Genomic DNA, 72,089 nt, shown 5'->3' on the forward strand with positions numbered 1-72,089 from the left:
TCTTCCATATTGGAATTCTGGTAGTATAATTCTCTCCAGATTGTCTTGGCAGCATAATATAACATTTCAAGAAAATCAAGATTCTTCCTCATTCAAACTCTGAGTTTTATTGATAGCCATAATTATTAAAAAGGAGGGTATTTAAGTGTGATCCTTAATCATGCCTACTTTTAAAAGAAGTTGTTTATTATATTTATTGTTGTTTTTCCCTAGTCTGATGTGATCCATGTACATCACTATGGCAATGCAGCTGTTCAGTTTTTTGTGTATGATATAATGAGCCTTCTAGAAACAATGTCAGAGGTCTCTATTATCACTATCTCCATGCAGACAATTGCAGATATATCAGAGCTTGCTTTCCCAGACTCACTTGGGAATCACTCAGCCACTTCAACACAGCATTCAACTCAGGCTCTATGTTGCCTTGGAAATCCCTTCAGATGAAAAGAAAGAAAGCAATTATTTGTGCTTGCTATTTACATCACTTCTGTGGATTTTCATCTCTAAAATAAGATAAACATTTTTAATTGTCTCTTTCAGGCTATGTGTTCAGTTTATTAAAACCTCCTGTGAAAGGAAGAAGTTCCAAACAATGTAGCAAAACAGACCATGCCTGACTTTGAGATTTAAGCTTGAAATCACTGTCAATAAAAGCTCAAGAACTTGATAACTTTGAGGTGTCCTATCTAAAAATTGAAACAATGAAGGGTGATGGTACCATTTCAGAAAGCTTTATTAAAATTTCCAATTATAACATTGCATGTACATTTTGCTATTTGTGATTCTTCTGTCTCACTGTAGGGCTAATTTGCTTCCAAATAAACAGTCATTTTAGCATTTCTGTCTGTCTGACTCTCATCTGATGACTGCCTATTTTTTTTTTTTCTCTCTTCAAACTTATGCACTTATACACTGGGATTTTTTAATTGTTTATGTTTTGTGGGATTTTTTAATGTATGCATGTGGTTTTTATTTATATTAAACTTTCTATTATTTGGGTGCATTTTCTGAAAAATAAAATTATTTAACCATCTCTTCTGGTCTAGGATTTTTTGAATGTCCAAGTGGAGACCAGTGACAAGTGGCATTGCTCAGCGTTTGGTACAGAGACCAGCAAATTGTAATATCTTTGTTGGTGACGTGAACAGTGGCAATGAGACACCCTCAGAAAATTTGGTGGCAACTCCAAACTGTGTGGTGGTGTCACACACCAGAGGGAAAGGGTGGATCCAGAGGGACCTGGAGACGTGGGTCTGTGTGCACCTCATGAGGTTCAACAATGCCAACTGCAAAGTGCATTGGGGCAAACCCAAGCACAAATGCAAGCTGGGTAGAGAACGGATTGAGGGCAGCTGTGGAGAAAAGGTCTTTGGGGTGTTTTTGAAGGAAAAGGTCAATACAAGTCAGCAGTGTGCTCTTGCAGCACAGAAGACCAACTGTTTCCTAGCTGCACCAAGATCAGCATGACCAGGAGGTCAAGGGAGGTCACCCTGCAGTTGTGACACCTTCCCTGAATTCATTCATCTGGCTCTCCCAGGACAAAAAAACAAGCTGCAATGTGTTCCTGTTGGAACGAGTCCAGAGGAAGGCTGCAAAGATGATCAGAGGGCAGGAGCACCTTTGCTATGAGGAAAGGTTGAGAGAGTTGGGGCTGTTCAGCCTTGAGAAGAGGAGACTCTGCAGAGACCTTACAGAAACCTGAAGAGGCTACAAGAACTGGAGAGCAACTTTTGACAGGGGCATGTAGTGACATTCCTGGACAAGTAGGAATAGCTTCAAACTAATAGACAGTAGGTTTAGATCAGATATTAGGAAGAAATTGTTCCCTGTGACGGTGGTGAGGCCCTGGCACAGGTTGCCCAGAGAACTTGTGGATACCCCATCCCTGGAAGTGTTCAAAGCCAGGTTGGATGGATCTCTGAGCAACCTGGTCTAGTGTAAGGTATCCCTGCCCATGGAAGGGGGTTGCAATGAGAGTATTTTCATGGACCCTTCCAACCTAAACTAGTCCATGATTCTCTGATATTAGGAATTAATGAACTTATTCAGTACTCTCTGGGTTCTGATAGGCAAGTTTAGAGATTGATGTTTAAAAGGTTCCTTACAAATTTATGCTGGGATTTCTTCATACTTCCTAAACTGGCCATTTAAGTCTAAGAGAGCAATCATTAAATACTTGCAAAATTTTTATATCCTCCAAAAGCAGCTCAAAGTCATTCAACAGTAGCAAGATACAGGTCACATTTCTTTCTTTAAGCATTTCTTTATGTTTCACAGACCTTTGCGAACTCACCATTAAACATATACTTTGAGACAGAAGTAATATTACTTATTTCCTGAGGTTTTTTGATTCTGAGCCTGATGCAAGAGTACTGGTGGCATTTATAAAGGAAATATGTTATTCAAGAAGATTTCAGAGAGAGTGGAATTAAAAATGAATTAACATAAGAGAAATACCTTGTAAAGCTAATAACTTGTAGGATTATGGAATGAGTCAGAATATAGCCTAGAAACATTATCTTAATTTTTTAGTTGTTTATAAAGTTCACTGATAGCTATACTGTTGATATGTTTAGATTATTTGACAGTAGTAGCCACCTTCGGGTTACTAAGAAAGTGTAAGTTTTTTTGATGTCACTAAAACTTTTCTGTTTTTATCTTTGGCTAATATGAAAGCAAATGTCTATCACCAGGACAATTACTGTTAATTTATTTTGACACAGACAGCTTTCATCATAATTTTAATAAATATCTTCATCCTGTCCTTGGCAGGAAAAAAAAAACAAGGTAAGAAAGAAAGTATTACTTTTAAAACCTCCAATGATTTCTAAAATTGCTGGTTGTGAAAAGAATGAATATGCAGATGTCTTTTAATTTTCCTATCATTTTCTGGTAATAAAATAATTTGAGTCCTTGTTGTATGAGGCATTTATCTTCTCATTTACTCCTGTCTTTAATGGCTGTTTCATTGAACATCCCTCCTACTTATTTAGGAAATGTACTTTTTCTCTGCAGTGTATGGACCAGTACTTTCATTTTCTTCCTCTCATATCCTGTAATACAAGCATATTTTATAATGGAGTCCATTTTCTTTATAAGCCAGCTCATTTTCTCTTATTTAACAGCTGTTATTTCTGACTTTCCAACCTATCTAACCCTTATGTAAATCAGTCCTACTGTCAAAAGTCTTTTTAATTAAGTTGTATTTCTATAGCTTAACTTGAGGGCAACAGGCAAATAGTATCATCCTTTCATTCATTAATTACTGAGGAAGAAAATAATGGAGATGAAAACTCCTCTGCATATTTATTAGATATCAACTTTTTTCAATAGCTGTATTTTGAGCCAACCATTGGGACTGCCACAGATCTTACAGTAATAGTTTTGGGTTTTTTTTTTTTTCCATTAAAAATCTCCTATCAGAGTAGGCTGTGCTTATCAATGATAATGAAACTTTCTTACCAGTAGTGAAACACTGAGACATCATTTTGTCTTCAGGTTATACAGACCATTTTTTCCTTAGTTAGTTCAAATTCAGGAAACAAACAAACCTTTAGGGATATGGTTTACTGGTGGACATGGCAGTGCTAGGTAAATATTTGGATTTGATGATCTTAAAGGGCTTTTCCAACCCAAATGATATCAGTATTCAAAATTAGCTTTTAATTTCATTGTATAATAACACCTCAGATGCTTATCTACTCAATTTACTATACCACTATTACTCATTTTACTGTAAAGTCCCTGGTTTTCAGTGACAAAAAATTGAATCCTTAAACCAAAATGAGGGAAGCAATTAAGAATTTGCTAAAGTAGAGTTGAACATTTTTTAATGAACGCTCAGCCAAAGCACCTAAATAAATATGTTCAGAGCAAAAAGAAATTTTAAAAAAGGCTATTTTTTCAACAGGAAGTATTCCTACAGAAGTCACCACTAAAGGACTTCTTTTGGCACAAAAATCTTATGTGCTTTCATGGGCCACTTTGATGAATTGTTGGCAGAGAGATTCAAAGAAACATACAAACATCAAGAGGACCAGAAAAGAGCTGAAAATAACTGGAGAATGCAAGAAAGTAAGAAGGAATATTATGCATGCTTTACATATTCTAATACAAGTATCTATCAATGTGTATCCATTTTCATGGGCGATGGGATAATAGAGTAAGTTTGGAATTTAAAATGGTTTAAAATATTTTGATTAAAGACATACAGACCTTTAATTGCAAATATCAAGCTTTCCCTCTTCTCTAGGTATGTCCATTAAATAATGATGCACATGTGAAATAACACTTTATATTCAGAATTTCATTCACAAAATTCAACACATGAACATGCTCTCCTGAAAGAATTTTGTTTTTTGCATGCATACAAGTAGGAATAAAAGATATGTGCTAAACTATTTACATGAAACCCTAGAAAATATATTTTTAAATATTTACATGTATGCACTGTATAAAATATTTCTGCAGAATTTAGAATCAGCTATAAATACATTTTCTTTGTATATAATTCAAAAATGTGTGGAGATATGATGGTTCCATCAAAGCTATTTTATGGATACTTTGCAAATACTTCTTACTGAGCTTGAATCCTGTACTTTTCTTGGGTTTGAAAAATGGATTCCTTCAATATTTTTTGGTGGACAAGATGTATCTCCAAGTCAAGTTCCTAGTGGAATTAAATTTGGATTTACATTAACATCAATCGAACTACTCACTAATTTCAACCTGTGTTTTCCCCAATGCCCAGCAGTACAGGGAATCTTTGGTTTGCCAGATTCTTATAAATTGGATACTACACTTCTCAACTTAAGTTGGAAAGTTGGTTTAATGCCAAGAGACATTGAACAGGGGAAAGTTTTTAGTCTCTACTAAAAACTATGGGTAGAACAATTGAATGCTCTATTAAGCTGTGGGAATTGAAGTGCAACCCAGGGATTGCTTCTTTGAAATCTTTAAAAGTAGAGGTAGGCATAGATATAGTGATCCTCATATTCCAAACAGACTAATAATCAGAGTTGCTGATTACAGACATTAATTGTGTCCACAGAAGGATGGATAGACCTTTCAAAGCAGATAGATATGCAAGGGTATTGAAAAAAAAAAAAAGTCTTTGAAGAACTACATTTACTATTAATTTATCTCGTTTGCCATGAAGATAAATGACAAAGAATGCCTGCATTTTAATGAGAGCCCAGGATGCCAGGTCTACCAGGCTGGGAATGGGCATGGCTGGTCCTGAGGCTGAACATGAGCATAAATAGAGCTGCCCAAGCACTGGCTGAAGGATGGGCACGCAGCAAACTCTTACAATTTAACTGTTTATACAAAAGTTTGATAGAGGGTTTTATGGCTGCACAGTGTCAGAGCTGGCCTTGAACACAAGAAGCCAAAACTGGGGTATGTTAACATTGCATCTTACTGCAAGTAAGTATATGGGTAAAAACAAATAATGTATCTTAATATTTAAAAAAACGTTATTTGAAAACAGTATCTCTTTAGCATTTGCCAATTCAAATGATGCAAGTTTCAAACTTAAAAGAAAAAGGACCTTGTGGATTCTTTAATAGGAAATTTTCCTGGTAATATACATCTGTAGAGATGAACTGGCCTGATTTATGTTAGTTCTGTGCGTGTAATTTTACATACAGTGGTTCACAGCTTTTATTTTTCCCTAATTCTTCATGGCGACATGGCTTATTTATAATTTTATCTTTATTTTGTGAATTTTTCCCATTTCTTCTCTTTCCTAATACAAGGTAACTTTCCACATTCTACTGGGAATGAAAATAACACTTTATGCTTTTGCAATGTTTTTCTGACTGTTACTTGTCTTGGGTAAAAATCACTTTGTTCTCTTGGGGGTTAATTATTTGTAAAAGACTGTAAATAGCAAGACAGGCATGTTCCAAATTGATCTAACTAAATGTACAAGGAATTTCCCAAGAGAGCAGATATTTGAGCTGTAGTGTTGGCTTGGGTTTGGGATCCTTCTGCCCACGGCAATTAGGCCGAGGGTTTGATTTCTCCCTCTAAACCACCACCACGAAGGTTAAATAAAAGCTGCGCTGTTTGCAGCCTCTGTCAGAAGTCGCCCTTGTCTTTGGAGAGCTCTGAGGTTGTTTTCAAACTGCACTGGCTGCAAACTGCTGCTAATGCTGACAAATAATCCCAGTGGCTCTTGGAAAAGTTTCGAGCCCTGTCGTTTGCTGTCCTTCTATACCTCTCCTTAGCTTGTTAGATAAATAAATACTTGAGAGTGTTGAACCCAGAAGATTTTGAGAAATTGGCACAGGTAGCTTTCTTTTCCCAAATCTGCACTCACTTATTTTTTTAAGCTTATTCACTAAGAAGAATTGGGGTAAGTGGTTACTTCTTGTTACAGCTGTGACTATTTAGAAAAGTGCTGGAAGGACTGAATAGCTTTGTCTAACTTAACATTGAATCTCATAATAGAATATTGTTGGCAAAACATCAAAATATTAGCTTGTTTCATTGTGAAAAAAACAAGTTTAAGGCCTTCTAATGTTTTCAATTTTTGTTATAAAGTAAAAATAATAAGTTTTCTAATTATATTATTTTAGTAAACATCCTTTTAAAAGGTAATCTGTTTTTTACCTCGGTCCCAAATTACATCTTTTCTTTATTGAAACATAAATAATGATTATAATTTTATTATAAATGTAATTTTTATCAAGGGAGATGTAAAGATATTTTCTAAGAATTGCATCAGCTTGAAGACAGAATGAAACACAATCAAAGCAAACAGCTTCACAGAATATTACAAACTAAACTAAGAACATAGTAAAAAATACTTTTTATAATTTCATACAATTTCTAAATTAATATAATTTCATCAGTTTTAGTACATTTACTGTTGGATCACTTGGTAATGGTATGTTATAGATTTTATTACCATAATATTATTGTTTATGTGCAACATCATCAACAAAAGTTATTAAAAATGAGAATTATTAGTAACTACACACTAATTGGAATACTAACATAGCAATGTAAATTAACATGTAGTAACTTTTAGAAAGGCATTACACCTCAAAAACCACTTTTTAAGACAAAGAAATTGAGAATTGTTAAAATATTTCAAATCCCATTGAGAATCAAATAATTTATTTATTTTCAATATTTGCAATATTTAAAGACTTTGCTTCTTCCAACTTTGTCTTCTCTATTGAATTAAATAATTTACAGAAAATTGGTGAGCACATAATTTTATATGAAATGTAAATTTTCAGATACCTCATTTAAATAATTCTGGGTTTAGACAGCATTCATTTCCCCCTTATTATGCAGAAAAAATATATTTGGACACTCTTACATGATTTATCAAAATTGAAATTCTGATAATTGGGTACAAATATCCCCAGAAAGAAAAACCATAAAAGCTCTAAAGAGAGTTAAAAGAACATGATACTCATGTAAACCATGGTAGGGAGGAATAAAATAGTAATATATATCATATTACTTGCTGATGTTTCAAAAAGTCTTTTAGCAAAATATTAATTAAATTTCCATAACTTCATTTCCAATATTCTACATTCTATGTAAACTAGAGTAGTCATCAGGATAATTCTATCAACAATTGTTCAAATAAATCCATATTCTTGGATAAAATATAAATCTTGGGGATCATTCATCTATGAAGTTACTAATAGTTTCCACAATTAGCTCCATCCAAATTCAATTACATTTTATTTCAGGGTTATAAAATTTCAGTAGTAGTGCACTAAATGAAAGTGAATCATCATATTTTGACTAACAATATAGTAATTGGCCTTCTGAAATGCTGATAGTGGGTGGTCAGGTCACATCCATATAAAATACTTCCAGAGAAATACCAGCTGTTGCAGTAAATTGCATGGTTATAAAAAAGTTGTAATTCTTTCTACTGGGCTGGAGCTCAGGAAAATCTACGTGACCTTAATGACATCATACTCCTGCAGATAAACTCTTTCAGATGACATCTAAAATATAAATCTCACTGCTTATGATAATTTAATTATTTTAAGTGATTAAAAACAATTCTTCTTTCAATTCAAATCATTCTGCTTTCATATTAATCATTATAAATCTCCAGATTATAAAAGAAGATACCCTTCCTGGCCAAAAGACCTTTATAGTGTACTGTGTGCTGTTAACACTGTTGTTCGTCATCTTAATGGTGCTGTGTTATCGTAGTAGAGAATTCTGAATTTTTGCTCACACATAATTCCTCTTACTCCTTTTATATTACCTTAAAAAAGTCTTGGGTATGTCAAAAACTTTGCCATAGCTGAAGAAGCTACAATCATTTCATAGTACAGTGGCACACAGAGCATTTTACAGTGATATAGTACAATCATTGCCCTACTCCTGTGCTCTGCATGGATAAATCCATCATTTCTACAGTCAGCCAACTTTGAGGTAGTTAGAAATAAAGCAACACCTCAGGTTCCTTCTTGACTTTTATTAACCCAGATAGATGAACAGATCATCTTTGATAACAAAAGTTTGGAACTCAGTTGTGGGATGTATAATTTGTTTTTAGTTGTCTTACCTGATTAGAAAAGCACACATGCAATCTGTTTGTGATCATGAATAAAAACTAATATGTTCTTACACATTGAAAATAGTTATTATTTTGTGCTAAACATTACAGGTATCCTCAAAGTAAATTCTCTTCAGATATTCTGATAAATTTTTTTGCTCAGAACTTACATTGTCAAAATTATAATTAAGGTATTACAATTATTCAGGCATAGATATGTGATTTATTATGACTTTGATTAGAAAGAGAGACTTCAGAGTCATATATAAACTTACATTTTGGTGTCCATAAAGTACCTGTGAATACAATCATGTCTCAAATTTAGAATGAAAGCCCTCAAAGCTGCTTATTTAAAATGTCAGGCTTACATCATTAACTAACCATACTAAAATACAAAAGAAAAGAGAAGCATGAACAATATTCTTTGCATCTACAACCTAAATAACATAAGCTTTAATAACCTAAAGGCAATAATAAGGTTTGTTTTGTCTGTCTAGCACCAAAACACCTCCCCCTCTCTGGCTTTGACCCAGGACATGTTTCAAACCAGGAACAGCAGTTTTCCTGGAGACTGCCTTGCTTTCTGGATGGAACCATGGTCCTTGTCTGGAGCAAGGCATTTCCCTCCATTTTCAGAGTAAATTTATAAAGAGTAATCATAAATTCTATAGAGTAATCATAAATACTATAGTATTGAAAAAAATATATATATACAATTTTAATGTTTTTTTTCCCCATTAACTTTGACAGATATTTGTGGATTGCATTAGAATTTCATTGATTCTTTCAAATGTGTGTGGGAAAATTTTCCCTGTAAGTCAAAGCAATGATCATAAAGTCATAAACAAAAAGAGATGCTGAAAGCTGTATGAGGACAAAACAAGCATTTGTTGGACCTGTTTTTGAGGTGTTGTTTATGGCGCACAAGTACCACTTTTTCCCTTTAAAATGCACATCATGTATGCAAATAAGAAAGTTCAAGATTTTAAATCATTATAGGATCTGGAATTAAAAAGATATTATTTATAACTTACAATTTAACACTGAAATAGTGCCAATATCATTTCACTTTTGCTTCTGCTCAGAGATGCATTAGTCTACATCTCACAAAAGCATTTTTATTGACCTACAACTATTTGACCAATATAGGTGCAAGGGTTGGAAAAAAGGACAAAGGAACAAAACTCTCTCTTTAGATTGCTGGAAAGGAAACTTTTCAGGATAAAGCTGTAGTTTAAGGCATTTGAGAGGATTTGTTTTTGTGCTACAATATTTTCTGAAATTAAGATGCAAGCAAATCAAAAGGCAAAATCCTGAGATAAAGGGCAGTGGAGAGATTTGAATACATGTTGTGATTCAGACACAATAAGAAAATGAAAATTCCTGAAATTTTCAGGAGTACAAATATTCCCTTGCCCTACATTTCAGGCAAGATCATAATTGCCAAGCTTAATTAATTTTTAATCTATCCTTTTTATGAATTAATATTTGGATATGTTACCAATTTGCAGTAACAAAAGGCACTTAACTTTTCCATAGATTTCCCTACACTTAAATTATTGGAGCATTTTCCTATAATATAGATGCCTGTCTTCTCTCTAGTGGGAATTCTAATGGCTGTATACAAAACACTGATGAAATAGCATTGGCATAAAAATCTAATGAGAAAACTGCTGCAAAATACTGTATTACATTGAAGCTGTCCACTCCACTGGGGCCACAACTTTCAGTTGTTCCACAGTGTTAAATGAAATCTAGCAGATGTTAAATGTTTCAAGCTCCAGAACAAAACAATCAACTAAACCTTAATTTTATGCTGTTTGTCTTATTTTGTCCCCAAAATTCACTGATTCTAGCAAGCAATGAACTAAATACATAAAATTATCTCAGGAAAAATTAAATTGCACTGAGGCATCTCCTATGCTTTGAACAAAGTTCATTGTATCTCTATTGACATCGGTTAGTGTTTAAAGATTTTTAGGAGGATGTAAAATAACCTCATAAAATCCCAGTCATTACAGTCTGGGGGGAAGTTGTGTGTTTTTCAAGCAGAGCACTAAGTTTCTACCTCTGAATGTTGAGCTTGGGGTTTTATTTCATACCATTTGTAGGAGGCCCATTACTTTACTGAGGAGATGGAAAATAGAGTGTACAGGCAAGGGACCCACAAGTGCCACTTTACTGGGCATACACCATTCAACCAGCAGCACTAAAGGGATTAAGAAGGCAGCTTTGTATTGTCTCAGAGGTACAGTAACATAAGCACCACACTGGATTGTATGACAGTTTCTATGGTAACCATTCCATCTTTTCCTACCACTAAACCACACATTTGCTGGCAGAGCAAGCCAAGTAATTCACAAGGATGTGAGACGAATGGAGTCCTTTCAGTCTGACATTATTTTCAATATTCTAAATCCAAAGATTGTCTATTTTGAATGCTTAAGCCTCTATGGTGTGTTATTTTTAAGCCCTTTTATGTAAAAGTATTGTATCAGATTCTTTGGGAGATCTTGTGCAAAAAAGAGTAGAGGCATTTTATAAGAAGATTGCCATGGACAAGTTTAAAAAAAGTATTAAGACAGTATGATATAAAGGAGTGGCAGACAAAGGTCCTGAAAGAATTATCCTTTTTTAATAAGGATATTCATTAATCCTTAAGTAAAACAGAAATATGCGAGCACTGTTAAGTGACAGACACAGAGATTAAGGGAATACTGGTTCAAAAAATTACTTGTAATTGATAAAGTACATGTATGTCTGAGGTGAAAATTAGGAATTTGACAAAAATTCAAGCCAAATGCAGCAATCATCTGATTGGCTTGAAGACATCAAACCACACAGGCATAATACCAGCAAGATCCAAGATAAATGAGCATATTGTTCTTTTAGTGTATGTACAATAATGCAGGGGGAAATGACTCCAAGAAGAGACAGACGGTTAGAAGCACATTTTTCAGTAATATTTTAACAGCTTTAAATTGTTAAGTATCCTGTTTGCATCCCTTGACAAACCACTTCCCTACCAAGCATTCAGTTTTATCACTGAAAATTGGCAGGTTCCTGACCTGTAAGTCTCTTGAGGGAAAACAAAGCATGAATTAGAATGTAAAAAAATACTTAAAAATTTATTAATTTTTCTGATGTTCTGTTTGCTTCTTTTCCTCAGAAAGAGCTTTTTCTAAAAGAAAAACTAGTTCCACCTTAACCAATTTATTTGGTTTTAATCACTTGATTCATGACAGATTTTATATGCCCTCATGGAGAAGCAAGTGTACTCTTTGTTCACATTATGGCAGCAAAGCTTCTTTATTCTGATTCTGCAAATTTCACATTCTTGCACTAGAACACTGCAGTAATGTAAGTTTGATGTATGCAGAACCCCTGTCTATGTGATTAAAACAGATTTAAGAAGAAGATAGAAGGATTAATCTTTTTAAAGGTTTCCATTTCATTTCAGGGGGAAGTTGGAGCAGGGGAGTGGAACCAGGTGATCTGTAGGGTGCCTCCCAACCCGGACCATTCTATGATTCTATGAAATCAAAAGCACTCAAGTTAACTCAGCACAAGTCACTTACCTCTTTTGAAATGCCTGTGTCTTTTTATGAAGAGAGAGCCTGAAAGCCACATGAGAATCAGTGCATCTTTCTGCTAACTCAGAGCTCTAAATGCAAAGCTGAGCTTGAAGAATGCCCTAAGAATAGATGGAAGTTAGTGACACATAAACTTCCTAAAATGAAGGAAGGGTAACACATAGTCATCAAAAGTAGCATTTCTATTTTATTTTGTCTTTTTAAGTATTGTGAAGACACACAGAGAGCATGGAGAAGGAAAAAGAAGAAAAAGTATAAACACCCACACACATCTATCAATGGTTTATTTTTACCCTATGGATTTTTTTCTTCTTAAAGAATATTGATGATCAATCCCATTCTGTTTTCAAAAGTGAGCCTATAACTTCAAATTAGTATATAATATCCAAACCTAATTTTTTTTTCCAGGAAAAATCTGAAGATTATCCAAGACACAGTAAAGCAAATGGTTATTCAAAGTTTTAATTGGAATGAGCCTTCACAAAAGGGTATTTGTTAACAGAAATTTAGAAATTTGAGTTTAATGATAGTTACTGGATGGAGAGACACGTGTTTCAATTAAACTTCTAATCAGGAAAATCATTGGAAAACACATTGCGACATTTGGTAAAAAAATAATTTTTTGATACAATCTGATGCCAAACCTGCCTAGTATAGAATATGAGAGTTTCTTTTCATCCAGAAAGGGGGATCTAACTAGGGGACACTCATAGTCATACATACAATTGCAAAAAGAGGAAAATAAGGCATTCAGTAGCAGAATTTAAACCCCTTTCTCAGCCCTAGTGCCTGCCTGCCTGGCTTCTCCAAGGAGGAATTGTCTTTTCTTCTGAGTCTTTCTCAATCTTCATTCAGACACAGTTTTTGGGGGGGAGAAATTTCATCATTTCACCCTGAAGAACAAGACAATTTGAGATCCTAAAAAATTCCAAGGGAATGCAAAATGATTTTCTGAGCCTCTTTTAGTTTTACCCTTCCCTAGAGATCTCTTTTCAACTGCAAAATTACTTGCCCAATGTAGGTCTAGTAACCTTAGAGATAACATCTAAATTACAAATGAGATCTTTATAACCTATTTACTGTGCAGAACACGTTTTTAACTCTTGGAAAATTGTGATTTCAATTACAACAAAACATACTTATACATGTGAGATAGCTGTTTAAAGAATACTTGGGATTCCAAAAGAGACCAATTAAAATTTTATTAGGAATGAGTAAACCAATCACTCTAAACAGAATCTCATCTTAAATATAGAGAATATCCATTGTTAGAACCAAACTGTTTTTTGGTAAATGGAAGCACTTAATTGAAAAAAAACCCAGCTACTGTTCCTACTTCAAACAAAGAGGAAATCCATCAGGCACGTTCAGCTATTTTCATGGCTTTGTTTTTGTTGATGTCACATGTCTTTTGGGGGTTTGTCTAATTTTTAATCATTACTCTGGGAAAAAGAAAGGAGTCTATTTTCTTCTTTCAGATTAAAGTTGCAAACATGGACGCCACTACCCTTAGATTCATGAGGTATTTAAAGTGAGTCAACATATATTAATCTTTCTGTCACATCATTCTCTTTAAATGTAAGTTTCAAATTTAGCATCTTTATATTGGATATAAGTAGTGGCAGAGACCATACACAAAATTAAAAAATAAAAATTAGGACAAAAATAGACATTTATATCATGTAGATGGATGTCAAGAATATAGCCTAAACTCCCTCAGAAAGTACAAATAAGATGATATCAAAAGAATTTCTGTATTTCTTCTGGGGCTGTCACTGTTATTCAGTGTTAATTCAGAGTGTTAACTCAGAGCTGCAAAGTTCTGAGAGAAAAGTGTTCAAACTTATGAACTATTGGAATTATAAAGAAACAGTTTTTAATAAAGATAAAACAAATATTTTAAAGCTGTCTGCTCTGCTCAAAAATCCTCAAATACTAATATCCTTCCTCCATTTTTTATGTTTAATTGAAAACTGATATCACATATCTAGTTTTCAGCCAAGCTCTTGAGCTGAAGTGCACAAATGGATATTTTGCAAATCACAGTCTCCAACCAATTGGTCACAAAGCATGTATTGTTTATATAACCCTAGGATATATAAAAATCCTTTTTCTTCTTATCAGATGCTACATTTTGCCTTTTTTATCACATTGGAATCACCTTCCAATATTATTTAAACAGATTTTCTAGAGGCACTAGAGTTGTACTTAATCAATTTAATTTTGGTTTCTGTCATACGGCTTGAGATAGAGGTGTGTGCTTATCTAGATATTTTCATAGCAATCACAATTTGTCACATACTGAAACCACACCCCCTTGCACAATTGCTCATATGTTCATATGATTTATATCATAAAATTATTTACATGGTCGAATTATTTATATGGTTAAAATAGTCTTCCTATGCATTACAGCTTTCAAGTTCAATGAAAACTTTCAAAAATTTCAGATTATCTTTTCCCAACTGAGAAATATTTTGGAATGCAATAAAGAAATATACCAGTCTGTCAAAATCTCAGTGGAGCACTGATGTCTGAATAATACTGGCAATGTTAATGGAATTCTATTAGCCTTTATTAATTAGGAAGAACAGTATTTGTTGAAAGGCTCAGCTGGAAATCAGGTTTGGATTTTTATTTTTATTACTTTTTCATCAGAGAAAATAAATATTACATTTCCCACAGCTAGAGTGATCTGACAGGAGACATTCAGAACTTTCTGAACAGTTGATTATTTTGAAGTCAAAGAAAAGAACGAAAAATTTCCTGCTGTTTTTAAATTTGGACATTCTGACAGCAAAGTAGTAAAAGTGGCATTAAAGAGTACTCATTTTGATTATCTGTCGTTCAGAAGTTTGACTCATGTTCAAGACCCTTCAAAATCTTTTTTGCACTGAGAAACTGCATTTTTTCAAGCTCTATGACTTTTAATGAAAATCTTCTTGGTTTGTTTTTCTTTTTTTTACTGTAATTTTCCACTACTAACATATCAAGATAAAAGTAATACAACCTGATACCTTTGGCTACAGAACCTCATTTTTCTTGTTTTGAGATTTGCCCTTGTTGTCAGCACATTTTTAATACTAGTGAAAAGAACCTTTTAAAGTTGAATGAAGAAATGGTTCAAGGGATGACTAATTGAGTAAACAGCATCCTTTTTGTGTTCTCCATATCTCCTGCTACTGGGAGAAATGCAATTCCTTGGTAGAAGACAACTCCAGCATTTTTTAAAATTAAAATTGCAAAGCTTAGCCAGGGTCCTTCAGTAATCAACATCATCAAGTTTTTTAAATTATTGTTGATTGATAATAAGTTAGTTGATAAGACATATCTGACAATCCCATGAAAAATCTCATTGCATCTTTCTGTTTAGATATCTTTAATTACTTTTAACTCTTGCCCCTTGATATTTTAGCATAGATGAAGTACCTTAATGCATCAATAGAGCACAACCAATATAATTGAATTGAAAATGTACTGAAGAATTTCTAAGGGAGAATTTAGTCTTTATCCCTCATTAGGGAATTCAGAAGTTTTTCTACTCCATACTCAGCTAAGTCAGAGATGTAACCCTGGTGTCCTGACTGATAAGGAAAAAAAAAAAACAGGATTCTGGGGTTAGAAACTAGGCAAGGAGGCACAAAGGTCTGCAGTACCTCAGTCTTGAATAACACACTGAACATCTGAGGAGCCAAGGCACTGTATTTTACTGTGGGCTACATTATGTTTAGGAGCTGTTTATTTCCTTGGAGAATGCAAGGCTTCTGGTTCGCATGTGCAGAGGTGGGGAAATAACATTTCTCTGCCTTGGAGAGCTAGCATGAGGATAAAGAGTCAGAATCCAAGGCAAGGAAAGACACATGGAAGTACTTCAAAATGGGCTTGTTTGTACTGAATTAAGAATTATCTTGCTTTTTGGGTTTTTTTGGGGTTTTTTGTTCTTTGAAGCAAGACAAGCATTGTTTTTACTATCATATCCCTATTTATAGGGAGAAAAAATGTTCTTTTGGTTTGTTCTGTCACAGCTGCTGCAGGGAATGAGACAAGTGGTGTTGGTGGCAACCTTGTCAATAGTTTAGAGCTTATGTACAAGGAGGGAGGAAAATCCAGATTATATAGACAATAATAAAGGTTTTGATCTTTCATTCCATATTCTTTGTTTCACCCTCACAACGTATTCTTACAAGTTTTAATTCCATGAAGTTATATTAGTGTACAGGTAATTATCATAGACAGCTCACAAATAACTTGTCAGTGTAAAAATTGAGGCTTCCTTTGAAGGAAATGCATATGACAAAATAGACATAAACAGAGAGAAAAGAGAAAAAAAAGAGAAAAGCAATAGATAAAATTTGATTCTGCTAATCTAGTCTAAATTTTAAAGAAAATAAATGTAAACTTTGCAAAAAAGTAGAAATTAAATTGACAAAAAGAAAAAATAAGATTCAATGCAAACATTTTCACCTCACAGCAAGATAATACATAAATTAAAATAGAATACTTTTTGTAAAACAGCTTTGTAGAGATGTTTAGCAAGTGACCTCTCATATTTTTTACTTTTCTCATTAAGATTATAAATTGCAATATTAACTTGCTCTGATTATTTAAAACTTCACTGACTTCAGAATTTTACTGATAGCAACACAAGTACCAACAAATAAATACTTGAAAAACTTCTAGGATGACAGAATACCTAATGGATATTATTCTATTAGAATTCTAGGAGCAGTGCCTATTAAAGAATTACTGTTGCTGATATGGTACAAAAGGTTTGATACTTCAGGATTTGTAAAATAGGGCTAATGAAGGAGTCATTGCTTGAGAAGTATTATACAGGGGATAAACTACAGCGAAGATTAAAAAAATTCCACAACAGTGATTATGAAAATATTTTGGAAAAGAGCCCCCAGAGAATCAATTTGGGTTAGAGCACATATCTAATTTTGTGCAATAACAAAACCCAAAGCAGGATATTAATGTTCTCAAGTGTGTCCACAAACACTTTTTCCCTATCTAGCCAAAGTCACCCTGAAAGACGACATAGAGCAAATTGGTTCATTTGGAGTGAATTTCAGTAGTTGCAGTGTATAATCCTATTTGGTTATTCTTCTCTAGCTTTTACATTGCTGTTTCTTCCCATACCCACTCTATTTTTACAAATTGTCTTGCCCAGATAGTTCTAAAATTAAATTTGTAGTAGTATCATCTGGTTCTCAGTCACTTCTTTGATCATATCCTGATCATGTCCTTTTTAGCTTTCATAGAAAAAAATCTAACTCCACCATAGCAGCTTTTGTCTCAGTACATTGTGTGCATATTTTCAATTTTCTACCAGATAATAAAAAAAAATACACACACAAAAAACCCTAAAAAAAACAAACCAAACCAAATGCAAAAAAAAAAAAACCAAACCAAAAAACCAGAAAAACCCAAAACCAACCAAAATCAAACCAAAAAACCCCCACCCACAAACAAAGAAACCAAACCACAAAACTCTCCCAACAACCAACAAAATCAGCTAAAAAATCATTAACTAAAAAGCCTCCTGTAGCAAATTATTAATGAAATCTGAAAGAATATTTGCAAAAAAAAAAAAAAAAAGTTGTTTCCAGCATCCAAGCATTTCTTTCTTCATCTTCTATGGTTAGCAGTGAGCAATAGGAGAACCTCAGTGCTCTACCCTGATTCCAAGGCAGCTCACAGGGGCTAGAGGGATCTGGGTATAGAATTACCCTCTGCCAGTTTGCTCCATCCAAAGCCCTGCCCTACAATATTGCTTTCTATAGTCTGGTGTGCTGTTTTTCTGTGAAATACTGTAAGAAGGAAGATCCTTGAGCTTAATTCATGTATATTACTCCCCAACCCATAAAGAAAAAAAGAAAAAAAATGTATATATAGAAAATTGTATCAAGTACAAATATTGTTCTTGATTAAGTGATTGATAACAGCATGTATAAAAACATAATGTATACAAGCAGATCTATTGGAGAGGCAAACTGCTTTATAAACAGCTCTTCAGACAAGTGGCAAAATTACTTGGCTCTGGCATGCATCATTGCTGCTGCTTTATGGTAGGATTCAGCAATGGGAGACTTGAGTAGTTCCAGATTGCTTGTTGAAGAGTTGGTAGAAAAAAGCCACACACATTTCCCTCAACAACACTGTATTTCAAAACACAGCAGCACTTAAATGTTAGATTAAGTTTCAAGTGCCCCATTGCCCAAATTTATGTATAAAAACCAGTTCCATCATGTTTGAATAGAGATTTGATTGCAATGGCTCAAATGCAGCAGTACTTGCAGGCTTATTGGCAGGACCTTGAGGACACCATTAGCCCTGATTGTCCCCTTCCACTCCCCTGCAGCTGCCCCACCTATGACTAAGGACATAATTTCTGCCCCCACCAAACCTTCCCACCCTGTCCATGGCCTGGGACCTGGTATCAGCCCTCTGGACCCATCAGTGATGCTGCAGCGAGGCTGGTTTCTGGCTCCCCACTGCCCTGCCTGGCCGTGGACGTGGCTGGGATGGATCCACACCTCCACACAGCCTTGGCTCATCCCTGGGGAGGTGCCCAGTGCCAAGGGTTGATGAACTCAGGGTCCTCATAAAACAGGAAAGCTGGGCAGGACAGAATGCACGTCAAACCAATATGATTAATGCAACGTTCTCTGTTTATTCAAGAGAAGATGACAGTTTATATACACTTCTATATAGTTTACAAAGGCACTCTGATTGGCAAGCTAACATTGTTTACCTTTGCCTTAAGGTGGTCAAGCTTTTCACACTGCAGCTCTACCCTAATTCACACTCAGATAGCTCATTACTTTGTAGTTACCTTAACATAATTTCTAACTGTGCCACAACTAATTTCTTACTGCATCAAAGGCTTCCAGGCCCCACCAAGGCCACTTATCAGGGGCCCAGTCTGAGGGGTAGCTCAATTCTCACTCCAGACATAAATCATGCCCTTTCACTCTCAGAAATTCTGCAACAGGTTGAGGCTAAATTGGTGCCACTTGGCTGTCTGCTCCTTGTTGGAGTGGTGGATGGGCCCTGGATGTCAAACCCTACTCTACCACCCCACATGGAGAGCCCCAGTTCTGGTTTCTGCTTCCCCATCCCTCAATGGGTGGCTGGCTTTTATAATTCCCATGTACAAGCGCATGGACTTCAGTTTTCTTAAATCCAATCAGTACTCTGAATCATGGCTGCTGGTATCCTCCTCCTCTCAGGTTGAAATTGTATTTGTACTTGGTTTCTCCTACTTTACTGGAGCAATTCCATTTTGCCTGAGACAATGAGCATGCAGGAGCAATTCCAGCACACTCATGGGTACTCTACTGATCCTGGATATTTGAGTGATATCTAAATGCAAGGGCCACAATTTTCAAGCTTAATGCAACTGCTTTGGCAGCTGAATTTTGTGAGTCATGAGGTGAAAAAATTAGAACAGAAGACTAAGTAAATGATAAGCCTGAACTATAGTCTAAGTATTTTCCTGTAGTTTATTAATTATCCATAAGTATGTAAGTTAGGTAATTGTTAATACAGGTTTCCATAAGGAGATTCTCATTACTTTTCATATAGGCTTGCTGCTCTTACTGTGTCTGATAAAGTTTGTTATCTATTTTATGACTGAAAAAAGAAGTTAGTAAAAAAGCAATTATTTTTCACCCTGTTTTCCAGCAATAACTCTGGCATATTTCTCACACTTCTGGCTTAAATTCCTCAAGGAGACACTCTGATTCAAGGTTTATGATGCTTTCTACTGCTTACTTCAAGGCCACATTTGGGAGCAGTGACTAATATTACCCCTTTGCTGGTTCCAAGCAATACAATAAAAACTTCACCACTCTGTTGAATTATATCCTCTAATTTTCTTTTGCAGTTCTTTCCAAAACCCTAGTTAAGGTCCATCATTTTGAATCTACACTTAAGTAAGATACTCCTGTCACCTTCTATTTATAAACAACCTGCTTCTTAAAATTGTTGTTTTGTTCTAATTCAGAATGTTTCTTTCATACTTTGGGATTCAGTTTGAGGATCTTTCCAAGATGCAGTTTTCAGGTCCTTACAGAAATATAAGGAAAACATTGTTAATTTTAATGACACCACAAACTCTAGGAATTTAAAAGTGAGAGCCAAATGCAAAGTAAACAAGTGTTTTGAATGCTGAACATTTGCTAAGGATATTTAGTTATACCATTGACATTAATATGTAAATACACCACTGATTTCACTATATGTAATAATGAAATGTTAAAGTTTCCTGATGGAGAAAATGAGTTCAATTGAATAACACTGTTTTCTCAAAGCAAAGTAACATTTACTTTCAGGCAGGTGGAATTGTAAAGCTCCAGTGCTTTTTCTATAGCTATATGTATGTTCATTAACTTAAAAATGAAACACTCAGGGCCACTGTCTGAACAAGCTACATTATGGGGTCTGAAAACCTCATCTACATGTGTATTTATTTTCTAGCATTAAGATGGAGCAAGCTGTGCAGAACATATTCTACACATTTTAGTACCTTTTTTAAGGAATAACTTCCAGAAAATGTCTCTATATTTTGAATACAAGATTCATGAATTGCATTAAAAAAAGAAACAAACCCCAAAACAAATAAAACTCAAAAAAAGATCCCAAACAAACAAACAAACAAAAAGCTAAAAACCAAAACCAAAACTATCTTTTTGGAAATTACAGAACAAGCATATCAGTCCAATTTAAATTATGATATGATTTTTTTTTCTTTTTTCTTTTTTTTTCTTTTTTTAACCTTTTTTTTAATTTGGTTATCAGTTCAGCTATTTGATCTTATCTCTCAGTGAGCCATCAGAATAATTTCAGTACCTTTGACAACTGTTGACATTGAGCAAAAGGGAGCCAGGTTGAATTACATAGTATTAAAATACATGGCATATGGTGTTTAAGGAAAGAATACATTTTTTTTTAAATTAGGAAATATTTTCAAAATATAATCTCAAAATTATTAAAACTACAAGAATTCAAGACACCAATACAAATTTTCTCTACAGATCTATGTCCATGCACTCCCAGCTCACTTTTGGAGTGAAATGAGTAATTTATCCCATATATGAAAGAGAGGATAACAAGAATCTCTATTTTTATTCCAGTCATGGATGTGAGTCCTGACCAGCTTTGCTACTTCTAAACCAAACAGCCAAGACAAATTTTCATTTCTTTTATTGCAATATTGGAAATTTTTTTAACCTTATAACTGATTTCAATAAATTAGAAGTTTAAAGAGAAAGGTGTGTGTTGGTGTCTGTTTTTACTTCAAACTTCCTCCACTAAAAGGTGATTGATACTCCATCATAAAGTCAGACAAAACTCATGCAAAAATGACACATATGTCAGACCTTTTGTGAAGATATAACCTTTTAGAGTGAGTTGATCTAGGCAAGATGAATTTTAATCTGTGAGAGGGAGGATGATATAAAAAGAAGACTGAGTCAAGAAAATGTTAGTGAAGCTACAGATACATTTCCAGGGTAAGATCCAGGCTGGAAAACAAAACACGTAAGACAGAACAAAATCCTCAGGCAGACTAAGCACTGAGTAAAAAAAAGAATGGTAATATTTTGAACACAGTTGCAACAGAAAAAGTCTTAAAATAAGGCAAGATTATATTAAAGTGTGGTACCAGCTACTTGTCCTCTGTTTTAATATGAAACATTTGAAAGTAAAGCAGTGTTGTTTCCATTCTTTCTCATGAACTCTTCATAAGTCACTGTTAGAACTTTCACAGTTTCAAATTTCCTTCACTTCAGTACAAAAGAAATGGTTCAAAAAATGGGGTGTTGTTTGTTTGTTTGTTTGTTGTTTTGTTTTGATTTTTTTTTTTTTTCAAAAGAAAACTAAGAGAACTCAAGGACATCTAAAGGTAATGACATGTCTCTGTGGTTTAATATGAAGGTATTAGACATATTAAACCATATAATTAAACCATATAATACAACTTTTCAAATCAGCAGATTCCACCAACTGATGATACTCTGATAGACTTTTTGAGAAAACATACTGTGAGTTTAAATCTTGGGGATAATATAGCAAAACTGTATCTAACAGAATGGCCTTATAGTGTCTGCATTCAAACTTTTCTCACACAGAGGAAGAACCTTCAGAAAATAAAAGCTTTTTCCCTTCACTTTTGTATGACTAGAAATAACTCATTTCTGTCAACTCCTTTAAGTGGGAGGAAAACAACCAAACAAAACCCCAAAAACCCCAAATCCTCCCAAACAGTATCACAGGAGGTCTTGTTATATTTATACTCTCAGGTACAAGGTCTGATTTTTGGGGTTGTCCTGTGCAGAAACTATAAAGTTTTCAGTCCACTGGAGAGGGTATTTTTTAAAGCAACCTCTTAGTAGAAAAATGTGGAATTGAAATGTCTTTAATATATTTTTAACCAATTTATTGTAAATTAACTTTTTTATACATGGACAGTTAAAATAAGAAATTTCTGATAAAGTTTACTTCAAAGAATCTGATAGGGAAATAATAATTTCCAAACTTCTGTAGGTCCACATCCTCCTCTAATCCGAGGATATAGCACAAAACATACAAATTACAAGATTAAACCTCTTCAGGAAAATACTTTTGTTGAGATACAAGAACACATTCTCAAAAAAATGCAAGAAAAGTTTAAAAGTTGGGCTTTTTTTAAAGATACCTAGATTTAGTAGCAATTGTAATTAAATATATATATATATATAAAACCAAACAACCAATATGAGGGAAGGCATGAAAACAAAGCTACCAAATCTCATTAGCTGTCTTTAAATTTCTAAGGAGGGATTGATCTTCATTAAATCTTGAAACATAATGCAAAGCTTCTGAAATGGAAGAGAAGTAGATTACTTTCAGAAGGTCAACTTATTCAACCAAATATACAAATGGGAACTTTGTCTTAATCTCATTTGATAAAACTGAATTTCGAATTTCAGAAGAATGAACATGTAGAACCAGGAGGAGTAAAGGCATCGATTTTTAAATTTTGCTTGTTTGACAAAAAGATTGCTCACCTCTTTATTTGGAATTCTTTTATATGGAGTTCTCATTTCATTTATTTCTCCAGTTACAATGTCTAAAGGAAGCAAGAACTTGAACTGTTGAAATGCTGCTCTCTGTAAGAAGTAGCATCTCTATGTGATACTATACTTTGGAGAAGAAAACCTTTATGAGGCTGATATGCCTTTGTTAATCTCAGTTTCATTTCCCACAGCTGTCTGTATGTGAGCAGATTTGTTTGAATTAATTTGCTATTCTTATTTCCTGATGTGCTCCCTTGGTTAAAATATACATCTATGACATATTGAGTTCTCATTTCTCATGTGATCATGCAATAGTAGAAGTGGCACATTATTATTAGCTTCACGTAAAAGGAATAACAGCTCCTACAAAAGAAAACTCATTTCTTTGCATCACCAGTATTGTAATAAAGGTTAAGCTAGTCTACAGAGTATGAAGAATTATAAAATAAGAGAAGAAAAATTGACAGTAATCAGGAAACAATAAAAGGTATCAGTATTCCTGTCTAGTGTGTAAATATTCATGTATGGAAAGGTTAAGCTAAACTCTGACTATCATATAATGTTCATAAAGTCTTAATTGTTCTGGTAAAATTGTGCTTACACAATGAGATTTTGAGCAGATCTTGCCATAAATAATTCAGAATATAATAGCATTCAGCTATCTTATTCTTCTTGTACTGAATTGTATGGATTTTATTATACCTATCACAATGCCTCTGATCCTCAGAAAAGAAAATATTCAGTGGTGTTCCATCATTCTTTATAAATTTTAGCATAATTTAACAACTGATAACAGACTGTCCCATGTGTTTACGAGGAGCAGTGCTCTGCAGGTTCTGGAAGCACTTGTGCTATGCAGGAGCTGTGCTCCAGTGTGTGTGCCAGACTTTATATTTCCATATTTCAAAACTGCTTTTGAATGGCACTTGGTCGTGAGACTAAAGAAACTGAAAAAGAAAAAAAAAAAAAAAGAGTAACCAACAGGAAAGTAGAACAGTTCCAATTCCCATAAAAGCAATTAGGGTTCCCATTGGAAAAATATATATGTTGCATTATATACAATAAATTAATCCTTATTTTGACTATAAACCTGCTTTGATAGATTTAAATTATTTAACTAAAGGAATCTCCAGAATGGGAGCTGTATTGAAGACAACAGCATGGCATGTAAATTCAAAGCATAGAATCTGTGTACTTTTAAACAAGAAAGAATGGAAATAAGTGGGAAAAAAAAGGAAGCGATTGAATTAAGGCTACAAAATGTGTCATACAAATCCCAGAGTAATAGAAATCTCTGACTTATATAATAAGATTTTAGTGGGGGAAAAAAAGCCCACAACAAAATTAAAAAAATCTAAACACAATATAAACCTAGGAAAGGTGTGCAAGAAACAGTTTAACTATTGACAAGCTGATGCCTTTTTAAATAACAAGAGTTAATGAGTTAGGCTAAAAAGTCCATTTTTCTCAGGATACTTTTTCCAGTAGGGAGCAAGAGTGGCTGCCTATGTAAGAGTGCGGGAATACAGACCTTTTTAGTGATGCTAACACAGAGTCCTCTCCCCACCTTCAACAGCTTGATGCTTTTTGAGCCAGAAATGCCCTTTTTATACTGACCCTCTGTGAATATTCTGCATCAAATTGTCTTTTGAATTAAAAAAAAATTTAAAATCTGCAACATCCTAGAGAACTCCACATGTTATTATATTGAATTATACAAGAGGCTACTGGTTTTGGTACAGGATTTTTTTTGTTTATTTGTTTATTTATTTGGGGGGTTTGAATTTTTCATCTACTAGCTCAAATTTCTACTAGAAGAGAATGTAAGTAATTGATCCCCATTGTCTTTCTACTTGCCAGTGATAATTTTTGAGATCTGTAGTGATACTTTGGCTATTTCTTTTTCAAGCTTAGTTTGGAAGCCTATTTAGTCACATGCAGGAGCCTTTCCAATCTTTGATCAGCTCTCTCACTCTCTCATGAGTTATTTCCACACTGAGGCCTTTGTGATGGGAGAACCAAAGCTGCACTTAGCATTCAAACAGAGATAAAGCTCAATTTAATATACTTTATTTCTCATTTTTATTCTATTTTTCTTCCCAGAAGTTCTAGACATAATGGAGATAACATTTTAAACTAGTGAAAAGTAGTAGAAGAATACCATTAAAAGGTTTTGGAAACCATGTAAAGAACTATACATGTACAATAGAGTTAAACACCATAATTTTCACATAATAGTGGTCTGATCTAGCAGCCAGTATCAGCAGCCAAAAAGCAAACAAGTCCTGTAGACAAAGGTTTCAGAGGTTTTGTGATGCTAACGTCATTAATTGTGAAAGCTTGGGTTGTAAAGGATGGTAAAGGGCAGCAAAAAATTAAACTGTCTAGAGACATCTCTGAGGAGAATGAAAGCTTCTGAAATAGTCCCAAGAAATACTAGGGGAAAAACATTCTCATTTATGCAGAGCAACTCAATTTTAGCTCCATGCTACATTCAGGATGGTAATGGACCACAACTGAGTAAGTGGCATTGTAAAATAATTTCTGTACAATTCAGAAATACATTTTGGGATTCATCTTGCCAAATGGAATGCTCTTCATAGAAGTTATTTTCATCTGAAAATAACTTCAAATGAACACTTCAACTATACCTTTTTCCCCTGAATTATGCTCGGGGCAGAATTCTGCATCTTGAGGTAATTTGTGGAAAACTGTCCTCAGGAGCAGAATAACTTTTTTCACAGACATTGCTTTGAAGCACAGCAGTTTTCTGCTGTGTCCAAGAGTTATCCTTGTTAGCATGAGACACAAACTCTATTTATAATGTTTTCATTTGAAAGACCTTGACAAATTAACTTTATAACCTCATTCTGTGAGGCTGCATGAAGCTGTGGGCATTTCACACCCATTGACCTCCCTAGAGAGCGCTGAAGAATGATCTTGGATGGAGATGTCCTGTCGGAACCCAGGCCTGGTGCAGGGGTTCTGTGTGGTGGAAAAGTTTCTCCTCCAACCCGTGCTTCCAAAGAAAGGCTCAGCAGTCTCTGTTGTTTGGTCTCAAGGCAGTTTATTGCAAGTTATCTAAAAGATTTTCTTCTGGGGCTGCTGTGGTTTGCTCACAGCTCAGGCAGAGGCACACACACACCCTGACATCCTCTCTGACTCCCCACTGCTTCTTCTCCCCCCACCCAGGGCTGCTGCTCTCTTTTATATGGTACATTACGTGTCACATGTTTGCAGTTTTCCCCCAATGCCTATTACCTATATTAAATGATGCTTTTCTATTCTAAACCAATCCATGTGTGCCAACATCATCAAGAACATGGAGACAAAGAAGAAGAAAGAGGAGGAACAGGACCAGCCTACATTCCTCCATCGTAAAACCTCTGACCCCCATGTACAAAGTAAAAACAGGTGTTAAAACCCCCTTGTATAATACTAAAAAATTCTTCCCTCTACTTTGTAACTACTTCTACTATAATATTTAAACTTTTGTGACTTCTTGTTCTTCCTGCAAGGTTGCTAAATCATTCCATGGCTCAAACTCAAAATCACAGCTGTTTCCAGCTGCCTGCCAGGGTCTCAAATGCTTCTGACCTGGGCCTGGAACCTCCAAAAATGTCTGAGGGACATTTTGAGTTCCAACAATGTCCATACCTGCTATATATGCATAGTGCTTGCTCAAAGCCAGGTGAAAAAATGCCTGAGTCTCCTCTTCAGTGGCCCAGAATGAAGGAAGACAAAAATGGGCAGTTAGATCTATAAAATTAGACATTGTCAGTGGAAAGAAATATAAATTTATGTGAATTTCTAATGTAAGGAAGTATCCTCTGTTCCCTGTCTGATGGTTTGTTCCCTAAGTATTTGCTTCTTTAACTGTGTTTTGAGTCCAGGGTGGGTAACTCACATGAAATGTCTGAAAATACATGAACTGAATCCCTTCTCCTATTTTGACTCTCAGCACTCTGCTAAGCAATAAATTGGTGATAGACAAATGTCCCTGCCCATGGCAGGGGGGTTGGAATTCTATGATCTTTTAGGTTCTTTTCAACCCAAACATTCTGGTGTTCTAGGAAAACATTATGTCCTGAAAATGGGACATTGATATCAGAATTTGCTCCAGATCTACTGCTTTTAAGTGCAATAATACCCACAAGCTCTACCTTGTCATCTTCTACCATTTTATTAAACAAAATTGCAGTTGTAATTGTATTGAATTTACTCACACTAGTTATTGTAATTTTGTGAGAAACATCAGAAAATCCTCATTCATAATCCTCGATATTGGACACTATGAGCAAACCGAAAATATCACTCTGCCTCTTAATGGGAGATAATGATCACACCCAGTTCTGTCACCACTAATTTGGCTAATCTAGAATTATGTCATTTTTCAGCTCAACGAAGGCATATCCTGAAGGGCATCATGGCATTTTCTTTAAACCCAAGGAGGAAAAGAGTTTTAAAAGGCACCACTAGAGCCTTTTGCCAGCAGAGCCCACAGTGAAGCAAAAATCACAGCAGGCCAAGTCTGAGCCCAAGCTTTTGTTGCCATCAGAACTGGTGGGAATACTCTTTAGTATATCAAAATTGGTTGCTTAAATATTTTTTGCGATATATTTGGTTGGAGAAGCTAGACTTTTATCCTCATCATCTCATAAGGATAACCTGAAATGACCTGTTTTTTTCCCTAGTGAGGTGGGGCACAAGAAAATACCAAATGAGTGTGGTAGACCTCTGTAAGCTCCCTCAGTCTGAGTGATTACTGAATAATTGAATTATTAAAATTAAAATAATAAGATGAATCTAGAGAGGAAAATTAGCTTTTAATTCTTTCACATTTGTGAGTTTGCTTTGTTTTGTTTTACTTTTAAATATAAAATCTATTTTTATTACCATTTTATGTTGTATCTCATGAAGCTCTTTCAAGATCTTTGACAAGTTATTAATTTTTATTATTACATACACCAATAAAACAAACTACTATTTTAATTGCTCAGTGATTGCTGGATTTATGCTGTATTTGTTTAAGACACATAGGTAATGAAAAATTGTTCTGAAAATTACTTTTGTGTGTTTTATTATAAGGATATGTTTTTCATATTCTTGTCTTCCTATTGCAGCTGTATTTATAAGTAGGTCTGATTAATTTTTTTTCTTTCCTCTAAGGGAACTTATTAATCTACTTATGGAATATATTGAAAAAAAAAAAAACATGACTGAATTTAAAAAAATAGTTCTTTACTTCCCCTTTAAGCAATAACAAAATCAATTATTAGCAAATGTGGCTTTTATGCCAATCAAATATATATCGTAGTTAGCTGATCTTGTTCTACAACTAAGTGAAGTAAGATACAGAAATAATAAGTCAATCCTCTGAGCAATGCCAAAGGAATGACTCTTCAGCTGAAAAGGGATATTTTATCAGGCTAACTGGTTGTTTTCTGAAGTTCTTTGAACTGGGAACCAGAAAGCAACAAATAAATTACTCAATCAAATTTAAAATAGCAAAAATTTAGAAGAGATTTTTAAGGTAAATTAAGGTCCTAAATGCAAAACTTTCAGATGGTAAAGAAGCAAGTCTCAAATAACCCTTGGTTCATTACCTTCAACCCTGGTGTCAGTTAACCTGATCATGACAATCTGATTAGGTTATGATAATGACCTCTACACAAAGCTGCTAATTTATAAAATGGATATGTGATATAATATACAAGCTCAGTGAATTAAAGTCCTACCCTTATATGTACCCATTATTTCCTGAGAAAGGGAGGAGAACATTTTTCTGCAGTAGGTTAATAGTTTGCTAAATGTTTAATCAAAGTAAGAAAAATAACATTCTATTCTGGAGGAGCAGCATCTTCAAAAAAGTAAAAGAAGTCAATATTACAGGGCAAGATTTTTAAAAATGTTTTCTAAGTTAATAAAGCACAGCAATTTCTGAATTACTCTGGGAGCAAGGGATGGTGTGGGAGAGAAAATTAATACAAACGGAAGAGAAGAAAGGAGTTATTTTAAGAGAGTATAGGAGTTTTCCTAACATCACCTAAAGGATTCATTCCCTTTAATTGCAGCCCAGACACCTGAGATGTGCAAGAGGACATCAAGTCTGCTTTACCTCCTGCAAGATAAATCTATAAAGTTTCTGAGACACACTTTATCATTTATTTTCCTTTTCTGGCAGTCTTGTCTACAGCCTATGACCAAATCTTTGTATGTGGGGTTTGGGTTCCTCCACTGAAAGACTTTTCTGGGATGTCTGGAAAGCACAAGATTCTTCCTGACTAAATACAAGGGCCACTGTGAGAGTGAGTCTGTGGACATGCAAACCTATGGGAAAAGCTTGGCTCTAGCTGAGAGACTCTCTTAAGTGACACAGCCCTTGATAAGTATTTTTAATTGTTTCACTTGAAATTATTGAAAATTACTGACAATATTATACAAACACAAAATACAGCCCCATACCAGCCACTCTACCCCAGCTGAAACCAGAAGAAATGGATAATGATAAAATAACTTTTAAGAGTTAGGACTTAGAAAAGCCTTAGCTTCCAGCATTTTTTTATGCTTTTGTCTGAAACATTTAGGGCTCTATAGTATCACATATCTTTCTACTGCTGCAGGCATTTTTAGACTATGATCAAGCACAGTTTTATTTTAAAGGAGTTAAAACAACTCAGCCCTTGAAGCCTCACTTCATGAAGAGATTTTTTAACTCTTATATTTTGTAGTCTGGATATTCCATTTTTTCTTTTCTCCCCCTGTTAAAAAATTGCACTTATGCATATCACAGCCATATACCTCATTTTATTTTCTACTAAGTAGTTAAAACGTGCTTGTAAAAACATCTATAGAGAATACATTTAATGTTACTCTTTGGACACTCCATACTGGAAGGAACAGGAACTTATTCCCTATTGTGAAATTAGCAGATAAATATGTAATAGAGCTTCTCCATATCCTTAAAGTATAGATAATTTTTCCCTCATGGAAATTTGTTCTTAAAAACTGAATGTTTTTCTATTTGCAATTTCCCAAGTGAGGCAGTTTATTTCACATAATAAATATCAATAATCAGTATTTGCTATTCTAGTGCTTGATCTTAAGGTAACATTTGTTCCTCAATGATAAGACAATGATGGTCTTATCTCTTTAAAAGAAAAAAAAATTACCTCTGTTTTCTTCCAAGTCATATATCACACTTCACACCAGCAAGTTACCTTTATTGGAAACAAATGCAGGATTCCACTTGAGAAAATGTCATTAACCAATTAATCTCTACTTATGCCATATTTTGAAACCTACCTGTGTTGTTCTATCCAAACTATAGCTTACCATAGCTAAGTATTTTGGACCAAACTAGTACTCATACCAATTATTCTAAATATATTAGAGAGGAAGAGGAGTGGCAAGCACTGATCTCCTACTTTCTCTGGTGCCCAGTGACAGGACCTGAGGAAATGTCCAGAAGTTTGGGTGGTTTGGGTTGCATATTAGGAAAATGTTCTTCACCCAGAGGGTGGTTGGGCACTGGAACAGGCTCCAAGAAACATTTGGACAATGCTCTCAGGCACAGGGTGTGACTCCTGAGGTGCCTGTGCAGGGCCAGGAGCTAGATTTTGAGGATCCTTGTAGGTCCTTCCAACTCAGGGCATCCTGTGATTTCATAATTCTATTGTAAACAGTTTGAATATAGTAAAACACACACCTTATTTAATAAAAGTATTTTATTTATCTTCTTTTCCTAACACTTCTTGATTTATGATACACCCTAGGAATTGAATAATTATGTTTGTGCAGCTGTAACCAATACTTCAGTGTCTCATTTAGCATTCCTCTAAAAGAGGAATGATGTATGGTTAGAGTCACTCAAGCTCCACCTAAATGCAAAAATAATATAAAAGTCAGCTGAAATGGGGAGAAGTTAGGGAAGCCTCCATCTCAGCTTTGGGACCAGTCAATGGGCTGAACCTGCCTTCTCTCCCCTACAGGGAAGCCTAAGAGCCGTGGTCCATGTGTGCTGATTGATTACCTGGAGCCAGATTTTTCCAGGAATTACAGCTTGTCCATTTATTGCTTTGAGTGCATTTTTGCCTGATACTATCACAGGCAATCTCTGAACCTTAACCTGTTTATATTTTATACCAATTTTATATTATATTGAGTCTTATTCTATAAACTGTTAAGTGTGAGTCCTTCAAGGGCACTCAGCATTGCTGGCAGCAGGGAACATACTCACCTGTGGAGGATGTCTCTCATGCTCTTGGTGTGTGCCCTGCATCTTTCCTGTGGTGCCAACAGACCAGTTAAAGGTGTAGACACCCAGGAGAAGGATTTTTGTCTTTGCATATGACCCTGACCATGCTCTGATCCAGCAGGACTCTTTAGAGCAGGGTCCCCACAATGGGGCACTGACAGCCTGATCAGGGTCTGGCTTTTTTCCTGACAAAGATTTGAGAAAACCTCCCCTTCTCAGCTGAAATCACATTATTAAAAGTGCAAGGGCTGAATATTTCTGGCATCAGTGTCAGCTTCAATGGCTGCAATGAGAAACAGCTTTAATATTACATTTAGGAATTTCATTCCAATGGGTGGTTTTGGTTCCTAAATAAAACTGGAGTGGAGGAAAGGGATGGAAGGGGCATCCTTACCAAGTGAGCACAGAGGAGAGTTATTAGGCATACTACAGAAATGTCACTGCTGAAGCTGTAGCCTTCACAAGGCATTCTTATAATTAGACTGAAAGCTGACTAAGCAGTACTTCATGTTTTCTACCACGTGTTTCTTTCCCATGCAAAGGAAGTTAAAAATCAAATAGAGTACACTCAGTTTTCTTTTAATATCTGAAGGGTTTTCAAAAATTCTAATGATGAAACATTCAGATAGATGAGGAAATTCAGCACCGTATTTTTTTTTCAATTATCCCCTTAGTAAAAATTAAAATAATTAGATAATAATCCCCCAGGTATGTGAAACAGCTGCCTACAGAAACAGATGGAAAATTTAAGTGACCTTCCCAAGGTGAACAAAAAGAGGAGCCTAATTTTTTTGATACTCTTCTTTAAAACCAATCCTGCAAGAAACTCTGGCTTTGTGTGATTAAGGTACTGACAAATGACAATAACGAAATAGAAGTGGCAAATCTTTCAAGGATCTAGAGATGGTGATTTAGGTGTACATTTTTAAGAGAATTCTGTTGCTGCTGCATTTCCCATGTGACCGTGCAGACTTTTTATATACACAACCTGAGATCCAAATTTTCCCTGGTAACTGAATGAGAACTCTAATCTCATTCTACTCAGAATTCTATTCCAAGGCACCTAAAAATGAGCAATGCAGCCTCCACTATAGGTGATTTCTGTCTGTATATGATGTAGGATGGATGTAGCCCTGATTTAGATAACCATACCTGTGCAGAACTGTGTCTGAACTAATAAGCACTGCTGAAAGTCTGTGAGTAAAGGCGTGTAAAATTTATGTGCATAAAAACCCATTTCAAGGGAAACTGGTGTTATCCAAAACCTTAGAAATTCCTGTCATAATTTCTCTTGAATCTGAGCAATCATTTTAATCACTATTTCCTCTACAATGTTAACACATGAAGGAATGGCAAAATTGATGTAGTTGTGTCATGTAAGAATAATTTCAAAGCTAATGACTGAAAAGTAACACTCATGCCCAACTAGATTTAATCTGTCAAGAAGACATAAAAAACATGAAAAGCAACTATTATTCTACAGTTTGGTCCTAGAATTTCTTTTCTCTGACTTTTCTATAAGAATATATTAAGCTGAATTAAGGAGAAAGTAGAGAAAAACTTCAGTGCTGATTCTTTTTAGCACTCACACACAGAAAGACATTGTAAAAGAAGAATTTTTAGACCTGAATATTGGTTGCAAACTTCAAAGCCAGTGGCTCAAAGCTGGACTTCCTATTATAAACATTAATAAGAGTGGATGATGGAAAACTAAGGAGAAAGCAGTTCATATATATGGATATATGTGATGACTCTGCAGAGATGCAAAAAAATTCTGTAGAAACAAAGGCTCTCTTTTTATACTACATCTCTGAGGGATGTCAGAAAATAATTTATTCCCACTGAATAAAAGAATAACTGCCACTTCTGGAAAGACAGCAATGACAAGGGTCAACTGTGACTTTAATGAGGGCTGCCCAGATAAGTACAGTCACAGAAGAAATCATTAATTTCATACTTCAAAAGTGAGGAACATACAGAATACCCCAGCCTTTCCTGCTCAGTTCCAGGGATGTAGAATATTTACTTGGACAGTGGCAGCTGATGAATGTCATCATAACACTAAAAATTATCACCTTTACTCTGAATGTACTACATCAGGTTGTGAAAATGAGTAACAAAGGCTTATGCAGCATCACAAAGCCTCTCTGTTCAGAAATGCTTTTTATTTCTTTTCTGCTGTAGGTTGTTTCTTCATTTTTTTTTTAAATCTGTTTTGAAAACTGGTTTACACTACCTGTATGGTAAAATTATTTGCAATCTCCTAGATAATCTGATGGTGTACTTTGAAAAGCAAGGAGCTCATGAAAATGTTTTGGCCTTGGATGGTTTTTATGCATTTCATTTACAACTATGAAAGTTTTCGTTGTCAGTTCTGCAGTTAAATTTATTAATAAACAAATTTTAGTATTTGAAGAACACATTTCCATTAAAAATATAAAGTTTTTAAAAATTTAAAAGATAACATATCTTGCAGTTTATAAAATTTAAACTAACAAAAGAAATTATTCTTGCTTCAGTATCTTGGCTTCATCTCTAGTATCTCCATGACTACGTGAACATTTCTATATATAGGATATGGGAAAAATGTACCATCAGAAACTAACATATTTCATATTTATTTAGGGTTTTTTTAGAAAAATGTTTCCACATTCCTTCTGTGGAGGAAAATAAATTAGTTGAAATCACAGACATGCTTCTGGAGCAGGAAAAATTCTTTTCTTCTTCCTCTTCACTCTTTGAACATAATTTCCATTGTACCTCTTAATTACTTTCCTTCAGTTTCAGGTGTCTATTTAAGGAGGACAATTTAAGAAATAGTTGCCCTTTGTGTACATAAGGGGTATGTTACACTGAAGTGAATATATCTTACAATTTAAATCTAATTAACTTTGCCTAAAACATATTGTTAACACTTTCTGCCTAAATGTATTTCCTACAACAAAAACAGCAAAAAAATGTTTATATTTGTAAAGTTTTTAAATGTCACCATGTTTCAGAAAATCTATAAAATTAACAATGTGATTAAAATCTGTCATTTTATGAGAAGTGATTTCATGGATTTTATTTTTGTTTGTTTGGTATTATCTATTTTTTTGCTATTATCATCAAGAACATGTTCAGACTCCAATCTCTGTTACCTACGTGCCAATAGAATGACAAACTGGTGTCGCAGTCCTGTAGTCAGAACTGTTTATTGTACTTGGTTAGAGCAGCATTGTACAAGTGAAAAGAAGTGAGGAAACCTGTCAAAAACACCTCAGGGGTTTATCTGTTCCATGTCCTACAATCCTGCTAAAAATCTGACACCACTCTGGTACCTGTGCTTGCTCACTCTTGTCTGTAATGATACTTGAAGAGGTAAAGTTCTTTTATACCTTTGGCACTGCACAACTTGGAATCTCTAGCCTTAGAACTTTTATATTTCACTCATCTGGTAGTTGGTTTTGGAAAATATGTCCTGATTCCTCAGGGTAAAGTATTTAATTGTCACTGCAAAGACTATTTCTGTGTTTCTAAGGCTGGATATTCTAAGAGTTATGTTGAACTTGAATTATTCAAGTTCAGCACAGTTTAGGAGCATTTCAGTTTCAAGGGCTTTGGAGACAGGCAAAACATTATGTTGTTTTCTATTTTAAAACCTTGGATACTTTTGTTTTGGTTTGTCTTTTTCCATCTTAGTCAAAATGACTGAAAAAGGACAGAAAGTCTGAAACTATAGGCAATTTACAGCACTTTGAAGCCATCAAGCACACATGGCATGCTTACTTTGCAAACAGCAGTTATCTGTCAAACTGGCTGTGCAACCTGTGCTGAAGTTAGCTATTCCTTCTTCCTGTAGAACACCAAGAAAAGTATGGATTATTGAGGAAAAAACTTCTTTCAACCTACTCTCCACACATCTACATAATACCTATAAGAAAGTTTTGAGCAGGCTACTCTTATTTCCATCTTAGTTCCATGATGGCTTTGTGCTGCTACTCCTATGTGGGACTCAGATTCAGTCAAAGAAATAGAGAATTTCTAGCCAGACAGAAGCCTGGAAAAAGAGCTGGAGAAGAATGCAAATAATTCTTTATCTCTCTTGTTTTTCACATTGTTTATAGTTAAGCTCTATCACTGTACTCTGCACCAATGCTGTGGGTTGTTTTCACTTCAGGACCAATGGAGTTGGTCCTCACAAAGCTCTGTATAAAAGAGCAGTGTATTTTGAATATACCAGAGTTTTACTCTCAGCAGCCTTCTGAGCCCAGTCTCTTCATTCCCGTCCTGCCTCAACAGCGACACTCCTACACGAATAAAATTATTAACCCAACAGGGAAACACAGCAAGGGCCGAGACTCTAGAACTTTATAAGCAGTATTGACACTGAAGCTTTTTAAGTCCACAGACACTCCTGTTACTGAATCTGCTGGAGTCTGCCTGTCACTGGCAATGACAAATCACATTTCAGCCCAGCAAAGTGACCTATCTTGTGTACTGCTTACTTGTCTTTTACAATATCTTGTGCAAATCAAGGCATAGGGGAATTTTATTCTTATTTTGGCAGTAGGCAGGGTTCTGTCTACCCAATATTCATCAATTAAAAATGAAGTTGCTGCTTCCTTTTTATTTTTCCTAATTAGGTCAGTATTTGGGCGGTAGTGGCTTCCTGAAATCATCTTGTTTGGCTGAGATGCGCTCAGAAAGGTAGAAGAAAGTGTCTTTTAAGAACTCAGCCTTAAGGGACAGGGATGGAATTTGTGAATGCATGATCTGATGGTATTAATGATCTTTTATGAAATATGTTAAAATGCTTTCTTTTTCCCAGCGAATTTTTCACAATGCCTTCTGTATCTCACTTTGCAGGTCCCACTTTGCTGTGCACAGGAACAATGGCATTTTCCACACATTTCTTTTCCAGAAACACTTATGTCCAGCTGATAGAAGTGCTGGCATCTGTGATATCTTGTCTTTATATCCATGCTTGTGGATTTCCTGGTGGCCAGCTTTGGAATAGACATCCTTATATCTTTTCAGGTTTAATTATTTTCAAAATGTTTGCTATTTTTGCAGTGCCACATACCAGTTTGAATACCAATTCTCCATCTTGTTTTTTCCCATCTCAGAATTACACCTCAAATATAACATGGTTCAGTCAACATTATCTTTTTACACTTGGTTTCATGAGCACACAAATACATGTGGCAGTGCTCCTGAGCCTGGGAGTCTCGAGATGAAGGAACACTTGAGAAATTAAAGTTCTAATTTTTGGGGCATTATAGAAGATTCTGCATTTGTTCTGTAAAATATTTATATGGTATACATTTATTTATAATTATGTACCATAGAAATCATGAGCTTCTGGATATTTGATATCTTTCATGTAGCAAGCAATCCACAGAAAATGCTCTTTCAGTATTTTGTGGCTATTTTATTGATGAACTTCATATTTTGACATCACGGTGAAGATTTAATTGAGTGAGTTAAAAATTCTTTTTTTTCTACTTCTTTGGTCTTCAGGTGAATGTGGTTTAGAGAACAACTAACGCTAATTAAAAAAAAAAAAAAAAAAAAAAAAACCTGCAATAACAGATTTTGAAATATATAAAGAACAAAGTTCAAGCCATGATCACCCCCTTAAGAAGGAAAAAAAATGCATGACTGAAAAAAAATAAGCTTGCTGAACCACCAATAAATTTACAGGGCTCTGCAGAAAGAGCCTTAGTGTTTTTCAACAGTACTAAAATTTTATCCTTTAGCTCAGTTTAACAAGTGGTTTTTTTTTTTTTTTTTCACATAAGTCTTTCTTCAATAAACAGATCAAGACACAAGACTGAGACTCCAAATTTATACAATAGACTGGTGTGTTTTCAATGACAGGAAAGAATCACTACATAACATTCCAGAGGCACATCTAGCAAGATCTTAAGTACTACATGCCATTATAATTTAAAGTTCTTTACAAAGAAAATCGTTCCTCTGTGGGAAAGGATGACAGTGAGATAAGGATGTCAGCTGAGGTCAGCAAGACTATTCAGAACACTGAAGTATCTTCAGTGTCTTGATAAATTGAGTTCATAGCATTTTTTAATTTAAATCAACTATAGCAAAGAAATTTCCCTTAGGTACAACTACACAGTGATCTCACTTATGCAATCTGTTACATTGTGAGATTCTCTCAGTTGCCAAGCAGCCAAGAATGAGTGTAAAACTAAAAGCTCCACAAAAAATACCAACACTATCAAAGCCCACCAAGAAAACTCTCCCCCAAAATAACCTAACTCTTTTTCTTTTAATTTGAAATAAGATGGAAAAGCTACACTAAGTACCAAAGGAAACATATTACCATCCACCTTCAGTCAGCTTCACCTCCTACTTCACTTAGTACAAAGCAGATTGAAATTTTATTTAGTTATAGGAAATACAATTTAGATGTTTCTTAAAGGCTTATTTTTTCCTACCATTCAGTGAAATAAATATATGTGTTTTACAATAAAATAAAAATTATGCCTTTTTTGCCTCAAATATATTGACAACCTAACATTAGTCCTTCTCATGTTTTTTTTCCTACATTTGATTTTTTTCTTCAAAATGCAGTATTTTGAAATACACGTGGCTGTTCCTATTTTCATTCTACTCTCTCAAAATGTCTTTATTTTTTGCTATTACAGAAAAACATATTCTGAATCAAAAATAACTCTTGCTGTCATTTTGAGACCTAAAAAAATATAAAAGTAAAATTCTTTTTATCTTGTCTTCAGTGTATTACTCAAGCAGTTACTTGATTCAGTCCATCTTTATTAAAATCCAAATTGAAAGGAAAAATATCAAAGTTGAAGTCCATGTGCAAGCTTCCTATTACAATAATAGATTGTTTGAGAGTACCAACTACTGCTAGTGCTCTTGTTGAATCTCCCTTATTTGGAGCAGGAAAAAGAATTATATAAATGATATAATTATATGATTTGGAAAACTAGTGTTAGGCCTGCAGCAACACAGAAAAAGGAATCAAGGACATGAAAGGAAAGAAATTATATGATTGCTGTGATATAATAAGAACAAGTAAAAATTTTAAGTGGTAAGGTGTCACATAGCAGGGGTTTAGCTGTGCTGTTCTATACAAATATCACAGAAATTCAGATTTCCAAAAATGGTGAGGTCTTATTCAATGTTATTTTCAACTAAGTTTTCCACACACACTTGTGAGAGTGCAAATATGAATATGAGCAATGTCAGCCCAGGGACAGTCAAATCTGAACGTGTTATCACTAATATGGAATTGGGTCATTTTAATAGAAGTGAAATAAGATTGTCTACACTTGAAGGCTGAGAGGAGGGAGAGCAGTGTCCACCCAGAAGGTTTTGAAGAGTAGTTGAGAGGAGCAATCTCCTCAACTGGTTCAGCTACAGCTAGAAAGAAAAAAAGAAAACATGACTGCAGCTATATTAAAAAAAAAAAAATCTGATGAACTGAGATTTTTTACAATAAGTAGATTATTTACTGAAAAAGAGGTAAATTGCTTCATTTGTACATAAAATTAAAACACACACACACATATATATTTTTTATTAATACTAAGACTTTTCTGAACAATTAATAGTTTTGAAGCAGTTTGTTCCTCTGGAAAATTGCTGCCCAGATGCTATGGTCAAGGCTCCTTTTTTCTGCTCCTTTCCCTGTTTCTTTTGATAGTGCCTCTAGTTAAAAAATACTTTTGAAGTTACACTTTGTGATGAGAAGCTGTTCTTCCTTATTAACATAGAAACATTTACTTTCAGATTTTTTTTCCACCATCACAAGCTACTAAAGCCTCTACTGTACTTCATGCCAAAACAAAATAAATTTGCAGAGTCAGACATTTAAATTATGTTTTTGTGCAATTAGAGATGTGCTGAGCATTTCAAAACAAAACCAAATCAGAGCCATCTGCATCCTGTGCCAAGACATTCAAAAACAATCTGCTTTCATAAAAAACAGGTTGAAGAGCACTATTTCCATGAAGAAAAAGCAATTACTTTCAAGAAGCCAGTGAGGTTTGGATTTCTATGTTTGATGCTGAAATTTTTAGTAGTTAAATTGGTTGGTTTCTGTCACCTTGCCTTTACTGACACAACACAACACGATACATACATTCAACAACTCAACTAGAAAATCTGAACACATATTTTATGGAAAACTGAGGCTGAAGTGGAAGAAAATTTTTAAGTATCTGTAAGGATAAACAAATAAATTTGGTTCAGGTATTTGGCAGTGTAAAGTGAACAAGTGAGTATTCTTAAAGTAGGTTTACTTAGTTGGGTTTTTCCATAAAAATCCTGTAGCTTTTATTCCACAGATCCAGATAAATGTAGAGTCAATAAAAAACTTCTCTGCAGGCAGTAGAATTGTCACCTTCTAAACACTATAGATGCATATTGCCAAAAGCTGGAAACATCTTTAACTGCCTGTTCTTTCTCTTTTAATTTCACCCAACAGAAGGAAAATTAAAAAGATACAGGCATTGGCAATAAGTAGCATACTAATTCTAGAGGCTCAAATTTAAAGCATAGCATAATCCCAGCCCATTAAGGATCTCTGCAATAGGAAGCCAGGACAAACTTTACCCTCAGAAGTCAAAGATGTTTAGAAAACAGAGAAGTCTATGATCTTAGGACTGTGGTGAGAAACCCCTTGTTTTCTTGGCAAGGTAGTTCCTGTGTAAAATATGAGAATATTTCTTACATATAATTTTGATGAACCTACTTGAAAATGTGTGCATAGAGTATGTTTAATAGTTCCTAGATAGTTTATAGACTGGTATGGCAAATAAGTATTTGAGTTTCACACACACAAATTGTATTTTCATTTTTCTCGTTTCAATTAGGCTATTCTTAAATTTCACTCCTAATTTTCTTCCGGTTTTGATTTTGTTGCTCACACTAGCCAACCTTTTTATTTGTGAGTCTGTTGTGCTACATAAGGCAGATACTGCATCACATAATCACAAAATCACATAACAGTCTGAGCGTGAAGGACCCCAAAAGGATCAAGTCCAAATCTTAAGTGAATAGCCCAGACAGAGACCAAACAAACCCACGACCTTGGTGTTATTAATGCCAAGACCATGCTCTAACCAACATGCTCAGAATCTGGCTATGAAATAGCCAGATCAGAATACCAATCATGAGAACAAAGTCATGTTTTGTGACATACTTAGTGCCATTAACACAAGTGGTTTAGCTCCAGCTGGCAACTGAGCTCTGGACAGCCTCTCAAAATAAGGAGAGAACTGACAGAGTAAAAGTAATAAAACTCATGTTGCCATAAAGAGAGCTTAATAGGGAAATTCAAAGCTGCTCACAACAAACAAAGCAAAACAAGGAATTAAGTCACTGCTTCCCCTGGGCAGGCAGGTGTTCAGTATCCCCAGGACATCATGTGCTCCATCACATGTAGTGGTGACTTGGAAGGATGGATGTCATCGCTCCAAATGTCTCCCAACTTTTACACGCAGCTTTATTTATATGCTTAACCTGATGCCAAATGTTATGGAATATGCCTTTGGTCAGCTGGGCTCAGCTTTCCCAGTTGACATCCCCTCCCAAATCCTTGTGCACCCCCAGTCTAATTGCTGGTGGGGTAGTGAGAGGCAAAAAATGCTTTGGCTCCATGCAAACACTGCTCAGTGATAACAAAAAACATCCCCATGTTAAGAACGCTGTTTCTATCACAAATCCAAAACACAGCCCCATGCCAGCTACCATGAAGAAAATTAATTCTGTCCTGTGCAGAAATAGCACAATATTGGAAGTTTCACAAAGCTGCATGCGTTTTCCCAAGCTATAAGAAAATAAACAACAAAACAACAAATGCTATCTCATTCCCAAGGAAATACTCTCTTACTGTTTAAGTTTCCTTATGGTTCTGTAACTAAAGAGTAAATCTCAATATGACTTTATTCCATATTCTACCTATCAATGAAAAAGTTTTTTTCCTCTTATTTTGGTATCTCTTTTAAAGAAAATAGCACCATGAACAATCCATAAGATAATTCTCTCCTTTCTTGTGAATCAAAAGACACAAACAGGATAACAATTACTTGCTATGTATTTCAGCATATAATTTTCCATAAAACAGTGCACTTATGTTAATTTGGTATTTAAAAGGTCCCATTGCTGCACCACAGACCATCTCAAGAAACCTTGAGATGTCTGAATTAAGAAATTTTGTACAGAAATACCAGGGTTGGAATTAGAAAAATATTCAAAGAGGGACAGATATAACTAATAATATTTCACATAAAATAGGCACTTTTCATCACATGGAAATATCTGCTAGATAAATTCTTTTACATAAATATTACTAAAGAATAGAACAAATATTATTATTTCAATCTTTTCCCAATTTTTTATCAGAATTGTATGATTTGATAGAAAACAACTTGTCTCAAGAAAATACAAAAGAAGCAGTTGAGTACAATAATATATTCCTCCTACAAAGCCTTTTTTTTTTTGTATAACAATACTTCTATAGTTTCTCTTTCAGACCAATAGAGGAAGCTACAGCCCTGTGTCCACATAATTATCAATAAGTTATACATGTGAACATGTGTTTTAAATTCCAGGTGGCTCGAGAGATTAGAAAACTTAAGGTTATCAGAGATTTTTAATTCTATTTCTGTCACAAAACAGAAAATTGTTTCCTATTCTGAAATAATTCTGTTGCCAATAGTACTTGTGGGATATGATATTAGTCAGTATCAGTATGTATAACAAGATCCAGTTAAAAATAAAAAATATTAAAGAAAAAATAGATAACCAACTGATTTACAAAGTTTTATTTGATGCTGAACACTATTAGATAATAAAAATATTAAGCAATAGCTAGGAGGTACAATTATTCAAAATTTTGCTTTGCAAAGATATACAGAAGCATAAGGAAAAAAGCACAGAGATTCTTAAAATCAAATAGTCTTATGTACAACTCTCTTTCTATCTCACAGGGAGGTGAGTTTTTTGAAGTGCTAAATTCCAGCAAATTCCATCTATATACAAATGCTGACTTAAGAAAATATCAATGAAATGAAGAGACCATAAAGGGCATAGAAAACTTTTAATCACAATTAAAGCTGAAGAATAAAAATTGTAACTTATGAATGGTACAAAACTGCTTTTCTATAAACTTAAATATGAGCTTTGTTCTCTTGAATATTGACAAAAAGGGGGGAAAAAAGCAACAGAAAATGTGTTGTACTGCTGTTATCACCAGCTGCACAGTTTATTGTTCTTCATGGAAGTTAGGACTTCCACACTGAAGTGACAATGATTGTATCTTGCTATTCTGGAGTATCAAAATTGTTTTATAGCAAGGGATCAGTTCTGAGCTCAGTTTGTATGAACATCAGAATATAAATAACTTGTCAAGAACAGCTCATTCTGAGATTGCGATTCAAAAGCTGGCACAGATGATCTTGAGTTCCTTCAAGTGACTGAGATTCACAATTGTATATCTGTGTATATGCAGGTTTCCAACTTCACCAACTTCTCTCCTGTAGAGAGCAGTTTCATGAAGTTTGTTTTAAAATTCTGCTACAGCCTCAGGGCCTACCTCAGTCTTTAGAATGCAGACATTTGGCCTTTGGTATTCAAACAGAATGAAGTGAGGATGCTATGGTGATTGCCTTTTACTAGTTTTGCTTGAGGTTACGAACTACTTCATCTGCATCTTTGACTGCTTGCTTGAATTTGAAATTGTGGGCAATGAATAAAAAAACCTGAAACAATCCAAAACAGAGTTGAATATTTTGGTTGAAATACTTAAGCATATTTTGTTTTCATTTACTTACTATTGAACTCTTTGATAAATATTCCAATCCCATTAACTACATTTCAAAAATGATGTTAAAAATTTTAAAAGTTTATTGAATAAACTTTTTAAATAAAATAAATTGAATTTTTATTGCTGACATTAGAACTCACCATAAATATGCAAATACTTTCAGCCTATACCAAATTACATTATTAAACAAATACACTGTGAATCCAAAAAGGTGTATCTTCATTCCTAGTGACATTATGCTTGGAATTTTTGATCCTCCGATCTGAGACATTTTGGAGTGACAGAATCCAGAAAAGATAATCTCTATACTGTCAGGGAAGGACACACTCAATTCTACAGACACTAGCCTTGATTGCAGTGTGGTTCTTTGTTTCTCCTGGCATCTGCACTGCAGCATTTCCCCTTGTCTCAAACACGTGAAATCAATACCTACTCTTTGTGGGAGTTCAGAGCTTCCCTCTGGCTGCCCTGGCAGGTCTGGGACCCTGGCAGGGGTCAGGAACCCCCCTGGACAGAGCCCCCAGAGACACTGTCTGTGATCTCTGGCCATGGAAAAGAGTTTTCAATCTTACAGCATGAATTACCAGCTCTGAGTGTTTGATATAAGTAATAATTAAGTGTGGCACAGGTGCAAAAGTAAAATTTTAAGATTCTAGATTAGGGGTCCAAAGGGCACAAGATAGAGGAAATTGGGTGTGCCTTGTCCTTTTTCTCCTTCTTCATGCCCTCCATGTTTCACTGTGGTGTTGGCATTTTCCTGTTGGTTCAGGCTGGGGACACACTGTCCAACGTAGGTGACAGATATTGGCACGTTATTGTAAATCCAGCCCAGGGAGTTTCTGGTATTTAATGTTTGTAACATCCCACTGAGGGCAGAGCCCCACACGCTGCCCTGCAGGACAGAGCTGGGCAGGGCAGCAGAACATGTGAGAGATAAACAGAATAAACAACCTGGAAACCAGCACAGACCAATTATGGCTTCTGCTTTGGCAGCGGGGCTGAAAGACAGAGACTTTCTACAATCTCAGAATCATAAATACCTCAGATTCCAACACTCTTAGATTTTGGCCAAGAAATATGCTGTGAAATTTGAACATTTATTTATATACCTAGTAAACCTTGCTGTGTCTTTCAGTACCAAATGTTTTATTATTATCCAGCTACTCTGCAACACCACTTTACCTGGAGGAAAGAAATATGCAACTAAAAATAAAAATATTTTTATGTCAATAACTAACAGTGATAGAAGATACAAATTAAATTAAGAACACACTCAATTTATACCAAGGTAAAATGTAATTTTTCTCTCCTTGTTATCTGATTAAATTCCTGCCACTTGGACCAAAAAGGATGATGTTGGGCTTTCACTTTTTGGTCTCTTCCTTGGACCTTCACATATCCATTAATGCAGGTTTATTCAGATGCTTCTGTGAAAGGAATCATCCTACACAGATTCTCCCAAGATCCTATTTGGGAATGGGATTTCCCTATTTCCTCATACTTCAAAAAGAAGTTACATCTAATAAGCACAATTTTTACAGTCAGGCATATTCACTTCCCATTTCTTAAAACTTTTAAAACAATGGTATAAATAAAACTTGACTAGTGTCTTTTTCAGAACAACTGCTGGTGTGAATCCTCATTTTCATCAGTTTTTGCTCATTTTTTTGTACCTCTTATTGAAGCCAAATAACCTTTTAGGTATTTGCAAATAAATTCCTGTTCCTGTTATCTTTTGTATGAATATCAGAAATCCATTCCATAAGGGTTTACGAAGCATCATGTTTCTAGAGAAATAATATTGTCTTTATATTATTCTTTGTGTAAAAATCATTATGGACTATTCTGTTGAGGCATAGCTTCAAAAAGACTTAAGGATTGTAGATCACATAAGGAATTTTATAATTAGACTGAACTGGTAAATTAAAATATATTGATATGTTAAGATGGTGATAGATGTCATGCTATATATTAAATCAGTCTTAGCAGTATTTGTGAGGGAGTTGGAATCTACATGTGAGGTAAAAAGAGACAGGTGGATATAACAGATGGAGACTCCCTGTTTAAAATGAAAAGATGAGGGATGATGGATACAAGTTTTTCCTGAGAAAAATATGATGGACACAAGAGGAAAATTGACAATGAGTACAATCAGCCATTGGAATAATCTCCATTGGGAAGTGGAAGATTCTACAATATTGGATACTCTTTAGATTCACCTGGATATTGTGCTGGGCCATCTTGTCGAGACTGTGCTCTTGCCAAAAAAGGTTAGATGATCTTTGGGTCTTCATCCAACATGGTATTCTCTGAATATAAATCATTTACTCAAATCACTAATTTGAAAGAAATTTGCTCTCTTAAACTAAACAATTTTTATTTCTTTTTGCCTTTTATTCTTGAATATCACTTGATGTTGCTTTCTATAGGAAGAAAAAGAGCTAAATTCTAGAACTTTTGGTGTCAAGCTACTCTATTTCTGACATACAGGGTTTTTTTATTTCTAAAAGAGCAGAAAGGCAGAAAAAGTCTTTTTCGTTTATCAATTTCTGCTTTTGAGGCCATTATCTGCAGCTCTATGATGGCACTAGCCATGGCAAATTGCTCAGAAGTGAGAGCAGGGACAATTTCTGCCATGAGAAGTGGGACAACCACATTAGTCAACTAAAATTTTAGATATTAGAAAAAAAAAAGAAACACCCCAAAGAAAAAAACTGGACATGAGACAACCTGCCAAGTAGCACCAAGTCATATGAAAGCCATAGCTACAGCCAGTGTGAGATAATTCTGGTTCTGATTGAATCACAAATAATGAAGAAGGCAAGTTAGATAAATAGCTTGAGTAAAATAGAAAGAAAAATTGTGTTGTAAAGGTTTCTTCAATGAATATAATACGGGAGGGATTTGGTTGGGGTTTTTTGGTAGTTTGAGTTTTTTGCTTTGGGGAGGTTTTTGGGTTGGGTTTTTTTGGTGGAGGAGAGAGGGGTTTGGATTTTGATTATTTGTTTGTTTCCCTATAAACATCCTGAATGACACATTCTGAAAGATTTTGAATGCAAGGGAAGCTGAAGAAGGACTCTTCACCAGGAATTTTAGATGCAGGACAAGTGACAATGGTTACAAATTTAAACAGGGATAATTTAAGTTAGATATTAGAATTTTAAAAAGCCTTTAAATTAAACAAGGAAATGAAAGAGTAAAAAGTGGTAGTAAATTTTTAAATATATAACCACTGGGAAAAATCCTTTATATAAGTTTATTAAAAAACCATGTTTGACTGAAAAAAAAATACATTCACATTTCATTAGCATATTATATTCTTATTCATCTACAAATTTGAATTAATAAAAAAGATTTTATGGAAACAGTTGAACAAAATTTCATTATCCACTATCAAAACTCAACTTCCACTATAATTTGAGAGTCAGAATTTTACTTTTTTCATAGATTTGATTAGAATTTCTCTTAAGAAAATACAGTGTTTTCATAAATAGTTAAATCTGTGGAATCATTACGAAACCTCTAAAAAATACATTTCTCTGGTGTGCAATCTAATGAAAAGAACTTTCTTATTAGCACTTCAATTTTATTAAAAATGAAGAATGGAAACACATTTAGCCACTGCAGTGAAAAACTTCTATCCCAGCTGAGAAATAGCCAGGGCACTATGCTACTCTTTTTATATCTCAAAAGTTTGGTTCTTTTTCATAAATGTCATTGAAAGACTTGTACTTGGGAAAGGAAATATGACTAATAATGAATAGAGTGAATCTACATAAGAATGAATCTACATCAGAGATGTAGATTTAGGATAAAATAATTTATTACAATTACAAAGATCATGGCATAAGGTTCAAACTCTTAATTCTGTATTCATTGATGAATGATTTATTTTACACAATTCAGTGATTCTGAAAGTATGGTTATTTATTTATTCTAATTCTCAAATTCAGTTCACAGATAACAGTGTCTATATGCAAATCTATAATTGCATTTTTACTCTGAAAATTATCTGAAGGTAGCAATTTAATAGGACAAAAATGTTAATTATTTGTTCTTACTGTGTTCTTATGTTTTCTGTATCCTCTGAAATGTAGCATTACATTGCGATGTTCTTTTGAAACACACGAGTCTGCCCCTTGGCATCCAAGAAGATCAAACCAGCAAATGCATAACTGTAAAACAATCTGCTCTGACTATAACACCTTTTGATTAGATTCGTGCTATTCTTTGTGTTCTGGAAACTTCATTGAGGCATTTAGAGTCACCTACTCAAAAGAGAGATCAGAGATTATAAAAATATGGTACGAACAAATCTGAGGGGAACATCCCTCTGAGCAGCCTGGTCTAGTGAAAGCTGTTCCTGTCCATGGTAAAAGATGATATTTAATGTTTCTTCCAACCCAAAACATTCAAGGATTCTGTGATCTAATCCACTTAGACACACAGCTTTTTCTTCTGGAAGAATAGAACTGGAAGAATGCAGTTTCTCCAGATGAAGTAAATGATAGCTGAAGCTACGTAACACTTAATTAAATATCCAACTCAATGCTTCTCCTGAAGGATGGAGAATAATTCTCGGTGATTTTTAGTTTGCTAGGAAAATGTAGCTCTTTGCTAAATAATCAAAAGCATAGTGACCTGACCCAGTTTCTTGATGACTAGCAAGAATAAAGCATGAAACAGACCTGATCCAAAGGAAGGGCTCGCTGAGATACCTCATGAACTTTGTTAGATTCTGCTTCAAACCTCATGTAGAAAGGGTGATTTTTCACTGGATTAAAAATATTGAGATAGTTGACATAGGGGAATAATAGTCACAGAAGACTGCATTATTCAGCTACACTCAGAAGACCTAGTCATCCACTTTTATTAAGTTATTGCTATTCCACTGTAAAAAAAATTTCAGCAAGATTACAAAGAATAGATGCAACATAACATAATGGTGGCATCCCTTGTCTTTATTTGCAAAGTGAGGTCATGCAGAGTGTGACTCTATATGAGATATACTATTTGGCATTTTGAATAGAAAATATGAAAATGAAGGTGACAGGAGGAACTGAATGAAAAATCCACTAATCAGAGAATTGCAAAAGAGAAAATGCTAAGCTCTATTCAGTCCACTTGAAATGATATATGAACATATATGCATATATATATTTATGTGAACTACTAAAAATTGTTGCATGATGTATGCTCCATGTATTTGCTGAAAAACAGACCATTTAACATCTTTTTCCTTTTTGTCTAATCCCTCAAGACAGAGGGACCCTGCTTGATGCAGTTGTGTAAATATTTAATCACAGTCAATATCTGGATCCATTTTCTTTCTTAGGCTGATGGGAGATATTTCTTTGCAATTTAGCCTGCTTAAAGAATATTGTGTTTGTCATTATTACAAACTATTTTTTCTGTTACGCTTTACTTTCAATATTGTTAAATTGATAGCAGTGCAGTCAAAGGAATATCCATTTAGGAGTACTGGTGACTGCAGATAAGATATTATCTATTGCAGCCTGCTTTGAAATGCCATGATAGTGACATGGCTTTAGATAATATTCTAAATGAGTATTTCTTAAATGTCTAAAATATTAGGGGGGGATAAACAGAAAATGAGATAAAATGAGATAAAACCACAGATCTACATTTTTAAACCAGTTAACTGAAAGCTAGACATCAAGAACATAATTGATTTTATTGCAAAGGCAAAACGAAGCAGCTTGTTCATGAAATCTGTAGAACACACAAAGTCAGGTGCATCAACACAAAAGAGGATTAGAATGTCATGCTGGAAGAACATGAAAATTTCAAGGAAGGGAACAAAATAAACTTGATAACATTTAGCAGTACAAAGTACCATATTACAGAGTTGAATATGATTTCTGAATTCATCCTAAAAAATGTCCAATGGTAATTATGGGAAGAGGAGCAGGGCTTGCATACTGAACACAATATTGTGCAATCTTAAGGTGCTCCTGCGAGTAGCACTGACATTTTTCTATCATTAAGGCATTTCTAAGTAAGAGAAAATTGTTCATAGTTAAGCAACACCTCTACAAAATGATGGCATAAATGTATTACTGGTCATCCACACTCAGGACAAATTGCCTCAGACCTGAACTTTAGCAACTGCAAAATTTTATAATGAGAAGAAAGGGTCTTCTGCCTTCCTGGTAGGGAGCAGAAGAATTTAACTTCATGAGCACAGTGATACAGTGCCAGAGAAGGAGTGCAAATACAATTGTAGAAGCAAGGAGGAGATCAGCACTATAAAAGGAAAATCTTATTAAACCAAAGAGCAAAAAAGAAGGGCTATAGACTTCCTTGAATTCATTCTAAATTGGAAAGAAGCTTCCAACTAACAGAAAAAAAAAAAAAAAAAGGGCTCTGATAGATTCTTTAAAAGTAGCAATGGGGAAAATATTTACAAAACTGTGCCCCTAAATAAGAATAGTTAAAATTTGCAAAATGTATTAAAAGCATTCTTAATTTTATTGATTTTCACAAAAAAAAAAAAAACAAAAAATAAAATTAAAAAAAAAAAAAAACAAAAAAAAAAAAAAAAAAAAAAAAAAGAACAGGAAAAATAGTCTCCAGCTTCCTCTCAACTACCAAAATACAGAGTGTATTTTTTGCAGAATGTACATTTTTATCCTCATTACAATTTCATGGTTTTCTTTTGTAATAGTGTTATGCGAAGAGGGAGAAAACATAAAGTAAATCCTTAAAATTATGCAGCCCAAAATTTTTTATAGAACATACCTTTTTATTCAACTGTCCATGAACTGAATATCTGCTTAAGAATAGCAATAGCAATAAAGACAGTTCTTGAGGATGGTGTTTCACACTTTTGTATTTATGAGGCTCCTTTTGCCATATCAGCTGATACCAGCTGAAACTATTCTTTCAGCTCCAAGAATACTGTGATATTTTTCAGATGAGTCACCAAAAGAGACAAATACATTACTTTTACAGATTTTATTGTTTTTTAGGAACTTACTCTCTCCAGTCTGGGTTTGCCATATAATGATGTAGCAGAGCTATAGCCTTTCTCTTAAGGTATTCATACCACCATTATTCCCCAACAAAACCCTGAAGAATTACATAGGAGACAAATAATAAAAGAATTTTCATGTTTGCTATTCCACCTATTAAAATAAATATTTTAAACAAAAAAAAAGATGTTTTAAGGAGGGTAAGAAAACATCTTAAAAATAGTATTATGACTTGGCATATTTACTTACCTCGGGTAGTAAACTGGTCTCCAATGACCACATACTTATCCTGTCTATACAAAAAGGATTTTAGTATGTATATTTCAGCCAACTTTTGCAAAAGCAAACAAAATCTATAGTTATAAAGTTTCCCTTGAATATTTATTAATATATTACAAATTATTCTAGATATTTTTTCTGACATATCTGCAAATATAAAAGGATTTTAGTGTTTTCTTTTTTGAACTTTCAAACTGCTATTTCCCAGAAGTTTAGTGATACTGAATAAATGGCATCATAAAGGTAGAAGGTAATTTCCCCTAAGAACCAGCTAATTTATAGCTTTCTACACACAGATGACCCCTTGTAACTTGGCAGTTGCTTCATTAAATATATATTTTACACCTGCTCCTTCCACCTCGTGAGAAAAAAATAAGTAGAAGGTGCAATTCACTCACACTACATTCCCTCCTGATGGTATTGGAGGAAAAAAGGCTACCTTAGTACTTTCTGCCATAAAGTGTGACTAATTCTGTAAATGTGAGTGAAACACAATTGAAAGTAGCATGGCAGATAGATTGACATTACCAGCGGGTCACTGACATGGAGAGGAAAATCTGAATTGTTCCCTGGAGTAATGCTACTGGAATTGATTTACACCAGGGATGCATTTGGCATGAAGACTTTGAAAGCACATTTTTGAAAAGAAAGTTCTATTTGCACTGTGGGGTTTCCATTCTCATTTTATACATTCCTCTAAGTCACTTCAAGTAGCACAGAGAATCCATTTCAAAAAAATGAAGATGTACAAATGTATTTTCCATTTCTTCCTCACCAAGCCAAAGAAAAGGTACATTTCATGTAAAACAATAGAGTGACATGAAGGAAGCTTGGGGTTAGAGAAATAGGCACCTTCTAACCCATTTCCCTGATTGAACAAGATGAATCAGAGAGTAAAAATTATTTGAAATAAAAATAGGTTTGCTTTATTTAATTATTCATAATAAATGTGTGAAATTTGTTATGTAAGTTACTAACTCTTTGTTAGATTCAAAATATAAAACCATACGTAGGTCATTAAAAGCATATTAAACATTCATTTTCTTTAAAGCAAGAACATACTTCCTGTATATTTTTGGAAATAAAAATATCAATAGGCTTTTAGAAGAAGCTGAATTTAGGCACCTAATAAATTTCCCCTCTTTATATCGTGGATTTCTAACATCACATTTGTCAATATCATCTATCAACTCCATATTTTTACAGCATTTTTTACCACATTACCTTTTTTCCTACAAGTCACACTGCTCTTTTAACAGAAGTATGTAAATTTGTCACAGGTGGCTTTTTTTAAGAGACTTGTGTATTTTTCCTTAGTAGATTCCTGGTTTTTTAAAATCTGATTGAATCCTGGGTTTTCTTTCATAATTTTTAGCTGTCAGCAGGTCTCAGTAGGACATTAGGAGAAAAAAAAACAAAACACTTTTTCCCAATTAAAAAAAAAAAAAAAGCCATTAGTGCAGTTTTATAAACCTGATTTTTTTTACAATTTTTTTAGCTGCCTAATCTTTTTTGTATGCTTTATTGTGGATTCTTTATCAAAACATTCAATTATTACAACTCAGAATTAGTATGATCATGATCCCAGGTAGAAAAGTCATGGAAGGCTAGTAGGAACTTTAATTTAGATGCAGGAGAGAAAAACAATCTAATTTTTTGTATTCAAAGGATTAGAATAATCAGGAAATACATAAGTAATTTCAAAGTATTTAAAAACATTACTGAATCCATCTCAGTAAGATATAATATTTTATTTTGTTGCTGCAGATGAAGTATCAGATAAATGATAAGTCTAAACCAGCAGTTTGGAGAGGATTTATTATTCTACTAGTTTTACTTCATGGCACATGGCAAAAAACCTCACAAAAAGTAATCCAAGTTGTTTCCCCAATAACAGTAGGATTTTACCTTTGTTGATTATTCTCTGTTAATAATAATAAAAAAAAACTGATCCAAAAGAGTAGGGAAATCTTATTAGCTTGATCCTCACACTTTCATAAAACATTGTCAAATATATTTTCCTGTGTCAGTCAGAGCAAAGCCCCTTTCAGAAGTTCTTGTCAGACTCTTACAGGCTTTATTCAGAGCCCAACCCTAAGGATGTTGGAGCAGCACAGTTAAGGCTGCCTGCTTATCTGCATAACTCCTTTGCTTCTCTGATCCCAGCACTACCTCCCACACCAAAAAATATGCAGCCTTGGAGGAGGGCAGATGTTTGCAGAGCTCCTTAATAATGATAAAATGTAGATCCTATCTGCTCTAGACAAATCTGCCTACCAGAAATATTTCCCTCTCCTGTGGAGTGCCTCGGCTCCTGCCGCCTCCTCTGCAGCAGCCACAGCTGGCACCTGGCATGACAAAGAGCACAAACTCTCTGACCAAACTCCCTCTGATAAGGGAATTTGGCACAAACCCTGCTCGAAATCAAACCCATTATTTTGAACTACTGCTTCATAGCTCATTATTGAAATATAGTAAAATGAAGCCTTTATGTTCTCCCCCAGATTGCATGTTCACAAATTATCCCAAGTCCAGCTTTGCTTAGGTTACTGTTTTCCCAGAAGAAATAAGTCTTTTTCAAGAACATTTCCAACAATAGTGCTTTATTAGCCTGGTCATATTTTCCTCCAAATATATATATATATAAAAAAAAAAAAATTAGTATTAGGAAGCTACATTTCTGGGCTTCTCAGTAACATTAAAAGAAAATTAAATGTATGATATGCTCTTGCTCAGTCTCAAAGGCTGACTAAATGCTGAGCTTTGGAGAGTACTTTTTTTAATCTAATTAACCCCAAATTAGATACATTCCTTTCTTTAAAAAAAATCTGCTTCATTAAAAAGAAAATAGAAACATTGTTGCTAGAAATGGGATTTTATTCTCTTTGACTTCTAAAAATTTTCCCTCAAAGGGTTTTCAAATAATGTTACTCTCCTTACAACAATGAATTACAGTTTAATCGAGTAGGGGACATCAGTGATAGGAAAGAGAGGATTCAGTTCACACTTTAGAAGGTTTATATTGTTTGTTCCAACTTCAGGGGCCAAAAGGAGTTGACAATGTTTTATTTTGTTTTCTATCACCCAGCAGACCTCCTCTAGAGGGAGAGTTTATATCTGCAATGATCAGCACAAGGAAGGAAGGAGCTTTACTTACCTGCCAATGACATTTATTTTCCCAGCTGGCTGGAGACTGCAGAGTTTAGCTCCTGAGGTCGGGTGCCTAAACTGGTTGGGAAAGAGAGAAAATACTGTTAGTTGTGATAGGCTTAGGCCAGAATTGACTCTCTGTTGAAGATTGAATTTTAAGAGAAATGGTGGGAATTACAAGAGAGCCACTGCAGATTTTCAAAAGGTAACATTTCAACTACAGAACAGAGGTACAGTAGTTCAGGGAATGTACTGCCAAGAACCTGCATTTTAACAGAATGATAATTTAAAGAAAAAGATTTCAAACAACTGGGTGGACTATGATGAAGCATCTGATAATTAATTGATGAGATCATAGATAAAAAATGTCAATAGAATAACCTCTGCCAGAACATGAAAGACATCAAAAAGTGTGATCATTTTATCAGAAAAATATTGTGATGGACTTTTTCAGAAACCCCTAATGCTCCTAACTTTAGAGACATCTATCACCACTCAGAAAGGCTGTAAGATGTACCCCACTGTGATTTTCATTAAAGTCTCTTTTTGTGCCCATTAAGGCCCTGAAATCTGTTACCAAAGGTCTGTAACAAAAGCAATAGGGCCTGTCACAGTTAGGGTTAACATCAGAAAAATAACCTGCTTCAGAAAGAAAGTGAGGAGGGCAAATACCCAACTAAATACTGTTCAAAGGATACTTCACAAATTAAGAGAAACTTGAAAAAAAAAACCATAAGGTCAGTACAGAGAATTCAGGTAAGCTTTGCAGAGATAAGTTTATTGCCATTATAACCACCATGCAGATTAGACATAATTTTATAAATTGCAGAATATATTAGTCCTACCATAAAAACAATATTCCAGTGCTGAGAAGACTGAATTTTCTGAATTAAAATAAATTTCCAGGTTACCAATTCCAAAGACCCTAGTTAATTTTTTAGATGTTTCTTTCAGTCCAATTAATATAGACCCCACCCCAGAGTCACTAGAGGAAAGGGACTGCTGTCAGTTGCTCTATTTCTAAAATGAACCTGAACCAAAGTCCTAAACAAACAGATTCCAAAGGAGGTCCTTAAACAAAATGAGAGTCTTATTTTGTGTAAAACATAGGTGTGAGAACACTACTGCCAAGCTTTTTTTATTGATTGGCCGTGGCTATGGATGCTGCTTCTGAAATATCTGTGAGTGTCCTTAAAAATTTTTGGCTGACTAATTACCTAAGCAGCAATTCTCTTCCTTGGTGTTGCTGTCATGTTTCCCATGGGGCAGCAGACAGGAGCTGAGCAGCAGGGGCAGGGTCCAGCCCAGAGATGGGAGCCAGGGACAACCAAAAATCCAGATCAAAAGGGAATACAGCAATAATGAGGGACCCAGAGACATCTGGGAATGCCCACCATGACAAAGATGGGCTGAGGGAAAGCCAGGCTGCAGATCCAGGAGCTCCATGGCTGGGCATAATCACATCTGTAACAGGGATGAAAATCAGCTGACATCCAACACAGCTCAGACAAAAGCCAAAAATTATTTCCTTTCCATACCACTTTTTCAGTTTCTCAGTCCTTAACACATTATTTGAATATTCTCTGATATAACTTTGTGTTATGTAGATACTTGTGTAGATCCAACATATGACTTGGTCTCATTTCAGTGAGAAGTCTCTGAGGAAACAACATGTTTCAGATTATGAGGTCTTAAAAACGTGGTTCACAGTAGGAGATCCATATAGCAGATGGCTTTCTAAAGGGTGAGATAAATCCAAATAACTTTTATATCACTCAGTATTTTAACCAATGAGACCATAAAATGGAAATTGAAATCAACTTTTATGTTATTGGTTAATTTTCTACTGATACCATGCTCTTCTGTGAATTTCACACATCGCTCAAAAAGCCTGTTTCTAAGTGTATGAAGTGGATACGTTTTAAAACACTTCCAGAGATTTTTCAGTCTTAATTTTTAATTCATGTTTTCTCTTAATGCAATTCAAAATTATAGAAATCCAATCAGTGCTTTTTAGAATTATCAGATCTAATTTTCTTTAATTACACTTGTGCAGGCATTGCTAAATTTAGTCCATGAATGTAAGTAAAAGTGAACTATAAAATCTTGTCAGTCCTATAGTATCAGTCATAACACAGATACATGTTTTTAACCACTAGAAATGGTTAAAAATGTGCTCAGAGTGGAGGGATTTTATTTCAATTCCTTTTGAACTTCATTGCAACAAAACAAACAGAATGTCTTGAGACTATAACTCTGTCATCTTCACCTGTTTTGTGATCTATTTCCAGATGGAACAACTCAAAACTTACAGACCTATATTGCATTTTGTTTCTGAATGTAAAACTATATACACATATGCAGTCTCACAAATACACACACCTATACCTGCTCTGATTCAATCAGGTTTAAAACCCAATTGCTCTTTACAAAGAGTATGGGGTTTTAAACCCAATTTTCTTAGCTGTCCACCACCAAAATTCTGTACTAAAAGGAAAATTCTTTGTGTATATTTTATTCATGTGGATCTTTTTATGCAGCTCCTACAGCTACTTTTATGGGGATGTTATGCCTTTGTGTTCCTGTAAAGCTCTGATATGCTAAGAATAAGCTGCAGGATATTTCTGGTGTCCAGCCATAAGTCCCCATAGGCTTCTTAAGAAATTTGGTCTAAAGGAATTGCATGATGGATGGAACTCATAGTAAAATGTGGTGCTCTATCTTTTTTACTTTACTTAAAGAATTGAATATTTTTTTCCTGTTTAAATGCCTTTATTAGTTTGTTTGCTTCCCTGTGGTGTCTGGGATATCTTTTCCCTCAGTGACTTATATTACTCAAACATTTGGATGCATGGTGCTTTAATATAAAAGACTTAATAGAAATGCTATCCAATGCAAAACACATAAGTCACAATTCATATATTCATAAATGCAAATCTGTTGAATTTGTTAGCTAAATTACACAGAAAATGTACCATATGATGCCTTAATTAGATTCAGCAATTGTCAGGATAGGCATTTCTTGCCTCTAAGAGAGATAAAATGACTCTAAGATTTTGGGATTGTATTACTCTGTAGACAGTATGCCTGAGATAGAGAACTAAAATCTCTCAACTTTTCAGAGTAGGAACATTTAAGAACTTTTTAGTTCCTACTTCCTTTTGTATTTTAAAGGCCAATCAATTATGCAGAAGGTTTCTTTTATATTTGGGTACTCCAAAAAAAAAAAAAAAGTAAGAATACTCATGACTTGCTAATGTAAATTACCAGCTGGAAAACATGAAAAATTATTGCAGGGTTTTGCTGCAATTTGGAACATATTAAACAAAAGTTAAATAGGGAGAGTAGCATAAATTTGTCTATGTAATATTTCCTTGATTTTTAATATGAGAAACAATACACTGATATTCAGAATTCCTGAATGTGTAATTCTTATCAGGCTTGTTCAGGCACATTGCCTTTCAAGGCCACACATATTCTGTAGAAGGCAAAAAGACAGAATTGCTGGAAACTTGGAAGGCCTACATGACCTTAGTGTCATATAAACATAAAACACAGCAGTGTCACAGAAACTGTTATCTGTCAGAGTTGTGAAAGGTATGAACATTTGAAAAACAATGAGTTAATAAATGAGTTAAAGTTTAATTACTATATAATAAAATGATTTTTCTGGGTTTGATTATATAATCACTCTAATCTTGATTAGATTTTTGTATAGATTGTACTTTATTAATCAGAATGAGACTGCTTAGAAAAGAATTAGAGTTTGTTAATTTTACAAATTAGATATACTTTATAATTTAATATTCATAAGGATCATCACTGTAAACTGAAACTCTTGCAAACAGAGGATTAAAGGATTAATCATTTTAAGAGTCTGTAGAACATATTTGAGAGCGCTAATGTAAAAGGAATGCTTCATTTAAATGGAGTAGAGAATGGAGTTGTGGTGCATATGTGACTTTGTATGACAAGTCTATCCTGGCAGGACAGTAACACCCGTAAAAACTCCAGTTTAATATAATTCTTACTGGTATAATTGATTATTTACAGAAATAAAACATATATCTATTACAGGTAAAAGTACCACAAAATGAAAAATTATCTTACATACAAATGTCCACAAATGTCCAGAAGTACTGTGAAATATTTTGCTTCTGATTCAAAGCTATTCTCTTATTACAGGAAGTCAGAAGAGCTCTCTTTGCAGCTTTTGTAATGCTAACTGTATTTGAAGACTGGTATTTTCTGTCTAGAAAAAAATAAAAATAATTTAAAAATATATGTTGGTACAGTGAGTGAGAGTTTCTTGTAGGAATTTACTCAGGATTTTATTTTTGCCCATAAACCACTGAGCAAGGAGATCCTTCCTTTGACAGTTTTATTTAAGGCTTTGCATAGTGTCTAAAACAATCAAAGATGCCTTTTGTTGTCCTTTGAAATGGAAAATTGGATATATAACCACCTATTAACCTTTATAAAATGAACAGAGGTTGTGGTTATTGCTGTTTATTTTACTGTTCTTTCAGAAAAGGTTCTGAAAAGTGGCTTTAGGATAATTGTTCTCTGAGAAGCAGATTCTGAATTTATGGTCCTTCCATTGAAAACAAAAGTTTTGTCAACTTATTGGGAAAAAAGTGTCAATGTTTCTTAAGAGATGAGCCTGCTGCCACTTTTATGTAAAACCAAATTGCTGACATTAAATTCATCATTGACTGGAAATAACTGTTTTAGACAAACATAGATTCAGAAATATTACTGCATCAATTAGTGATAATAGAACTGTTGGTAAAAGGACAACTGTTAAAAGCACTCACACCAATATTTGTTCATTTTCCCCAGGTGAAGCAGTCACTTGTGGCTGATCCAGTTTATAGATGAAATTCAAGTAATCTTCAAGACTGGACTGTCTTTTTGAATCCTTGAACATGATGTTTGGTAGCATGAATGCTACTGGGGGAGGGATGTAGAGCAAGTCCAGAGGAGAACAGCAGGATGAGCAGAGGGATGGAGCAGCTCTGCTGGGAGGAAAGGCTGAGAGAACTGGGATTGTTCAGCCTGGAAAAGAGAAGCTCTGGGATGACCTAATTGTGACCTTCCAGTGCCCAAAGGGAGACAACCAAAAAGTGTCGGGAGTGACAGAAGAAGGGGGAATGGCTTCAAACTGAAAGAAGGTAGGTTTAGATCAGATATTAGGGAAAATTTCTTTGCTGTGAGGATGGTGAGGCAGTGGCAAAAGTTGCCCAGAGAAATTGTGGGTGCCCCATCCCTGAAAGAGTTCAAGGCCAGGTTGGATGGGGCTCTGAGAACCTGGTCTGGTAGAAAGTGTCCCTGGCCAAGGCAGGGGGATGGAACTGGGTGATCTTTGAGGTCCTTTCCAACCTAGGCCATTCTATGATTCTATAATATATCAAACAGCAATGCAAAAACTCAGAGTCATAAAATAAAAGAGAGACTTACATGTAAAATCTTTTCATGGAAAAAACCCCAACATTGGAGCTAGAGGATAGGAAAGAGGCCAAGGTAAATATAATTTCAAACTTTAATTAAAATTCAAGAGCTTCAATTTTGATGAGGAAAATGCAGTGTAGTGAGAAGTGACAGCATATCAGTGATATTAGGATATGAATAGATATTTTTTCCTTCTTTTTGTATGCCTACACAGAAAGGGAAAACAAATGAAAGAACCTTATAAGACATAAATTGTTATCAACAGATCCTATAATATGATAAAATTTTAAAATAGGATCCAAAAGAAGAAAATTAACTGTGTTTGACACATTTACTGTAGAAAACACAACAGAAGTGAGTCTTAGGGCCAGATAACATTAACTAACTCATTAGAGCAAACAGAGAAAATTTACTGTACTCTAGATCTCTATTAAATGACTGAGGTCCACCCAAGGATTATTTAGCCAGAAAAAGTTACCACTATTTTCTGCAGATATTTTATATAAGTATTAAAAGTATTTATAATATTGGACCTTGCACAGCTGAAAGAAAAATTGAAAGCAGAAGGGCTATAGATTAGCTACAGAAGTTTGTATTTTAAGTATGCAACAGAATAAGGGTATCTTCACTATTCAAGTAGAAATAAACTCATATAATCCTGTGAATATTTATTGCATCCACAGTATTACTTATCTTGAACAAATAAGTAAAGTGGAATGTGCTCCTGATTTGTGAGAGGTCATCCCAGCAGACTGCCCTAAGTTTCTGTAAAGCTTCATATCTTGGATAACAAAAATATTTCCAGTTTCTGGTTGTTAATTTGGACCTCTTGCCATTTTGTTATTTGTTTGATATATGAAAGGATTTCAGAGAAACTTTCCTGCATTTCATTATGACTTGTCAAGCCTATGTTTTAATATCATCACCCTGTCAGTTCTGTCCATTTGTTTCTCTAGATACTTTTAAAGCATTGCATGGAAAACTCTTTACAGTTGGAATAGGTTAATTAATATGAACTACATCTGCTGACCTTCTTCATACTAACTATGACCTATTGTTTAATTGCTATTCACTGCAGATGTCAATATGCAGCCTAAATATGTTTTGAGGACAGATTTTTTAACTTATGTCAAATACTTTCTATGATGTGCAACATCACAAGAGCAAAGGGTATACAGTGCCTCTTAGAAGTTAGTCCCTAATAATGTAAATGTGTTGCTGTGTTTTGTAAAATAATGTGTGTGTGTAGTCTGTAAAAAATAACATTAAATATATTAACTCTTTATACTGTCCCTCAAAGCTGCACTTAGGAGTTATTAATCATCAAGCAGATTTTTTCCTCTTGAACTCAGAAAGAAAAGATGATTCCATATACTTTTCAAAAGTCCTAGAACTACTTTCCTGTTATTTCTGTATTGTAACTGTCATAACCCTCTCAAACTGATCTGCTGCCAGTTTTATTTTGTCCTTGATTTTTTAGATTGCTAACAGTTATGTTATTCTGAGGAATTTTGTTTTGTTCTGATTCATAAAAAGAAACATTCTTTGCCTGGCTAGCATGAGAATTACTTTGTGTGTTGTTCACCACATTTGTAAAAGGAAAGGAAATCAGACATGATGATTCTTAATAAGTGACATAGAGTTGCTTTATTAATTATCACATTTTTTTAAAACAAGTTGCAATAAAAAATAATTCTAATTTAAATCTTCTTTGCCACTTAGGAAAATTAGAGGCAATATCCAGTATGAGAGGGATTCAGAACCTTTGGCCATATACAGAAGACATGACACAGAACAACAGCATGGAGCTTTGCTTGCAGACATATGATACCAGGAAAAACTAAAGTTAGAAAAAAACTATTTTTTGTAAAATTTCTTTCTGTATTGATTTATTTTAAAACACCAGAAAATGAATCTGTTATCTTTAGCTGAATGTGTCTATCATGGTCATTATTCTTGCAGAGGTAACTGGGCATTGATGAACTGTTCTTTTACTAAAAACATATGTTGTTCTTGGTGGATCCCTGTCATGAAAGTGGTGCAGAAGGTGTCTGTTTCCTCAGATAGTAATTTAAATTTCTGTGCTGATGTTGAACTTGTTTTGATGTCTGACTCTGGGAAATGAGGAAATACAGTACAGGTGAACTGACTGCTCCTGCCGGGAACACTTCCATGTTTACCTTTTCTTTGCCCTTAATTTCTTTTTAGGATCTTATAAAGTGTCTACAAGGAAAATGACCTTAAATAGAAAAAGTGACTATGTTTCTATTAACAACAACTGAAAAAAATAAGACCCAAACCCTCCTCAAAACCTCCCCAAGATTTCTATGCTTTTTGCCTTGGTATAGCTCTTCAATAGAAAGCCAGTGGAAACTACTGGAAATCCTTGTGGGCTGAGATTTTAAATAAAATCCAGAAAAGTAAACATGGGACCCCCTTGAACTAGAATAGCATATTCAAAAGAAAAATAAATATGGAATAAGAAAGGCCTTAAAACTAAACATTCATAAAAATCTTGAGCTATTTTTATTTGAAAACTTATAAAAGATGCAAGTATTCTTTTATTAGGCATAAACAAAAAATATAGTAAAACATAAAATTAACACTATAAAATAATTAAAAATTAATTTAAATGAAATTATTTTCTATTATTTTCTTCAAATATCCTTATTTTTCAAATGCTTACTGAAATTATCCATTAAATTCACAACTAAATGACTAGTTGACAGAAATTAACTTTTCTTTTTCTTACCACCTCCTTCCAAGTTAAAGTCACATTTTAATTTTTGTTTTTCCTCATAAACTGTGCCCCCCTTGTCTTTTCTTGCTGCTCTCGGAAGTTCATTTAATATGTTCATAACAATGATCACATGTGAGTGCTGAATTTTATCATGGCTATTTAAGGAGACCACTGTGAGACCACTATTTAGGTAAACTGTGCAGTTTACCTAAAAAAGCTAATCACAGAAAAGCTGATCTTATCTCCAGCCTTTCTCTTTTACCTCTGTTTGCTATACTGCTTTGCAAGTATGACATGCTGTAAACTACAAGTAATTTTTGCTTATTTAAAAGTTGTGTTTTCATTGAATATGGTAAAGACAACTCAAAAAATGAGCAAATTATACTAATAATGCTGCTGTTTAATTGCATATCTAATTAAAATAGAAATTAATTTGCAGTTTTGAAATTGAGTGTGCAAGCTTAAAAAAAAAAAAGCAACCCAAAATCAACAGAACAAAAGAAACTCTCTTCCAAAACCTTAAACAAAACAAAAACAAATAACAAAAAACCACAAAAACCAAAACAAAAAACAAACAAACAAAAATAGCAAAAGAATAAAGCTCTCCATGACTGGAGAATTCTTTGGGGTTTTTTTTCCCTGGTTTACACAACATATAAGCAGTACTTTATACTTACAAACTCAAGTCCATATTGGGAGACAAAAATCTACAAAAAGCACAACAGCCTCGTAACTACTTATTTGGTAGATTTTTGCTTCCATTTCTCCTTTTTCTTGGGAATATCCTTGGGAATCAGCCTTCCCTTACTTACATTGCAGGACACAATGGCATTCTGAGCTAGATTGGACTAGAATGGTCACTTAGAAAAAGTGTTCTTTCAGTTGTGCTGGGAAAAAAAAAAATACAACAGGGTGTTTGGAATAGATGATTTTAAAGGTCACTTCCAAGCCAAACCACTCTGTGATTTTATGTGGAGAAGCCAAAGGCAGAGCAATGGAAGGTTTTTGTAGCTCTGGCTGAATGGAGATAATTTTCCCCATAGCAACCTTCACAATGCTGGGCTTTGTGTCTGTAGGTAGAAAGGTGTTGAGAACACACAATTTTGGCTGCTGCTGGGCAGGGCTTCCATCAAGGTCATCTCCTCAGCACTCCCCCACACACCACTAGGCTGGCTGTGAGCAAGTTCTTGGGAGGCAGCTTAGCCAAGACATATGGACAAACCTGGCCAAAGGGGTACCATATGGGCCCTGTTTGGCAATAAAAGCAAAGAGAAAGGAGGCAGGGAGATGGGGCCATTTGTTATTTACAATGTTTGCATTCAAAACAACCTTGTGTGATGAAGCCCTGTTTCCTGGGAAGTGGCCATACAGGAATTGCCTGCTGATGGAGAGAATAAAATATTTTGTCTCCCTTTTATTCCACATGCAAAACTTTTTGCTTTATTAAATTTATTTCTCTTGATCAATTGTTGCCCTGATTCTTAAGATTTTCTAAAGCCTTCTGAGTTTGCATTCTTGTAGAAAACTTTCTCATACAACTTTCTGTAAACAACCCATTTTTTTGCATTCCTCCATAGAGGACGAGAAATTTGATGTACTGGTAGTTTGTCCAATGTCATTGGAGAGGTCCCTCCAATCCACTGTCACCTTTGGAAAAGTAGAAATGCTGGAGTCAGAAAATAAACTTGCTCTTTTTCACCTTTGCAATAGCTAGCAGCAGCTTGTGTCGTGCTTTCACGTGTCCTATAGTGACAATAAAAGAAGCCTTTTCCATCTTATTTTCTCCTCCACCCTATCCTGCTGAAGAGGGAAGTGACACAGTGGCTTGGTGGGTATGGGCTGTCCAGCCAAGCTCAGTTCACTACAAGGCAGGATCAAGATAACTCATGCAGGAAAAACCATGGGAAAATAGATGGATTAGGCAATCAAAGGAACTGACTGCAAGTAAGTGGATGTTGGTTAACTCAGTCTTGTGGCTGTGCCCTGTGCCTGCACAGTGCAGTGTGTGCTATCCTGGCATTAAACTCTATTTCTAAGGATTTTCCTAAGTAAGTAGCTTTCTATTCTGTGTGTACTGTATGGCAGTGTGGGTGCCACTAACTGGAGCTGGCTGTGGGTCACAGAATCCCAGATGTGTGTGATGCTGGCACATGGAATGGCCAGAGTTGTGTCTGTGTGTTTAGCAGTCAGCATTTAAGCTAGGACAGCTGGGGCAAAAGGCAAGTAGCTTAGGGGACAGCTGTGTGTGTCCCTGGGAAAGAGATGAAGCCTGGAGGTATGAGATACTAAATGAACAAAGAGCTCCAGGCTGTCTCCAGAGAGGTTGTGGGGTCTGAGGATTGGTGGGAACCTGTAGGTGTGCCTCTCTGTGCATGAAGTAACCAGAGACAAGAGAATTCAGAGTGAGCTGTGAACCCTGAGTGTCTAAGCTGAATTATGGGAGGAATCCTCACTGTGTCTGCATCTGTGTGTGTGTCTGCGTGTCTATTTGCAAACAGTGTCTGCACCATCAGCCAGGGCTGGGCTACAGGACTCTGGAGGCTTGTATGTTCGGCTGACACCTATTAGGAGTAAGGATATTGTATGGACCATGTGTGTAAGTCCAGCTACAAGAGGAAGCCCTGTTATACATATGAATATATTTCCATCTAAATGAACTTCATCCTAATAGGATGGAGAAAGGCACAGGATGAGGACATTGGGAATTTTGTGCTTGTGCCAAGTGCTGTGTATTCCCTCTATAGTCATTTTTGTGGCCAGCCATGTGACATGTGTGTTTTAATGTGTGCCAGGGAGAAGCACTCTGTCTGGAATTGAAATTCTATCTGAAATTGCCTTCTCCCAAGCAACCCATATTCAAATCTCATCAGTGAGGATATGTTACTCAGCAGTGTGGAAATATAAGAAGGAGACTCTCTCCAGCTCTCTTCTGTTGCAGATATACCACAATAAGGGAACTTAATTTTGGAAGTCATCACAAGTACATAATATGGGTACACAAATATGTAGCCTACTTGTTAAACACTCCTGTGAGACACCTGCATTTTGACTGTCATGATGATGCTGTGTTCTGCAAGATCTGGTCATTCAATAGTGTCTACATACTTCTGCTGACATGCTAACTGAAAAAAAGTTCTTGGGGAAAAAATTCTTGCAAATTTTTGGTGTCACTTTCAAGGACTTGCTTAGAATATAACTGCATGGGCAAAAATTTTTCAGTTTGGCCGTGAAAATATTGAAAAATCTTGAAACTTCACCATGGAGGTAGTATAGTCTTACAGAAAGGGGTGCAAACAAAACATTTCCAGTATTCTGTCATGAAAGGCAAAATTAATGATATTTGCAGCAAATTTCTAATTTTGACTCAGTTTATTATACCAAAATTCTGTTACAGTCAATATGTAACAGACCATGGGTGTAGAATCAAGAATATCTTGCTAACAGAACTAATGTCTCATTACTTCCATAATCCAAGGTATCTGAATACAGAAAAGCCTAAGCTTAAATGTTATACAAAAAAACAGTCTTTAACCTACAATCTACCCCTCATGTTGGGATTACTCCTTCAATGCCCCTTTGGATTTTACAGTCAACACTGAAATCCTGTGCAAGGATGTGGGCCAAGACACAGTGGAGGCAACTCACCAGTACACTGAGGTATACACTAGAAGGAGCTGATGCTGGTGGTGGGCTCACCTCCTTCTCAGTTCTGGAGGCTGTCTTGGATTTCTTTTTATACATTTTCCCATCCTCACCTTCTTACTTCCCAGGGAAGAGAAGATAGCTGCCAATACAGATCCCCAAAATTCTAGTTTGTTCAGCTAGGACTGCCCAGGGCTGTCAGTCCCTTCCCCACTGGGACTCACCACAGCCTCACAACTATCCCTGGCAGTGGCAAAAACATATTTACAGGTCTATGAACTGCTCTGGGTTAAGGTTATAAGCTGATTTGAAGCATAAATTGTTTTTCATATCACCTTTAAACTAGTTTATATCAAAGTTCATACAACACTGAAATGTGTTTGTGTTGTTTACCTGCAGGTGGCTTTAAAAGATTTTAAATCCTCTCAAAATAGCAAACCTATTTATGTAAAAATTATTTAGCCTTCCTTATGAGTATAAAATGACATGTAAAAGGCTGCAATGGTAGTTCCTAGAAATTATTTTTGTTTGGGTATTGTGTCTTGAGCTGATAATAATTTAACTGCCCATTGTTCTGTGATGATAGTAGTTCAAGTCAGCTCAGGTTATGTTAACAGGCACCTAAAACAATACCAGGAAGACAGAGTCGCATTGATTTGGCATTAAGACATGGGCCAAGTACACAAAAAATATCAGCTGCAAGACTTTAGCTTTTTTCTAACAGTGAGCATAAAATTTAAAGCGTTAGTAATTGTGGTTTTGTATATGCACATCACCTGATATAAACCAATTTACCATGTCAAATTTTAACATCATCTGTTATTAATTTTATTGTCAGAACTATGGAACATACGTACAGCTAATGCTTCAAATTTGTAATGTTAGGGAAAATCTGAAGTTCCAATGTATGTAAAAAGAAACATAGTGAACAGTAACACAGCAAGTAAAATTCCTAGAAACATTACTGGTTTAATATATTTTAATATATGCATTAAATATATGTTATTGTGATTTTAAAATTAAGAAAGAAAGAAAGAAAGACCAGCAGTATTTGGAATATTTCACAGAGAGGCATTTGATTTGGCAGGAGACAAATGGACATGAACATTCTAGCTCTTAGTGATCCAAGACAAAGATTTCTGGCTGCAGGCAGAGCAGTCCATTGGTAATTTCACACCATGCTGTGTTTACACATAAATTTCTAGCTTTGCCTCCTTTGACTGTTTTATGAGAATTCTTCCATGTTCTAGCTCACAAATATACATCAAACCAATCCACTGAAAAGAGACAGACTACGCAAACTGATTCTGGTATTGCCTTTTATTACTCCAAAGAACAGACACAAATCGTGCAAACACAGGGACTCTTGAAGCTTCCACCATCAGCCAGATGGCTGCATTGCTATTATTCACTCATCTCTACTAAAGCACATGCAGCCTCAGAGACTCAAAGATTCAATCATTATTCAGGAAATTGTGAATGTCTTGTGGGTGCTTGAGGTTTCTTTGCAGCCTCCCCAAAATAGGTCTAAACATAACCCAGACTTATGTCAAATCTAAGTAGGAAATTAACTAGTGTAATAGTAATAGGAAAAATATTTGGGCCATCTGAAATGAAGTGAAAATATTTCTCTTACTGAACTACATTAAATGCTTGTCATATTAGAAGATGAACACACATCTGTGTCAAGTGTGTTTTCTCCATTCAAAACTAAATAAATGTATTTTGAATAAAGATGCACTACTACTTCCTATAAAAATTATTTCTAAGTGGGGAAAAAAAGGCAATTAAAATCATCAATTGCAACATCATACTTTGCACATTTGACAGGAAGATGCATTCTGGACTGATAGATTGGCCTGGACTGCATTTATTTCATTTTGGGTTTCTCTGCCTCTGAACCTGTTTCTGAAGGAAGTGTCAACATCTGGCTCTGCATTCGGGCCCCCGTTGTCCCCAGCAGATGTGAGGAGTCAGGTTCACACACACGGATAACAGGAGTGGCAGCAGCTCTAACACAGAGCTCACCCAGGAGGATGCTCTGAGAACCCAAATTTATTCAACAGCTCCACCACGTGGTTCTGCAGCACCAGGCCTGAAACTCGCCCGTAAAAATGATTGAATGACTAAAAATCACGTTTGTGTTTTGAAACTGATGTCTTACTAACAGAGGAATTGAAGCTACTGCATGTGAGTTGTTAATTTTAAAAGAAAAGTAATGCCAGTGTCTACATAGCAATATGTTGGCTGTTATAAATTTTCAGTAATTACTTACCCATCTTGAAGACTTAGTAATCCTGAACTTCCAATAAACAATATATCTTTTTAAAGGTTTAAGGACGTTACAGAGAAGGGTTCATAAAGTACTCTGAAAAAGTTTTAGGAATAAATTTATCAATACCAGCCCATTAGCTCTACATCACATTTTCTGGAGTAATGCTTTTCTTAAACAATGGCCCCTACTTCAGTAGGGTTATTAAGAAGTGCCTTTTTTCAAGTCACAGTAAATTTGTTGGTACTGCTTTAAATTACTTTTCTTAGCCTCCTAAGACGACAATCACAAGAAAATATTAAGTACATATAGCAAATATTAAGTACATATCTATGAAAATAAAATTATTTTTAAGATAATAGGAAGATCTATTACATTTCATGCAGACCACAATCCACATGGGAAACACTCAAATATTCTGTCCCATATCGCAAAACCGTACAATTCCTGGATCCTGGATATGAAGGAGCCCTAGAGATTATTCAGTTTCAACCCTCTACCATGGTTGAAACAGAGTAATCCACTAGACCAGGTTGTTCAGAGCCCCATCCAACCTGGCCTTCAACATTGCCAGGGATGGATTTGACACAGATTCCCTGGGCAACCTGTGCCAGTGCCCCACCACCCTCACAGGGAAGAATTTCTTCCTAATAGCTGACCTAACCTACTCTCTTTCAGTTTGAAGCCATTCCCTCTTGTTCTGTCACTCCAGACCCTTGTAAATCCTCTCCATCTTTCTGTGGGCTCCCTTCAGGGACAGGAAGAGCACATTTAAGTCACCCCAAAGCCTCCTCTGTTGAAGCAATCCCAATTCTTTCAGCTTTTCCTCATAGCAGAGGTGCTCCATCCTCTGACCATCTTGGCCACCTTCTCTAGCCTGGCTCCAGCAGATCCATGTCCTTCCTGGGCTCCCAGAGCTGGATGCAGCACTCCAGTAAGATGCAAGGCAGCAGCAACAACATCACTTCTCAAAAGGGGTAAAAGTAAAGCAGGAAACTTAGGTTAGTGTAGTAACAATGTCACCCTGATTCTTAAGATTTTCTAAAGCCTTCTGAGTTTACATTCTGTTGGAGAACTTTCCCACACAATTTCTGTAAACAACATATTGTTTACATTCTTTTATGGGGGTGGAGAAACTTGATGTACTAGTGGTTTGTCCAATGTCTTTGGAGAGGTGGCCCATTCACTCTCCAATCCAATATCACCTTTGGGAAAGTATAAAAGTCGGAGTCAGAGAAATAAACTTTCTTCTTTACCTTGCAAATAGCAGGTGGCTTGTGTCGTGCTTTCACATGTCCTATAGCGACATAACAATGTCTGAAATAAAAGCCATTGAAGGTTTTAAATTAAAGGCACCCTTTGCAGTACGTCCTGTGCTATTTGATAGACAATGTGAGGAAGGGTATAAGCTAACAGGATGCAGGAGGATCATTAAAGTGTTGGTATTGAGTAGAGCCTGTACAGAACTGTGAGACAACCATCTTGTGCAATAAAAGTATTCGAGCAAAAGACTTTTAAGTGTTAACAAATCTAATAATTCTATTTGCTTCCTTTCCTAAATGTGTTAAGCTAGATAATAGGCCAGTTAATAAATCATATTATATCTAAAGTAGAACTGTAATCTCTGAGCTGCATGGGGTATCCCTTTGTGAATAGCCAGGAAAAAGTTCCAAGCACGGCTAGACAGAAAGCAACTTAATCTAAATCCATTGCTGATATGACACTGCCAATTGTAGTTAGAAAGGCCAGTGTTTTGTGAGTCAGAATTCACATAGCCCAGCATTCTGATGTCCCTAAGTGGTAAAAAAAGGAAAGGTGGGAATGCATAAATACAGAGAGCATCATCAAATTATTGCCCAATTAAAAGACATGGTAGAATAGTGTGCACTACTTGCTTGTGCTCTGTGGTAAGTATTCCTAAACCAGAAATATCCTCAAAGCACAGCATGGGTCTAAATAAAATTGTTGTCCATAAACAATGTGCATCAAAATAAATTTTCAAATGTGATTTATGTTAAACACCACTCCCCCCCAAAAAAGGCTTAAAAATTAAGTTTGCCAACCACTGAATGGCATTAACTTGGTCCATGAAGAGATAATCTTACACAAGACATTTAATTCTTAAAGAGCACAGTGTGACATATGAATGAATTTTTCCTAAACCCCAGGAAGTACTATTTGCAAACAATGATAGAAACAGTTTTTAGTCATCTGTAGATTGTGCACAGAGGAGCCAAAGGTATGTCAGACACACTTAATATAAAAATAAATCTAAGTTTTTTTATCAAATAAATTGAAATTTACTGTTCATTTTTTAATAAAAAATATATTATGCTGGAATTCAAATACCAGTTGTCTGCAGACAAAATAGAAGTATTCTCATATAACTGATTTTTTTTCTTTACCATAAATCTAGAATGATTCAAAATCATGGGATCTTTTTCTTCCTGATCATTGAGCTAGTTATGGGAAATTCATCATTTTTTTCAGGGTTTTTTCAATTTTTAATGAGATTGTACTATTCAATTGTGATTTTAGATTAAAAAAAATATAAAAATAAAGTGGTATGCTTATAAAATTCACAGAAAAAACTGCAGGTAGCTAGCAGGTATAATAAAAATCTGTGGGGAAAAAAAAAAAAATAGAAAGCAACAGTCTCTATATACAGTTAAAGAGAAGGGACAGAACACCAACTTGACAAGAGACATGATAACAGAGAGCAGATACACAACTAGGCTTTAGGCAGAAAAACACATTCACTATCTATGAAAGCTTCAACCCAGAAAATCTTGTGTTACTAACAGCAGAAAGCTGGGGGAAAATGTGCTCTTGTGGCTTGGCCCTGCAGGCAGCTGAGAATCCACTGCTCAGTCCCCACAGTATGAGTGGGAGAGAATCAGGAAAATAAGGTAAATAGGACAGAAAAAAAAAGGGAAAAAATAATAATGGCAAAGGAATATACAAACCAAGTAGTGCACAACGCAGGTGCTCTCCACTGGGGGATCGGTGCCCAGCCCTTCCCCATGCAGTGAGCTGCCACCCCTGCCAGCTTCTCAGACTTATTGTTTGGCATGATGCCATGTGGCATGGGCATATCCCTTTGCACTATATGGCTCTGCTTCCTCCCATCTTTTATTCTGTTTCAGGGTATGTCGCCCTGATTCTTAAGATTTTCTAAAACCTTCTGAGTTTACATTCTGTTAAAAAAGTTTCCCACACATTTTCTATAAACAACATATTGTTTTGCATTCCTTTGTGGGGGTGGAGGAAGTTAATATACTAGTGGTTTGTCCAATGTCTTTGGAGAGGTGACCCATCCACTCTCCAATCCACTGTCACCTTTGGAAAAGTATAAAGGTTAGAATCAAAAAATAAACCTTCTTCTTTTTTACCTTGCCATCACAGTGGCTCGTGTTGTGCTTTCTCGTGTCCTATAGTGACATCGGTAAAATCAGCTCCCAGAAGAATTCGGATTATTTCTTTCCCTTTTTCAAAAGCATCTGCTGCGTTGTCCAATACAGTGATGCAAATCAGGTGTTCTTGGTGTTCATCCTTTCCACTGAAGTCTGGATCAGTCCATGGGAGGTGCTAGGGCTGTTTCCACCCCTGGGGCAGTCAATTGAAGGTATTTGCCCTTTTGGGTCCTTGAAGTCTCCTGAGGTAGTCTCTGCCAAGCATACACAGTCTCTGGGTCAGTCACTATAGGATGTTCCAGCCATTCATTTATGCTCAGGCTGATTTTAATCTCCAACAGAGTCTAGTGTTCCTGTCATTCCAGAAATAGAGTTGGGGTCTTCCCCTGCACAGCTTGATCTCCATAGGACTGACTAGAGCCTTGTGTTCCCGTGGGTCTGATGTGCCAGGCCATTGGATCCACACAGTCCAGGAAACACAGCTGCCCTCTTTCTCTGTTGAATGAAGCAGGACCCCTCTAATTCTGGACATAACATTTGTTGCTCACTTCTTATAAATACAAATAAGTCCCTTTATTAAGATCAGAAGAAAAATCAGCTCTTCTGCCCTGGGAAACTGTCCACACAGAACTGCTCACAGGGATCTGAAGCAGCAATTTTCCTGGAAGAGCCCCATTTTTTTGTTTGCAACTTACATACAGATGACTCTAGGTTGAGTTAGGTTTTCCACCCTGCTTCCTCATCTTCTCTTTGTGGTCACACAGGTGAAACAACAGGCTCAGTAGGCCTGGGCTAGGTCTCATCCTTTTGCAGAAATTTATGTGTCTCTGGAATTGACAGGGTGACAGTATATTTTTTTAAAAATTGTTATTTTTTCCAGATTCTGCAT

Source organism: Lonchura striata, chromosome 1, assembly GCF_050655825.1.
Source record: "Lonchura striata isolate lonStrDom1 chromosome 1, ASM5065582v1, whole genome shotgun sequence".
Lineage (NCBI taxonomy): Eukaryota > Metazoa > Chordata > Aves > Passeriformes > Estrildidae > Lonchura > Lonchura striata.